General features: G+C 46.0%; 4 protein-coding genes and 2 pseudogenes across 6 annotated transcripts; 3 read left to right on the plus strand and 3 right to left on the minus strand.

Moving 5' to 3' along the window:
* The first annotated feature begins 9,979 nt into the window (after positions 1-9,979).
* LOC136540233 (small ribosomal subunit protein eS1-like) lies at positions 9,980-12,622 on the plus strand. 3 transcript variants are annotated; one of them, XM_066532234.1, is made up of 6 exons: positions 9,980-10,226; positions 10,337-10,442; positions 11,414-11,551; positions 11,633-11,818; positions 11,948-12,148; positions 12,230-12,622. In XM_066532234.1, the coding sequence occupies exons 1-6, from the start codon at positions 10,168-10,170 to the stop codon at positions 12,323-12,325; spliced, it is 786 nt and encodes a 261-aa protein (XP_066388331.1). In that variant the 5' UTR covers positions 9,980-10,167; the 3' UTR covers positions 12,326-12,622. The 3 variants fall into 3 exon arrangements, with proteins under 3 accessions (XP_066388331.1, XP_066388333.1, XP_066388332.1); XM_066532236.1 differs by having other exon boundaries at positions 10,183-10,226; positions 10,337-11,323; XM_066532235.1 differs by having other exon boundaries at positions 10,183-10,226; positions 10,337-10,486.
* Positions 12,623-13,039: 417 nt separating this feature from the next.
* Positions 13,040-18,575, plus strand: LOC136537306 (uncharacterized; annotated as a pseudogene).
* Positions 18,576-22,055: 3,480 nt separating this feature from the next.
* On the minus strand, positions 22,056-26,857 carry LOC136537307 (uncharacterized). The gene is made up of 6 exons (XM_066529326.1): positions 25,283-26,857; positions 24,020-24,277; positions 23,467-23,557; positions 22,675-22,968; positions 22,113-22,575; positions 22,056-22,059 (listed from the first exon to the last, which is right to left on the minus strand). The coding sequence occupies exons 1-6, from the start codon at positions 26,855-26,857 to the stop codon at positions 22,056-22,058; spliced, it is 2,685 nt and encodes an 894-aa protein (XP_066385423.1).
* A 6,332-nt stretch (positions 26,858-33,189) lies between these two features.
* Positions 33,190-34,758, minus strand: LOC136540234 (probable carboxylesterase 6). Its single transcript, XM_066532238.1, has one exon. It carries the CDS (start codon positions 34,634-34,636, stop codon positions 33,509-33,511), a length of 1,128 nt encoding a protein of 375 aa, XP_066388335.1. The 5' UTR covers positions 34,637-34,758; the 3' UTR covers positions 33,190-33,508.
* A 1,330-nt stretch (positions 34,759-36,088) lies between these two features.
* LOC136537308 (L-type lectin-domain containing receptor kinase SIT2-like) lies at positions 36,089-55,430 on the plus strand (annotated as a pseudogene).
* Positions 55,431-55,568: 138 nt separating this feature from the next.
* Positions 55,569-59,176, minus strand: LOC136534256 (uncharacterized). Its single transcript, XM_066526712.1, has 4 exons — positions 58,930-59,176; positions 58,598-58,823; positions 57,142-57,289; positions 55,569-55,826 (listed from the first exon to the last, which is right to left on the minus strand). Exons 2-4 carry the CDS (start codon positions 58,650-58,652, stop codon positions 55,751-55,753), a joined length of 279 nt encoding a protein of 92 aa, XP_066382809.1. The 5' UTR covers positions 58,653-58,823; positions 58,930-59,176; the 3' UTR covers positions 55,569-55,750.
* Between the last annotated feature and the right edge of the window lie 10,192 nt (positions 59,177-69,368).

The raw sequence follows: 69,368 nt of genomic DNA on the forward strand, positions 1-69,368 counted from the left end.
ATGTCTTTCTCCGGCTTTGTAATTGACCTATAAAAGAAGATCAATTCTTCTTAGGTACCCAAACTTGCTTGGGTCCTTGAAGGTTAGTCACTAGGCTCTTTGGCACCCAAATGACTTTCTTCTTCGAGCCCATCCATGGTTTGCTAATGAACTTAGCCTTTACACCATTTGTATCCTTAATAAGCATATAGAAAGAATTAAGCTTAATGGAGGATACATTAGCATTTTTGCTCTTGTTTTTGCATTCTTGCTCTTTGTGACCCACTTGCTTGCAACTAGTGCAAAACCGACTATTGTTCTTCACAAAACTAGTCTTGTGAGGAGCAAAGGTTGCTTTGCCTTTCTTGGGGGTATAGCCCAATCCCTCTTTATAGAGAGAAGCTCTTTGGCTACCCAAGCACATAAGCAAGCGGTCCTCACCACCATAAGCCTTAGCTAAGGTGTGAGTGAGCTTAGTGACCTCTTTCTTAAGGTTCTCATTCTCAACCACTAGTGAGGTATCACAAGTGAGACCATCACTACTAGATGAGGTAGAAGTGGAAGTGCTACAAGAAGGGTTAGTAGGAGCAATAATGATAGGCATAGATAGTGATTCATCAATTATATCACAAGTTAAACTTACATTGCAAGTTTCAATATGCTTCTTTTTATTTTGCTCATCAAGCAAAGAGGAATGAGCCTTTTCAAGCTTTTTGTGAGCTTTGCCAAGCTTCTCATTGACTTCCTCTAGCCTCTCATGAGATGCATTGAGCTCATCAAAGGCTTGCTTAAGGGCTTTTAGTTCCTTACGCAAGCTTTTGCATTCCCTTCTCTTGATATCAAAGTGTTCTCTAGCATCTTCTAGCATGTCAATTAATTCATCCTTAGTAGGTTAATCATCATCATTATCACTATCATTTTCATTTTCATGTTCATTATCATCAACATGTTCTTCATCACTTTCATCATCACAAGATTGTACCTTAGTGGCCTTAGCCATGAAGCATGATGAAGATTTGAAGAGAGAAGGCTTCTCATTGATAGCAATGCTTGCAAGAACCTTCTTCTTGGTGGTCTTGTGATCATCACTATCATCATCATCATCACTTGAGGAAGCATCACTATCCCAAGTGACTACATATGAACCACCCTTCTTCTTCTTGAAGGCCATCTTGTCCTTCTTCTCTTTCTTTTCCTTCTTGTTCTTCTTCTTGTTCTCATCATCATTGTCACTATTGTATGGACATTGAGCAACAAGATGATCTTTGCTTCCACACTTGAAGCATCTTCTTGACTCTTCTTTATTCTTGAATGAAGACTTCTTTCTTCTTGCATGGTAGCCCTTCTTCACCATGAACTTGCCAAATCTCTTGACAAAGAGAGCCATCTTCTCATCATCATCATCATCATCCCATGAACCATCATCTTCACTTGATGTTTCTTGCTTAGCTTTTCCCTTGGATGATGTGGCTTTGAATGCCACGCTCTTCTTCTTCTCATCCTTCTTCTCATCTTTCTTCTCCCTCTTTTCTTCCTTCTCATCATCATCCCTATAAGCATAATCAGTCATGATATCTCCCAAGATTTGATTTGGTGTCATTGTATCCAAACCGGACCTCACTAGAATTGATGTAGACTAGGCCTGATCTTTCGAAAGGTATGATAGCATCGATTGGTGGAGACTCGACGTTCACAATCTAGGCTTCGAACCAAGATTGATTCAGACCCCCGCAACCATTACACCACTGCTCCGTTGGTTATCAACCACGCGAACGCGATTGATCTTACCGAGAAGGCTTTCCTGCAAGCGAATCGAGAACATAAGTAAGAACAGGATGAACGCAATCTAAAATTGCAAATAAATATGAGGCTTATGAAATCAAGAAGGAGTTCAAGTCTTTATTCGAAAGGACTAATCGCCATAGGCGAACAAGATAAAGAACTAGGGCCCTGGTTCACAGCAAGCGGCCTTAGCGGCGATAGTTGCAGCAAAACGACGTCTGTTTCATGAGGAAATCAAGAATTAAACAAAACCCAAACCATAAGGAGAGCGATGGCTGCTATTTATAGAGTCTTAGGCGTCACCCCCCTAGATGCGCCCCCTAATGGGCCCAAACACGATACATGGCCCAACGGACCAAAAGACGGTGTCACAGCACCCTGATAGATTCTGGACGCTGACTTATTTTGATGATTCCCATTGATTCCAAAGGTATTTTGATGTGAAACCACTTAGATTAGCTTCCTTATCAAATTAGCTTTTGAACCATATATGGATCGTCGAAAACGGAGTCTGAATGCGTCCTGGGTGACCAGTTTAAGGTAGGCTAGTCTTGGAGGCCGAGGCAGACTCGAACTTGAGTTGCTTTGGGCCTCCACCTCGGGGACTCGAACCGAATTAGCCTCGGACCTCCTTCTTGACTTGTACACCCTTTCTAGCCTCCTACCCCTCCATACCATGTGCCAAACATGGTCATATGCATGTGTGTCATGTCCTCATCATCCTTCCCTTCTTGATGAAAAGTCGTCCTCAGCGTCGATTGTGCTTGAAACTGATCCTGCACAACACAAAGGAGAACGGGGTTGCGAAAACAAAGGGAACTGAAATAATTGTGAGAAGGAACGTGACCATGTTTCCAAGTTTGTAGCATGTCATCTCGCATAAAAATTTCAGCAAGCATGTAGACTCCATGATTCGAACGCACACGATGTATGTCAACACTATCCTGCAAAAGATTAGAACTACCCAAAGATAATATAGGAATAGATGATCTAGCAGACATAGGTAGCAACCAATAATGCTCCCCTTCTTGGAAGTGAACTTGTTTCTTTGATGAACATGAGAAAATGTTTGTATTATTATGGCTGACCTCTAAACGATCATAATCTTGTACAATAAAAGGAGAATTTATATTACTGTGAATGTATACGCGATGTATCATATATTGTCCCTTGTTGCTATATTTGCTAATAACATGATATGTATGTTTAAAAAATGAAGGCAAATCAACATATTTAAATAGGCTCTCATCCAAACAATCTAGGTTACATAAAACATCAAATTCAATATAACCCAAAGTATATAAAGAAGACAACAGTTTGAACTCATCAGTTTTAGTAGCAATATAAATAACATGTTTATTTTCAGCGCAAGTGGTTGGTTCCAAAACATGTAAAACTGAAGCATCATCAACTAATTCATCTTTATCACAAGGAACATCAAGCAAATTATCATGGGACAAAGATAAATCAAGAGAGGGTTCCACTAACAATTGCTCTATGATAGCATGGTGTGTGGAAGAATTTAGTACATTAAAACAATTCTCACCTTCTGTGAGTATAGCACCATGGGCATTACTTGTGTTTTCAGCAGGAGTAATAGGTGCATTGTGGAGTGATGGTTCTGAATTTGCATATGAGGTTGTGAGGTCCTCATTTTCTATCACGTCATCCTCGCTCTTTTGTACATTATCCTACAAAAGGTTAGGCATAGCAGGAGGAATAACAAGAGATTGATCTAGTTGATGCACCTCGTCATTTGAATTAATTACAAGAGATGGATTAACAAAATTTTCTCTCATAAGATCTTTCATATTATTTCAAGTTTGAGATTTATCAGAAGGATCTAAAGACTCCCACCAAGATAAAGCAGAATGTCGTAAAACACTAGATGCATTTTTTTACCTTCCTCCTTAGACACATAAAGCGAGTAGCAAATATGTTATCTATGGCAATTTCCCACTCCATGTACTCATCAGCACGTATACCATTATAAGTTGGTGGATACAAACAACCTGTCATTGTTAGAAGACAGCAAAAGACAACATAAAAGTATTATCCCTATCAACTACTTAGGTTGTGGACAAGAAAAAAACAAGGCACTCAACTCTCAAGTGTCTTACCATGGTCTTACAAGTGTTCTTACCAAAGCAACAGACGGTGCAATCGGTCGGTGACTGTGATACCGTTGTAGCTTAAGTGTAACAGTTGCAAGGCGAACCTATACTTGTTTAGAAGAAAGTGGAGCTTGGACAGGCATAATATAGTAGCAAGGAATAGCAATAATTTAATTCAGAAATTGCAAGATTGAAAAATAATCCCAAGCTAGTCTATGTCGCTAGCCTAAACTCGTCCTAAACCTAGTTCAAGCAAGCAATACAATACAACTCAGCACAATTACTCAAAAGGATGCAAGCACTTCTGAACTTTTTTTTCACTTTCTTTTTCTTTCCTTCTTTATTTTTTCCTCTCTTCTTTTAGGTGTGGCTTTTTTTCCTTAGGAGCACAAAAGAAGTAACCACAGAAAATATGAGCTTAAACAAGTGAAAGACGTGGCCTGTGGAATTTCTAGAAAATGTGCTCGAACTCAACAAAGACCTTGTGACCATGAAAAGAGAATCTTGTGACCACTTTTTGACCAAAATAAAAATCTCTAACTCTGGTAAAGCAGGGGATGGATGGATTCAAAATTTTTTTCTGATCGATTTTGATATATGGAACATCGAAATCCGAGTTCATATGCAAAAACTAGACTAATTTTAAAAATGGACTCTGAATTAGAGGACAAAATGGGAACAATGTGCGTAAAATTGGTCACGACAGCAAGAATTTGATGAAAACAATGAAGACAAGTGTAACAAATAAGATGGCGTGGACTAGGGTTTGATGAATACAAAGGAATCACAACAATACTTGAAGGTGTAGACTAGGCCCGATCTTCTAAAAGGTATGATAGCGTCGATTGGCGGAGACTCGACGTTCATGATCTAGACTTCAAACCAAGATTGATTCGGACCCCCGCAACCATTACACCACTGCTCCATTGGTTATCAACCATACGAACGCGATTGACCTCGCCGAGAAGGCTTTCCTGCAAGTGAATCAAGAACACAAGCAAGAACAGGATAAACGTAATCTGAAATTGCAAATAAATATGAGGCTTATGAAATCAAGGAGTTCAAGTCTTTATTCGAAAGGACTAATCACCATAGGCGAACAAGATCAAGAACTGGGGCCCTAGTTCATAGCAAGCGGCCTTGGCGGCGACAATTGCAACAAAACGATGTCTGTTTCACGAGGAAATCAAGAACTAAACAAAACCCAAACCCTAAGGAGAGCGACGGCTGCTATTTATAGAGTCTTGGGCGTCACCCCCCTAGATGCGCCCCCTAATGGGCCCAAACACGATACACAGCCCAACGGACCAAAAGACGGTGTCACAGCACCCTGGTAGATTCTGGACGCTGACTTGTTTCAACAATTCCTGTTGATTCCGAAGGTCTTTTGATGTGAAACCACTTGGATTAGCTTCCTTATCAAATTAGTTTTCCAACCATATATGGATCATCAAAAACGGTGTCCGGATACGTCCTGGGTGACCAGTTTAAGGCAGACTGGTCTTGGAGGCCGAGGTAGACTCGAACTTGAGTTGCTTTGGGCCTCCACCTCGAGGACTCGAATTGAATTAGCCTCGGACCTCCTTCTTGACTTGGACACCCTTTTTGGCCTCCTACCCCTCCATACCATGTGCCAAACATGGTCATATGCATGTGTGTCATATCCTCATCAAGAATAGTGACCAATATACCAAATCTTGAGGGTAAGCATCTCAAGAACTTATTAGAGAATTCCTTGTCCTCTATCTTCTCACCAAGTGCCTTGAGATCATTTACAATCACTTCCATCCGACGGAACATGTCCGACACACTCTCATATTCCTTCATCTTGAAACTAGCAAATTTATCCTTGAGAATGTATGCCTTAGCACCTTTGATTGCCTTGGTGCCCTCAAATGATTCTTCCAATTTCTTTCATGCCTCATGAGCTCTCTCAATGTTCTTGATTTGCTCAAATGTTCTCTCATCCAAAGCATCATGTATGGCACCAAGGGCCTATTTGTTTCCGCGTCTATGGTGCGTTTGAGCGACAAACGCGAAAACAGCCCACCAAACGCTCCATGCCCGACGCGCGTTGGCCGGCTGCCCGCGACATGAAACATGAAAAGTTGAACTGGATGGTGGGAAATCATGAACGCAGCCCCGGAGCTGCGTTCGCTCAACGCGGCCGCGCGTTACCCACTCCCAGAAACAAACAGGCCCTAAGAGCAATGTCATTGTTTTGGAGTAGCAATTCTTCGGCGGCGGTGGAAGCCTCTTCATCTTCTATCTCAATTTTTATTTCTACCACCTTCTAAATCTCGTGCCATCAAATTGGGGTGGCTTCTTGGTGTTGTTGATTTGAGCTATTTTTACACCGAAGGTTGTTAAGCCTCAAATAACGGTGACCTCTGCTCTGATACCACTTAAAAGGTTTTAATGGCTAGAGGGGGGTGAATAGCCTAATAAAATTTCTACAACAACACTTAACAAAATAGTTAGACAATTTTGAGGCGAAGCAAGTGTTGCGCTAGCCTACTCAAAAGTTGCAAATCACCTACCACAATTCTAGTTTAGATAGTGTTGATTCACACGAGCTATGACACTACCCTATATTAGTGTGCTCTCAAAGGCTAACTAAAGAGCCACACCAACCAACCAAGCAAGCTCTCACAACTAGCTATACTAAAGAGCTTATCAACTAGTTCGCGGTAATGTAAAGAGAGTGATTAAGAAGGTTATACCGCCATGTAGATGAGGGAACCAATCAATCACAAGGATGAATAACAATGAAGACCAATCACCTCGGAATCAATGATGAACACAATGATTTTTTATCGAGGTTCACTTGCTTGCCGGCAAGCTAGTCCTCATTGTGGCGATTCACTCACTTGGAGGTTCACGCGCTAATTGGCTTCACATGCCAAACCCTTAATAGGGTGCCGCACAACCAACACAAGATGAGGATCACACAAACCACGAGCAATCCACTAGAGTACCTTTTGATGCTCTATTGGGGAAAGGTCAAGAACCCCTCACAATTACCATGATCGTAGCCGAAGACAATCACCAACCTCCGCTTAATGATCCTCGCTGCTCCAAGCCATCTAGGTGGTGGCAACCACCAAGAGTAACAAGCAAGATCCGCAGCAAAACATGAACATCAAGTGCCTCTAGATGCAAACACTTAAGCAATGCACTTAGATTCACTCCCAATCTCACTATGATGATGAATCAATGATAGAGATGAGTGGGAGGGCTTTGGCTAAGCTCACAAGGTTGCTATGTCAATGAAAATGGCCAAAGGTTATGAGATACAGTCGGCCATGGGGCTTAAATAGAAGCCCCCACGAAATAGAGCCGTTATACCCCTTCACTAGGCATAACACGGGCTAACCGGATGCTCCGATCCAACTGACCAGATGCTGCTCCTCAGCGTTCGGTCGCCCGATGGCGGCCACGTGTCTCCTACATTCAACTGTGAACATTTGATCTCAACAGTCAAAATGTTGACCGGACGCTCTGATAGAGCTGACCGGACGCTGGACCCTCAGCGTCCGATCGTTTATAGTAAGGGTCCAAAACATGTTTTTGCCGACCGGACACGTCCGGTCATGCTTGACCGGACATAGCCCAGCGTCCGGTGCTTAACCCTAATCACTGTGCTGATCAACAATACGACCAGACGCAGCCCTTCAGCGTCTAGTCGCAGAGTGACCCAGCGTCCGGTCAGTGGACCGACACCAGCATCATTGCGACCAACTTCATTTCACTTCTAACTTCTCCACCCTTGTTCAAATATGTCAACCACCAAGTGTATCACCTTGTGCACATGCGTTAGCATATTTTCACAAACATTTTCAAGGGTGTTAGCATTCCACTAGATCCTAAATGCATATGCAATGAGTTAGAGCATCTAGTGGCACTTTGATAACCGCATTCCAATATAAGTTTTAACCCTCTTAATAGTACGGCTATCAATCCTAAATGTGATCACACTCTCTAAGTATCTTGATCACTAAAACAAAATAGCTCCTATGGTTTATACCTTTGCCTTAAGCTTTTTGTTTTTCTCTTTCTTCTTTCTAAGTCGAAGCACTTGATCAACATCATGGTATCATCATCACCATGCTATGATCTTCATTTGCTTCATCACTTGGAGTGTGCTACCTATCTCATGGTCACTTGATAAACTAGGTTAGCTCTTAAAGTTTCATCAATTCACCAAAACCAAACTAGAGCTTTCACTATGGTTACTATTGTATGCTCTTAAAATGATATACCACATGTTTGGCACATGATAGTTGCTAATCTAGAGATGAATAGCTATAAGTAACTTGATGACCAAAGTATAATTATATAATTGAGTTAATCGCTTTTTATGCAAAATGTTATCAAGCTACCTCCACTTATAAAGCCTTGCATAATCATTGGAGTCAATTTATTTCTGGTTTATGACGGGTAAGTCTAGCTGAGTACCTTCTCGTACTTAGGGTTTTATTCTCATTGTTGCAGATGGTACCGTCTACCATGACTATTGCAAGAATTGCTTCTATCCCGTCGTGGATGAGGAGTGAGCCTTAGGCAGGCATCTTTAATAATCCTTCTATATGCTTTTATGGATGGTGATCATGTGTTGGCACTGTATTTGAACTATGTTAGAAATGCTACTTTTGAACTTTAATTTGCTTCCGCTACTATCTATCAAACTTGGTTTGTAATAACTCTATTTCGTACTCTGATGAATGAACTGTATCGGTAAACTTTATGTAATATGTGACATGTATGTTGAATCATGTACGATCTTGGTTGTATATGGATCGTTTATCGAGACCCGTCGTGGTACTCGACGGACTACCGGGTTTATATGGGCTAAAGTATGACTGTGCGACCGCTTGCGGGCTGCTATTATACTTGTGTTCTTATAAATTGGTCGATTCTACGACACTTTTATGCCATAAGAATTTCTACCTGTAGTCTTATGATTGTGTGTTGTGCAGCAACAATGTGGAGGAAACTCTGGAGCATTTATTCTTCGATTGCACTTTTAGTGCGTGGTGCTGGCGTCTAGTTGACTCACTTGGGGACCCTCGCTATGCATCATGGAGAGGCTGCAATCTACCCGAGTTGGTTTGGTGCACCCATCTTTATGGAGATTGTAATTTTAGTGGCTTGGTGTATTTGGACTTTGCACAATCATGTCATCTTTGATGGTGTTGTACCTTCTTTAGGGCAGTTGAAGCCTAGTCATAGGGAGGAGCTTTTTCTTTCTCTTCTTAAGTGTAAGTCCACGAAGAAATATGTTCTTTAGGACTGGCTTGTTAAATCTGATGATTCCTCGTCGGCCCATGCATAGAATCCACAGTCTTCCACAGTTTGCAGCTTCAACAAATTGTTACCACATCGAACATATCAACCAAATTAGGGATTTGATGAAAAACTTACCCTAAACTTCCTGCATTTGTAGTACCTACGGCCTGGCTGACCGTTACTCCACGAGATCCACCTGCAAGCCTTCATCTTGTAGTAGCATTCCACCTGGGGCTCATACGCAAGAGGCCCATTGCATTACAGCATCGGTGAGCCCTGACTGTCGTAGCCGCTGCCACCTTGGTCGCTTGAAGCGGACCACCAAGATGAACGCGCACTTGACTCAGCCAACGACGGCGAAGAACTGACGCTTGACTCCACCACCGGCGCCGCCACGATGCTCACTTCCACCCTAATCTAGCCGGCGCGGAACCTATCAGTCGGAGAGGGACATAGACGGGGGAGGGGAAGGCGTATTTGGGGGAGGCACGACTCCGACAAGTCAGGCCCACCAAATCCGCCCATTCAACATTTCTGACAAAGCGGGTCCAAGCGCCACCATGTCAAACCACGCCACGTTGGATGTCCATGCAAGCAAAATAGCCTACCAAAACCACCTAGGGGGTTCCTTGGGGGGTTAAGTAGTCACATGCCCAAATCTCATGGGGTTAAGTAGACCCTCTCCTTTCCCCGTTCGCCGCTGGGCCGGTGCACATGAGTACAGGGTTACAGGCCCGTTTCAGTTTGGAACGACAAGGCCCAACTAAACCAGCCGGATATATATATACTGCGTGGTAACCCTAACCGCCACCAGCCTCGGCCTCTCCTCCCGGCTCCACCACACGGAGCCGCTGCCGCGACAACGCCAGTACGCCACCGCCACCAAGCCTGGTCCGAATAACCCTGCTGGGCTACCGCCGCCGCCGCCCTTCGACGATATATTCGCCGGCCCGAGACCTCAAGCACCAGCGCGGCGGCAGCGTCAGCGGCGGAGGCGGCGACCATGGCTGTTGGCAAGAACAAGAGGATCTCGAAGGGAAAGAAGGGCGGGAAGAAAAAGACGTGAGTTTGCTTGCCTGTTCGTCCAGTTATTCAGATCTTGCTCGGGCCGATTGCTTTGTTCCTTTATCCGGTGCTGATGCGTAGGTGTGGTTCTTCCTTGTGTTATGCAGCGTCGACCCCTTCTCTAAGAAGGATTGGTATGACATCAAGGCCCCGTCGGTGTTCAGTGTGCGCAACATTGGGAAGACTCTAGTGTCCAGGACACAGGGTACCAGGGTCTGTTTTTCCTTTCATTCTTGATGTTTTCTCCAGGACACAGGGTGGGTACCAGGGTCTGTTTTTCCTTTCATTCTTGATGTTTTCTCGTACTGCTTCTACGTTGTGGCGTGATGTTGCACATATATGTTCTGTCTATGTAGACCGCGGTAGGATTAGTTATCATAGATTACTAGATTAGTCATCTACGGAGTAGTATCTTTGTGTTCGTTCCCGCGCTTGTGTCAAAGCTGTGGTGAATGATTTACTTATATCATCCGAAGAATTCTTAGGATCAAATGGACGATCTCGTTAGGGCGATCTTGATAGATCGTTAGTCAGTATCAAAGATCGCTCTCTCGCCTGCTTATTCTAATTTGTGTGCGAAGGGGTATTATTATGTGCCATGCAACTAGAATGTCATAGTTAATCTGCTGCTCCACTGATAATTAAGTATTAAGTCCCTGACTCCCTGTTTGAATTTTTTTATAGATGGCAGTTGCTCAAACTATCAGAAAGTCAATCTAATTTTGCAATTGCCCACCTCAGTTTCTGATGTCCCGTCTGTTACTATTTGTCATGCTCATGCATTGATGCTACTTGACTTATTATGCATTTTCACTGTTGGAATTATTATGATGATCATGTGCTTCCTCTGTTGGAATTATTATGATGATTACGTGCTTCCTCTGTTGAATTATTATGACGATTACGTGCTTTTGATTTTATACCATAGCCAATAGCATTATGAATTGCCATTTATTTGGGGATCTTAACTCTAACTTGTTTATCACAAGGTTATAGATCTCATTTGTTCACTATATCTTGATGAATAATCAGTTACCTATCACTGAAGGTTACATGATCTCTTTAGTTATGCTGTTCCCTTTATGTTTTATCAGGTGCTACTCTATTTGCAACTTTATTCAGAACGTAGATACACTATTTGATGGCCTAATATGCTGATCCATGCATCTTTCCTGTTGTTTTAGATTGCTTCTGAGGGTCTGAAGCACAGAGTCTTTGAGGTTTGCCTAGCTGATCTTCAAGGTGATGAGGATCAGGCTTACAGGAAAATCAGGCTCCGTGCAGAAGATGTGCAAGGCAGGAATGTGCTCACAAACTTTTGGGTAAGTATCAGACTTCTATTGCTCACAGCTGTTGCCCTTTTATTGTGTTTTCAGTCACTAAATTGTTCTCTCTATTATTAGGGCATGAATTTTACTACCGATAAACTTAGATCCCTAGTGAGGAAGTGGCAGACATTAATTGAAGCCCATGTTGATGTCAAGACAACCGACAACTACATGCTGCGCTTATTCTGCATTGGCTTCACCAAGAGGCGCCCAAACCAGGTCAAGAGAACCTGCTATGCTCAGGCGTCCCAGATCCGGCAGGTAACGTTTCTGTCCTTATGACATACGTAGCCGAGTTATATAACTGTGCTAGCAACGACGACATCTCATACATCAAAGAGGCCTCTAAACTATGTTTGCTGCTGTCTCTTTGCCTTGTTCTGCATGCAGATCCGCCGCAAGATGGTGGACATTATGGTGAACCAGGCCTCTTCCTGTGATCTTAAGGAGCTGAATTCAAAGTTTATACCAGAAGTGATTGGCAAAGAGATTGAGAAAGCTACCTCCAGCATCTTCCCGCTTCAGAATGTTTTCATCCGCAAGGTGAAGATCCTGAAGGCCCCAAAGTTTGACCTTGGGAAGCTTATGGAGGTAATTGCTGCATCCACAAAGTAATAATGTTTTTGGACAGCCTACCAGTTATTTATAATACAAACACTTGTTGCTTCTCAGGTTCATGGTGACTATAAAGAGGATGTTGGCGTGAAGCTTGAGAGGCCTGTCGAGGGAGATGAGGCTGGACAGGAGGTTGCGGCTACTGCGGAGTAGTATAGTCGTTCATCGCTGTTTTGCTGCTTTTCATATTAGAAGATATATCTGCAGCCACAATGGCCACCTTTATATTTGCTTTTGACATGAGAACTTCGTAGAATTGCCTGACAAGGCGAGAATAGAACAAGGTTGTTTGGATCGTTCAATTTGTGGAGTACTAGTGCTGTGTAAGCTACTTTTGAATGGTGATCCAGTATCTCGTTCGTATGAGATGCACCATGCCCTTTTTAATAGCAACGGATAGTGGCCTAGAGCATCTCCAAGAGATGAGCTCATGGGCTTTTATGAATGTCAGTTAAGTTATACTCCTACTTTGGACATCACTGATAGTGGCTTAGAGCATCTCCAAGTTATGAGCTGCTATCTTTCTCTAGGTGGATTTTAGAAATTTTGGAAGAAATAGAGCTCTAACAGCTTTTTTTTTTGGTATCTAATGAGCCAAAATAAGATGTATCCCTTCTCCCTAGCTATAGATGCACGCCGCCGCTGTTCGCGGTGGCTGGGTAGGTGATCCCTTCTCCCTAGCTATAGATGCACGCCGCCGCTGTTCGCGGTGGCTGGGAGTCGGTGTCGTTGTCTTGGTTGGAAAATGCACCTGGCTGCGGTTCCTCCCAATGCCGCTGCCACTGCATCGGCCCCCTTCCCTGGTATGAGCTCCGGTGAGTTGGGCAGACTTATGCAATTTTTAAATTTCTCAATTGCTTCCGTGCTATGAGCTCAGGTGAGTTGGACAGGCCTAGATGCGATTTTTAAATTTCTCTATTGCGTGATGTGGTTTGTGAGATGCATGAGCAGTGTTCCAAGTGCTTGGTGTTGCAACTGAAAGTATTGTGTTTAATTTTAAATCAATGACATGTTAGACAAAATCACTGAATTGGGCAGCACGATTACTGTAGCCTCAGTAGCACTGTCCATGATATATTTTGGGCTATGCAGAAAGTGACAAGTGAAAACAACCCCTCGCTGGGATGAATCTGGAGGAACTTGTGAGAGGAAAATACTGTTCCGGATAAAAAAAGATGCGGATCAAGCCAGGTTTAAGGGCACGTGAACCGGACCAATACATTTGCATGCTACTCCCTCCATTCCAAATTATAAAAGCATGCTACTCCCTCCATTCCAAATTATAAAATGTTTTGGCATTCCTAGATACATAGATTTTGCTACGTATCTAGATATACACTTATGTCTAAATACATAGTAAAATCAATGTATCTAAGAAAGCCAAAACATCTATTAATTTAGAATGGAGAAAGTATATGTTGAGATAGTACGGCAGGGCAATGTCTAAATTTGGAATGGAGGAAGCCAAATCAATGCATCTAAAAAAGCCAAAATATCTTATAATTTGGAATGGAAGAAGTATATGTTGGACCCTGCTGGGCACGTTCGGCTGGTCAGGTTCTAACTGATTTCGGATGATTTGGATGATTCAATAGTATTCTGAGAGAGAATAAGCTAAAATAAGTTAAAACAAGCTGAAAGGCTGGGACCTGACCAGCCGAACGTGCCCAGCAGGGTCCTCTTGTTACTGTCATCGTTGAAAAGTATAGGACTATCTATTAGCAATTTTTAACTACTCAGGAATAGAGTACATTACCCGTATCTGGTACTCCTAAGATAAATGTTAACACATACTCGATGTGCTTCCAATCTCTATATACTAATCTTGCTTCCAAAAGCGGGCTAACCATTGTGCCACGTCGCCCGTTAAGCCGCAAGCCGTCGGATCGAGCAATCAGGCGATTTGGACCGTCTGATTGCGGGTCGGTTCGGGCGCGGACCCATCCGTCGCCCGTTAAGCTGTAGAACCGGGCGCTCGCGAATCGTGGCCTCCGCGAGGCCAGTACCGAGTACCGACGTCTCCGCCGCCTCCTCCGGCTTCCGCTCCCGCGCGCCCACCGTACGCGTGGTGCCGCGCCGGCACGAGAGGGGCCCGCCGGTGGCCGCCCCCGGCCCTAGCACGGCCGTGCCCCCTCCCCTCCTCCCCCAGCGGGTGACGCGCGCCACCGCGCCGCATCCGCCGCTATCGAGTGTCGACGCCTCCCCCGACGCGGCCCCCGCGGTGGCCGGCCCCTGCCGCGGGCGCGGACGCATCTCCCCGGCACGGCCGGCTCCCGACAGTGGCCCTGGGCGACTGTTCCATCTCCACGTCGTCGTCACCAACTTCCTCCACAAGCCCCTCAAGTCATTCGTGAAAGCTCTAGTTTGGTTTTGGTTAATTGATGAAACCCTAAGTGCTAACCTAGTTTATCAAAGTGATTATGAGATAGGTAGCACTACTCCAAGTGATGAAGCAATGACGAAGATCATGACAATGGTGATAGCATGGTGATGATCAAATGCTTGAACTTGGAAAAGAAGAAAGAGAAAAACAAAAGGCTCAGGGCAAAGGTATAAAATGTAGGAGCCATTTTGTTTTAGTGATCAAGACACTTAGTGAGTGTGATCACATTTAGGATAGATAGCCGTACTATTAAGAGGAGTGAAACTCGTATCGTAATGCGGTTATCAAAGTGCCACTAGATGCTCTAACTTATTGCATATGCATTTAGGATCTAGTGGAGTGCTAACACCCTTGATAATATTTGTGAAAATATGCTACCACATGTGCACAAGGTGTTTGTAGGGTTGAGATGGGTTTGGGTCCCTTCATTTTCCCGAAAGCTCGGCGGGATTTGGCGCTTTCGGGAAAATGAAATGTCTATTTTCTATTGCGCTGGATACAAAATTCTTGGTGGTTGGCACATTTGAGCAAGGGTGAAGAAGTTAGAGTTGAAATGGAGTTGGTCGAAATGATGCTGGCGTCGGTCTACTGACCGGACGCTGGGTCACTCAGCGACCGGACGCTGAAAGGCTGCGTCCGGTCGAGCTGGCAGAGAGGTCGCCAGTTTCGGTGTTACACCGGACGCTGGACCTGAGATGCACCGGATGCTGGTTTCTGCGTCCGGTCAAACTGACGGGTCTGCACAGTCGCTGGGGTTGAGCACCGGACGCTGGTCTGCGTCCGATCAAGATGGACCGGACGCGTTTGGTCGAAAAAACATGCCTCGGGGAGCTTACTGGAAACGACCGGACGCTGGGGCTTCAGCGTCCGGTCAGTTTTGACCGGAGCGTCCGGTCAGCTTCGTAGCCGTTGAAATCTGACGAACAACGTTTGAAGCTGGTGACGCGTTGCGTCCATCGGGCGACCGGACGCTGAGGGCCAGCGTTCGGTCAGTATGACCGGAGCGTCCGGTCAGAGCGCGTTTTGCCCAGTGAAGGGGTATAACGGCTCTATTTGATGGGGACTCTATTTATAGCCCCATGGCCGGCTCAAGGGACATCTCTTGCACATTTTCATTGACATAACAACCTTGTGAGCTTAGCCAAAGCCCTCTCACTCATCTCCATCATTGATCCATCATCATTGTGAGATTGGGAGAGAATCCAAGTGCATTGCTTGAGTGATTGCATCTAGAGGCACTTGGTATTCGTGTTGCGCTGCGGATTTTGCTTGTTTTCTCTTGGTGGTTGCCACCACCTAGACGGTTGGAGCAGTGGTGAAGGATCGGCACGAGTTGGTGATTGTTTGTGGCCGCCTTCGGTGATTGTGAGGGGAGTTGTACCTTCCCCGGCGGAGTGCCGAAAGGTAACTCTAGTAAATTGCTCGTGTCATTGAGTTACCTCACTTGTGGGTCGGTTCTTGCGGTGTCCTATCATGTGGACGAGGTTTGTGAAACACCTCTTAGCCGCCGAACCACCAAGTGTTGGTCGACACAACGGGGACTAGCGTGTTGGCAAGCACGTGAACCTCGGGAGAAAAATCGGTTGTCTCTTGTCATTTGCATTCTCCCGGTGATTGGCTTGATCTTCATCTTGTGATTGGTTCATCCCCTATACGGCGGTATAATCACCCTACTTACTTGTCTACATTCTTGCAAACTAGTTGATACAAGTTCTTTAGTGTAATTAGAATTGAGAGCTTGCTTTATTATTTACATTCATCTAGTTGAGCTCTTTGGAGTAGCAAGTTTGTGTGCCTAAGTAATCATTGCAACTAGAATTGTTGGATAGGTGGCTTGCAACCCTTGTAGAGCTAGAGCAAGTTTGCATTACGCTATTTGTCATACTAATCAAATTGCTCTAGTTAATTTGTAGATTTTTAAATAGGCTATTCACCCCCCCCCTCTAGCCATATTAGGACCTTTCAATTCGCTAGGTGCTTCAAGCCCAAGCGGCGGGGAGGCAAACAATCCCCGCCGCTCCACTGGGATCACAGCAATGGCGCCACCCCGCAGCAGCAACTGGAGTTCCTGCTCTACATTGCGTTCGACGCCTTCGCCCACAACCTGCACTTGCTGGAGGCTGGCTGTAGGCAGAAAGGTGAAGAATTTGGTTTGGCTACCCGACAGCTCGAGCAATTTGTGGTTCTCAGGAAGATAATCGATTGGAAGAGGGCCGATTTCGATGGGTTCCTTTCCAACCTGGGCTTTGCAAAGGTTGGGGCACCGCCGCCACGAGCAAGGATCATGGGTGGGCGTCCCCTGTCCCTGCACCAGCACCAGCACCAGTAAGCGACTAGGAGGATGGTGGTGGAATTGGGGAGAGCGAGGCAGTGGACAATGCTAGTGGTACACAGCAGCCAGCACAGATATTGCCTGCCCGGCTGCTTAACATTCCTTTGTCGAATGTGGAGCGTCTGCGGTCTACGCTGTCGACAGTTTCACTAACAGAACTCATTGAATTAGTCCCGCAGCTGGTGAGCAGATCATCAACATCGGCAGATGCACATCCTGACAAGAAGCTTTTCTCAGTGCAAGACTTCTTCAGATATGCAGAAATTGAAGGTAACATCATTTTTCATTTTCGAACAGAGAGGTGTCCTCATTTCAGTATGTAGGCTCATGGTCTGCAATTGCCAATCATGCATCGATTTTACCGTATGGCACCAGTCGAGGGAATCACCAAATTAGATCAGTGACCGTCAGTCCTCTGTACAAGGCTGAAATGCCAGTTTTTATGTCGAAATTCTTATATTGTGCACAATTTAATCACTAGACTTATTCAAATATGTAGATTCTAAAATCTGTACTGATGTTATCCATTATTGTACCACTGTATCTAGAAAATTTAGGTGACTACTATCAAAGATATTCCTATCAGACATTTTAATTGATCCATCTGTTATTTTTCCTGTTAGTACACTTTTGGTCAAGCTACGGTCTATATCCATCATAGGATTTTCAAACTATGGCTCTAATCGGTGCCTCAGCAATTCAACATTCTGCATAACATAGTGATACTTATGAAAAGGTTGTTCTTTTATGTATTAGCTGGATCATAAGGTGATATTTGTAGCTGATGTTTTGCTGCTGCAGGAAAGCGATTCTTTGAAGGGTTAGACAGAGATGGTGATGGCCAAGTCACTCTAGAAGATCTCGAAATTGCAATGAGGAAGAGGCGGTTACCAAGGAGGTATGCTAGAGAATTGTTCCGCCATACAAGAAGGAACTTCTTTTCGAAATCAATTGGGTGGAAGCAATTTTTATCCTTGATGGAACAGAAGGAGGCAACCATTCTCCGAGCATATACCACGTTGTGTTTGAGCAAGTCCGGAACACCTCACAAGAATCAAATTTTGACTTCCTTGAAAGGTGCTGGACTTCCGGCCAATGAAGATAATGCCATTGCCATGCTACGGTATCTAAATTCTGATTCAGAAGCATCAACCTCATGGCCATTTCTGGAACTTCATGCTTCTACTTCCTTCAGAACGCCTTGAGGATGATCCTCGGTATGTCTGATGTATCCTATTACAAGAAACTTGTGCTTGAATTGGCTTTAGTGAATTGTGACTCTGCAACTATCACCAATTCTGACTTTCTTTCAACATTATATGGTGCTCTCTTTTCCATCTTACCTTTTCTTCACTTACAAATGCATTCAGGAACATCTGGTTTGAAGCTGCTACTGTTGTTGCTGTTCCCCCACCTATAGAAATATCCACAGGAAGTGTTTTGAAGTCTGCTTTAGCTGGAGGTCTTGCAAGTGCGCTCTCTACCTCTCTGCTGCATCCTATTGATTCAATGAAGGTACAATACCATGCTTGTTTATACTGTTTTAGTTCAAACAAGTGATTCAATAAAGCACATTTTAATTAGGAGCTCTCTGTGTATAGATATTCCTTTATTATGACTATGATTGCCAATCACAAATCAATAAGCATCTGGTTTGCCAATGCATTATCTGTAACCTCATGGATTAGTTGCAACAAATGGAAGCTTTGGCCTAATCCAAAGCCACTTATGCCTAGACTATAAAAACCTTTTGACACTTGAGGAAGGCTTCAGCAAGACGATGGCCAGAGAGACACCAAGGACGACGAAGATGCGCTCGAGCTCGAGGTCAAATTGAAGGATCGAAACGGGCGACCAGAGGGGGGGTGAATGGTCGCGGAAGCCAAAAATAATTTCTAACCCTTCCCCTAAACACAAAACCTGATTAAATCATGTTTTTCAAATCTGGCCAGAACTCTATGTACCTAGTAAACCTGATGTGGACGAAAATCCGTAACTCCGATCGACCTAAACATTTGTCAGATTAAACTAGATGAAATTACGAAACTAACCCAACTGGAATCACGTCAATCGGACTTACGGATCTTGAGATAAAAATAAAACAAGCAGACTATGTCAGATGCTGACGAGAATTGTAAAGAACCAATCGAGATGCACAAGATCAATCATTATAGATGAAAGATTAAATTGAGTAATTGAACTTACAAAAGTGCATCTAGCCTCCGCCCGAACATCCTCCCTCTCTTAATCGGAGAGATCAACAAAAACCACTCACTAGAATTCAAACCCTAGGCTAGACCGGAGAGAGGAAAACTGAACCGTGGAACCCTGGGGCACGAGTACTGTTCACGGGTACTGTTCACGCGCGTGAATAGTAACTCGCCGAGAGTCCAAAAGGGTTCAACCTCCTCAACCCTAGGTGCCACATATTTATATCTCCAAAGGGTGGCACGACCTATTTTCACATAACTCCCTACGCTAAATAAATCCAACGTAGGGGCGTAAATTCCAATTACGTCCTCCATGGCAAATTCCGCGATGTCCGCGATCCCTCCATCTCCGCGATGTGATCCTCGCGATGTCGCCGCACGACCATCCGAAATCGTATCGCGATCGCCAGAATTTTCCATCTTCGGCCAACGCCTGCCGCACGGGCGTCCCGGTACGATGCATGGCTTTGTGGCTCAACCAGCGAACCCCGGATTTTGTGGCATAATCCGAAAACCTCCCTCAACGTCCTCCCGCCATGTAGCCAGGTACAGTAGACGTACACCGCACGATCGCCTGTCCCTCGAACGCAAGCCTCGATCCGCCCTTCTCCGCCCCCGCGGTTTTTCGACGCGGCATCCTATCTTCGTTCTTCACTCGTCGCCGCATGTACCTTGTCTCCACCTGTCACCTGCAACCACAACCTGCCAAGAGACACGTCACACGCACACCGTGTTGTCAATCGCTCATCACCAAGGTGCTAGCCCACTGGCATCTCAATCTCCCCCTTGATGAATGCATTGACAACACCACACCGCACAAATTTATTCATACTGAAAAAGAAAAATAAAAAGAAAGAAAAAGAAACGATCTTAATCCCCAAAGACATGGGCTAGCGAAAAAGCTAGGCTCGACACAATCAAGACAGAAATTCACTCTCCCCAAGGTGAATCAAAAGCCATATCAATCTCCCAAAAGCAATCTCAGCAGCAAAACTCACAAATTTCAGCAAAACTCCCCCTCAACCCCTCAAAACAAGCATGCCAAGTCTCAGCAAAACGAATTCAAACTCCCCCTGCAAGAATGAACGAACTCCCCCTGCAAAAATGAATTTGTGCGCTACTCACTCTCCCCCTTGTTGACAAAGCACTCCATCAAGATAAAATGCAAGGAACCAATTTAGAGAAAAGCATGTGAGAAAGCACAAGTTGAAGCTTCTGAGACATATGCCAAATACTTATAAAAGCTAACCAACAACACTAGCTATCCAGAGAAGGAACAATACAATGCCATGACCAATAAAAATTTAAAACTGAAATCTGTTTGAAAACTAATGTGCCAGGCAAAAACATGCACATTCCAAACTCAGTGCAAAGCTGAAGACAAAACATATAGCGAGCTCACACGACAGATACACAGCTTCAGACAAAGTTCACTGCAACGCCCACAAATGCATTCACTTGTCATATTTAATTCTGACTTTTGTGAGCATGATAAGCAGGGATATGGGAAGCAAGAGTTGTGCCCAGCCAGTTTGTTTAATTTTGTTTATGAGCGAGAACCAGCAGGGACATGGAAAAAACAGAGTTGCGCCCATATTTAAATTTTCAGTAAGGCAAGCAGATCATGAGCTAAATAGCAGAGATATGGGAATTCAGAGTTTTTGCTCACAACCATACTATGCACTCCCGAGTTAAAACTTGTATTGTGAGTTACATTTGCAGTGAAAACCCATTAAAAGAAGCTGACTACCGAACCATGAGCAAGATATATGTCAAGTATTCAACAAGTCACTAGATCCAGAAAAGCAAGCATAGCCCAACATAATTTTTAAGTATATATCTGTGCTGTTTTCAAAATAAAAATTGGTCAAGCAAAGCATTCAAACCTCTCCAAAAGCATCGATCGCAAACTAGCCAAAACAAGTATAAGGCATATGTAACTGAAGCAACTTACAATGATACTAGAATGGGTAACACACCCCGAACTCACCACGCAAACGTGCAAACGTGGTTTGATCGAGTGGTTTAGTCAGAATATCAGCAAGTTGCTGACTAGTATCAATGTATTTAAGCTTAATATCACCCTTCTCAGCATGATCCCTTAGAAAATGATGACGAACCTCAATGTGTTTCGTCTTAGAGTGAAGCACAGGATTCTTTGCAACACTTATAGCGCTAGTGCTATCACACAAGAGAGGAACGCGAGAAAACGACAAACCAAAATCGCGAAGGGTAGCTATCATCCATAAAAGCTAAGAACAACAACTAGCAGCAGCAACATACTCAGCCTCTGTAGTAGATTGAGCAACATTAGATTGTTTTCTAGAGGACCAAGAAACAAGCGAAGAACCCAAAAATTGGCAAGTACCCGATGTAGACTTTCTATCCAAACGGCACCCAGCAAAATCAGCATCCGAATAACCACACAAACTGAGAGTTGAAGCAGCAGAGTACCAAAGGCCAAATGCAGGAGTAAATCGAAGATACCTCATTATGCGCTTCACCGCCTGACGGTGAGAAGTCCTGGGGGACGCCTGAAAACGAGCACACATACACACAGCAAAGTGTATATCTGGCCTCGTAGCAGTCAAGTACAGCAGCGACCCAATCATGCTTCGATATTCCTTCTGATCCACGGGCTCTCCGTCCTCATCAGCATCCAAAGCAGCGCTAGTCGGCATGGGCGTAGAAATTGGCTTCGCATCATCCATCGCAAACTTCTTCAGGACATCCTTCGTGTACTTTCCCTGATGCACAAATGTACCTTCCGAAGTTTGTTTTATTTGTAAGCCAAGAAAGAAATTCAGCTCGCCCATCATAGACATCTCAAATTCTTTACTCATCACATCTGCAAACTTTTTCACAAGAGCATGAGAGGAACCACCGAAAATGATATCATCCACATAAATCTGAACTATTAAAGTGTCATTTCCTTGCCTGAGGAGAAAAAGAGTTTTATCAACTGAACCCATTTTGAACCCGTTTTTAAGCAGAAAAGTTTTCAATCTAGCATACCAAGCATGAGGTGCTTGCTTCAAACCATATAAAGCCTTTTGCAACTTAAAAACACGATCAGGAAAATTGAGATGTTCAAAACCAGGCGGTTGTTTAACATAAACTTCTTCTTCTATAAAACCATTCAGAAAAGCACTTTTCACATCCATTTGATAAAGCTTATATCCACGTGAAGCAGCAAATGCAAGCAAAATACGAATGGCTTCTAAACGAGCAACAGGAGCAAAAGTTTCACCATAATCAATACCCTCTTTTTGAGAAAAGCCCTGAGCAACCAGCCTAGCTTTATTTCTAACAACATGACCATCTTCCCCTTGTTTGTTCTTAAAGACCCATTTAGTTCCAATTGGTTTACAAGAAGGAGGAGGATCAACCAAAACCCAAACCTGATTCCGTGCAAAATTTTCTAACTCCTCATGCATGGCATTGACCCAGTTAGAATCAGATAAAGCATGTCCAACATCTCGGGGTTCAAAAGAGGCAACAAAGGCAGTATGCGCAAAGACACAATAATTTTTATTTTTCATACCTCTGTTCCTTGTCGTGCGTTCATCCAAATTACCTATTATGTTCTTGGCAGGATGATGATTCTGAATGTGTCGTGGTGCTGTACGTTCTGAAATCGCCTCCCCCTCAACTGCAGCCGGTACATGATCAACAGTCGATGAAGCTGCAGGCTTTGCTGTAGATGTACGTGTCGGCGATGGTCCATCCTCCAAAGTGGTGGAGGGCGCCTGCTCAGGCTGGGCGCCAGGCTCCCCCTGCATCGCAGGCTGGGCATCATCGTCATCATCGTCGTCACATCCATCTTCCTCTTTCTCATCCTCAAAAATATCCTGCCCGATCTCATCATCACCTGCACACTCAAAAGCAGAAGAAAAACAAGGCATTGTCTCGTCGAAGGTGACCTCACATGTCTCATCGATGCGGTTAGTATCAAGATTAAGCACACGGTACGCTCGCCCTTGCAAGGCATACCCCAAAAATAACCCATCGGAAGAACGCGATTCAAATTTATCCAAATTTCCCTTTTTCAATATAAAACACTTGCAGCCAAAAACTCGAAAGTGGAAAACTTTGGGAGGTCGACCAAATCTCAACTCATAAGATGTTTTTCCCAGAAAAGCTCTCAGAAAAATGCGATTAGCAACATAGCAAGCGGTGTTGATAGCCTCATCCCAAAAACGTCTAGGAGTTTTATGTTCATCAAGCATTGTCCTAGCCATCTCAACAAGCGTACGATTTTTACGCTCAACAACACCGTTCTGGGGAGGAACGTAAGGTGAGGAAAACTGATGATCTAAACCTTGTTCTGAACAAAAAGCTTTCATGCGAGAATTCTTAAATTCCGTACCGTTGTCACTGCGAATTGCTCTAACGGCATTATTTGACAACTCATTTTTCAGCTTCAGAACAAGATCATGAACATATGAGAAAGCCTCATCCTTAGATTCCAAAAAGAACACCCATGAATATCGAGAAAAATCGTCCACAACGACGAGCACATACCACTTCCCACCAGCAGACCGAACACGGGCTGGACCAACAGTGTCCATATGTAATAGTTCACCCGGTCGTCTCGTCATCACTTGAGTCACAGGTGCATGAGAAGCAGCAACCATTTTTCCATGTTTGCAGGGAGCACAAATCAAATCCTTTTCAAACTTGAGTTTCGGTAAACCATCAATTAAATCCAATGAACTCAAACGACAAAGCAAATCAAAGCTCAAGTGGCCCAACCGACGATGCCACTTCCAAATCAGGGGGGAACCATGAGCAACTAAACAGCGAGTTTCACCAAAAGATTTAGAAAAATCAGCTTTAAAAATCCGTCTAAAAGGAGAAATCTTGCAAACAAGGTTACCAGTAGAATCAAGAACACGCGAATTTCCTTTCTTAAAACGAACCTCAAAATCATCCTCAAGAAGTTGCGAAACAGACAGCAAATTATAATGCAAATTCTTTACCAATGCGACGTCCTTTAACATGTATTTATCTGTGACCTTGATGCAGCCATGCGCCATTACCTTACCTTGACTTTTATCCCCAAAAGTGATGTTTTCCTTTACGCTCGTGGGGGTGAGGCTGGAGAACCATTTATCATCTCCGGTCATGTGGCGCGAACAGCCGGAGTCCATTATCCATATGTCCTCCTCGCCTCCAACCTGCAATCAACAACGAGAGCGAGGGTGAGCTAATGACTCAACACTGGGGTTAGGATAATGTAATGAAAACCAGTGCTGAGCCACTTGCTCAAAAGAAGCGTTAGCAAAATCAAAGTTCTCAAAAAAACGATGAGAACCACGAGGGGGAAAACGTGGTCTGTCATTCCGATGTTGTGCAAGAGCATGAGTACGTGAGCGAAAACCAGAAGAGCGAACAAATGGCTCACGTCTCAAAACAGGATGATTATGAATACCACGTACAGGGTACTGCTCACATCTAAAAACACGACGATCATGAGTACCACGTGTGGGGTACTGCTCACGTCGTTCAGCACGCATCCTCCGATAACAGAACTCATAAAGATGACCATCATGACTGCAAAAATCACAATGATAAAGCTTGCGTGCAGAAGCGAAAGAAGCCTCAGCATTAGAACTAGAAGCAACAAAAACAGGCTTAGCAAAATGATCACAAGAAGAACCATTTGGCTTAGTATTTTGTACACCCTTGAAGTGTTTTGGCTTAGGCACCCAAACCTGCTTTTTAGGAGCAGATCTAGATGTCTCAACTAGCAACCCATCAGAGGTGACACCTGAACCCTTCCTAGGAGGTGGTCCAGTATATTTAGCCAAAGGTGGATTCTTCTCATCAACAAGCGGTCCACTTTTTTCACCAAAAACATGTTTCAAGTCATAACCGGGACCAAAACGCTCACCCCGTTTAATTTGAGCAATAGCCATACCAATTTGAGGCTCACGAATAGAACACCAACCAAGAATAGTTCTCAAATGCTTATTTTCTTCTTCCAAATCAGCAAGTTTGGCCCTTAAATCATTATTTTCAACAACAAAATTAGGACAAGTTAGGCATGAAGGAAGAACCGGACAAGTGTGTTTTTCCAACTCAACAATATGTGATTTAGCAACATTTAATTCAGATCGTAAAGTTGGACAAATTAAACAAACCGGCAAATCAGGACAAGTGTGTTCTTCAAAAAATTTTACCCGACATAAAGCATTATCCAAGTCAACTTTCAGAAGCGGGCAAGAAACACAAGTACCAAGCAAATTCGACCGAGAACGAAGTTCATTTAGTTCAGCATAAAGTTTATCTCGATCATCAACAATGGAAGAATACTTGGTTTGCAATTTAGAAAGCGAAATCATATGAATTGAGCATTCTTCACATTCATCAGGTTCAGCAGGATTAGATGCAGCATTTTTTAGAGTAGCTAGTTCAGCACAAGTTTTATCATAATCAGTTTTAAGTTTAGCCAACACTTTATTTTGCTTATGAACAATTTTAGTTAAATTAGCTATTCTTTGTTCTGCAGAAGTATCTACCTCATCATCAGAAGTTTCATCGTTGCTGTCGGTTGATGCATCACCCTCCAAGGCCATAGTACATATCCCACCATTGATGCCGGCGTCAGTGATGAAGCAAAGTCCGTCTGTCTTCTTCTTGGGTGTCTCATCCTCGGAATCTGAATCGCTGGAGTCTGACGAGCCACCTGAAACATACTGTCCAAGAGAAGATAACAAAACATTTGCAGCCTTAGCGACTTGCTTGTCAGAGTATTTTTGTACGCCTTTCTTCCATTGCTTATCCTTCTTCTTCTTCCTCTCCCTGAACTTCTCCTGGCGCCTGGAGGAGTTATTGCCCTGCTCAAAAGATCTCTGCTTGTTTGGGCAATCAGCAGCAAAGTGTCCTCGCTCACCACAGTTGAAGCAGCCATCTGAACGTCTTCTATTACGCCTGTTGTCATACACACGCTTAAACTTGTTGGAGAGCAGTACAAGCTGATCATCATCTAGCACCTCCAACTCCTCATCTGCAACATGACACAAAGAAGACAAAGCAAAACTGGAAACATTTGGATTAGCATTAGTGTTAGTCTTATTTCCAGAAACCAAAGCCATTGGAACGTCAGAAGAAGAAGCAGCTGTGGGATTTTTCAATTTACGCTTAGAAACAATTTCGATCTCTTTTGATTTGAGCTTACTGTAAAGCTCATCAGTGGTGAGAGTCTCATAACCTACAGATTCAACGATCGCCTCAACTTTCATATCCCATTCATCATTAAGTGAATGTAATAATCTGAGAGCCCTAGCATGATCATCATAAGGCATATTGCTATTCATGGCCTTCATCTTATTAACAATCACTTGAAAACGTGCAAACATGTCATCAATAGACTCACTAGGCAATTGGCAAAAAGCATCAAACTCTTTTCGGTGAATCTCAAATTTTCGGTTTTTCACAGTGTTTGAGCCTTCATGATATTTTCTAAGTTTCTCCCAGATCTGATAAGCGAGATCTTCACTAGAAACCCGATCATATTCAGTTTTACAAATAGAAGCCTGTAAAATAGCAACAGCGCGATGATTTGTTTCAAGAAGCCCAATCTCAGCGGCGTCAGTCGGTTCCTCAGCTGGAATCACATATGTGGCATTTTGTGTGATTTTCCATAGCTTCAGCGACTTGCCTTTGAGATAGTTGGTCATACGTGCCTTCCAGTAATCATAATCAGTCCCATCAAAAAATGGAGCGCGAACATCAAACTTTTCATTGGTCGCCATAGCTTTCAGCACCGATTAAGGTATAGAAAACCTAAACCGGCTTTGATACCAAATGAAGGATCGAAACGGGCGACCAGAGGGGGGGTGAATGGTCGCGGAAGCCAAAAATAATTTCTAACCCTTCCCCTAAACACAAAACCTGATTAAATCATGTTTTTCAAATCTGGCCAGAACTCTATGTACCTAGTAAACCTGATGTGGACGAAAATCCGTAACTCCGATCGACCTAAAAATTTGTCAGATTAAACTAGATGAAATTACGAAACTAACCCAACTGGAATCACGTCAATCGGACTTACGGATCTTGAGATAAAAATAAAACAAGCAGACTATGTCAGATGCTGACGAGAATTGTAAAGAACCAATCGAGATGCACAAGATCAATCATTATAGATGAAAGATTAAATTGAGTAATTGAACTTACAAAAGTGCATCTAGCCTCCGCCCGAACATCCTCCCTCTCTTAATCGGAGAGATCAACAAAAACCACTCACTAGAATTCAAACCCTAGGCTAGACCGGAGAGAGGAAAACTGAACCGTGGAACCCTGGGGCACGAGTACTGTTCACGGGTACTGTTCACGCGCGTGAATAGTAACTCGCCGAGAGTCCAAAAGGGTTCAACCTCCTCAACCCTAGGTGCCACATATTTATATCTCCAAAGGGTGGCACGACCTATTTTCACATAACCCCCTACGCTAAATAAATCCAACGTAGGGGCGTAAATTCCAATTACGTCCTCCATGGCAAATTCCGCGATGTCCGCGATCCCTCCATCTCCGCGATGTGATCCTCGCGATGTCGCCGCACGACCATCCGAAATCGTATCGCGATCGCCAGAATTTTCCATCTTCGGCCAACGCCTGCCGCACGGGCGTCCCGGTACGATGCATGGCTTTGTGGCTCAACCAGCGAACCCCGGATTTTGTGGCATAATCCGAAAACCTCCCTCAACGTCCTCCCGCCATGTAGCCAGGTACAGTAGACGTACACCGCACGATCGCCTGTCCCTCGAACGCAAGCCTCGATCCGCCCTTCTCCGCCCCCGCGGTTTTTCGACGCGGCATCCTATCTTCGTTCTTCACTCGTCGCCGCATGTACCTTGTCTCCACCTGTCACCTGCAACCACAACCTGCCAAGAGACACGTCACACGCACACCGTGTTGTCAATCGCTCATCACCAAGGTGCTAGCCCACTGGCATCTCACAAATACTGGGCCTGTGCGGCAAGGCCGCGCAGCACTTTCTAGTGGAGGATTAAATGAACATCCTGGGGGCTCAACTTCAACAGTAGGAATAACTGATGTAGTTGCCTATATAAAAATTGCTACCATATGAAAATTGCAAGTGACACCAAATTCAGCATTCTTTGGCCCTGAACTGAAAGGGAATTTCTGTGATCGTTGTTGCTGGTTAATGTCTGGAGTTTGCTTACCAGAGACAATTCTAGGTTGCTGTTGCTGGTTGGGGACATGTCATCTGCGGTTGTTGTCTCTATGCAGGTGCTTGCATTTTCTTGATTTATTCTAGTATTTACCAGTGTTATTCTTGCAGCGTGCTAGGAGACATGTCCGTCAATAACGAAAGACGTGGTAATTTCATCAATCTCGAGATGTGTGTGCAGTGTTCATAGGAGTAAGTGTGCATGCATATATGTAAGCGTTGCTATATGTACCATGCTATATGTACGATGACTCATAAAAGAAAAATCTAGGTTCATTTTTTTTGAAACGAAAAAATCTAGATTTATGATATCATAAGACATGAGTACATGACATGTTACGTTCATGGGGTGAGTATGCGCGCTTTGTCAGTGTCAGAGTTGTATTGTGTAATAAAAAAAAGAACCACCATGACTTAAGGTTCCAGTAAATACATGTTGAATATACACTAATGTACAATGCGGAGAAAAAGACACTATCGCCCATTTCGCTTGAACTTATCAGCCATGGTACAGTGTTTTTCTCTCACAACAAATCAGCTTCAGGCGGCTTATCAGTCGCAGAAACCATCAGTCGAACAGCTCGATTAATATATTTATCGGAAAAATTACATACTCCCTCCGTCCCACGAAGAGTGTTGTTCTCATTTCTTGAGAAGTTAATTTATTTAAACTTTGATCAAATATATACAAGAAAATATTAATATTTATGGTGCATAATTAGTATCATTAGATAAATTACTGAATATATTTTTTTTATAATAAATTTATTTAAAACTTACAAATATTGCTAATATTTTTTATAAATCTAGTCAAACTTAAGAGTGTTGTCAACACACATCCCAATATTCCATAACACCATTTTTTTTTTGGGATGGAGTGAGTAACATTTATAATTTTATATGCATATTGTGTAAAGAAACGAACAAAGAGAAAAACGTATAATTAAACATAAATATTTTTATTAGTTATAGGTATTAGATATAAATCTGTTGTGTCTCATTTACGTCGAATAGGACTTAACCTCACACGAGTCGCAGCTAATCGTTGAAAGTCAAAGGTGCTGTGCTGCGAATGAAATCGTTTTCATTCTCAGTTTTTCTTTTCAGTGCCAAAATATATTTTGAGGACTTCCTCAGTTGTTACCTCAACTTATCTTTCTGTCGAAAAGCAGTAGCCTTTTTCATTCTGACCATTCAAAGCTCCTTTTACTACTTGGACGGATCTTCAGTGCTCCAGTTGAAATGGACACTTCTTTTTGCAGATTCCCCGCCCGAAGACTCATGAAAAGCTATGAATCCAAGTATACAGTACGACTGTGTTCGTTGAGGAGTGGTGAATCAAAAATTACTTTTCAGGCACCAGGGTCATGGAGAACAGACAAAATTACGGTAGGTTTAGCAGTCTTCGGACCGCTGCAAGCTCAGTACACAGTTTTTGAAAGATAAGGTCAGTACACAGTATGTACTGCATCATTTGCAAGCGATCTAGTTCATCATAGCTTAAGTCTCCATCTGAGTGTATTGCAGTACTTAAACCCATAATGATCCTTTGAGTTGAAGCACAGCTGTCGAGATTGAAGATTATTAGTTTGACATCTGCAGCTTGTTTGTCTCAATAATCACTAAAATAAGCCATGTTCAGACCAGGCAAATTGTTTCTCTTCTAGACATGGTACGTTATCAGAAGAAAATAGTGCCGTACTAGTTCAGAGAACATGTTCCTCATGTAGTCATGATCAAGTTTGACTTTAACATCGAACTGAAGAAAATTGGTTACTTCCATTCACCTAAATGTGTGATCAGAGTGTCCACATAGATCTCAGCGCCGCACAACATAGGCCTCGTTGTGCTTTTGGAGTGTGATCAGAGTGTCCACATATTCTTCACCTAAAAGCGGTTACTTTCATTCGCCTAAACCAGGCTCCTCACGAAGGGACTAGAGACCTTGCAAGTCCACTTAGAACAGCATGCACTCCTCTCCTCTGTGATAGGATACTGAAACTTGGTAGTCAAATACTTGCTTGCTTTCACCTCCCACTCCCACTTGAAGCGCTCGATCGACCTTTCAGTGCATGTCTGCATGAACGACAGTCCTGGAAGTAGAAGAAGGTTATATGCGCATCAGCATTCAGCACAACGCAACGCGAATATCCAAGCATCCAATGGGAGCAAACTCCTTTAGAATAATGGGTTCTACCATCAATCAGTGGCTCCAAATTCCAAAAGCGAAGCTCCTACTTGTGCCCATAATGGAGCCAGTCAGTGCATCTACGCACAGACGATGGAAGAAGAGGACATGGCATTCTCATATGCCGGTGTGGTCAAAGCCTCAAAGGCCTTCGTTCCGTGGCCGATGCTGCTTCCCTGTCAAGCTAGCATCCGGCGAGCGAACGCGAGATTCTTAACCGGCCTTAATGCCATCTAGATCAGCGGCTTTTGCCCGTGCGTGCCCTCGCTTTACCACTCATCATCATGGCCGCATCTGTGTCATTGAGGACGACTTCCTTTCCGATGCGTGCCGTCTTTTTGTCATCCATCCGGCTTTCTATGTCTAAGCAGCTTTAGTTTGTTCCTTGCCAACACCTTGTTCTTCTTGATCCAATGATCTTCAGTTTACACCTGACCCGTGCTAGCTATTTATAGTCTTTATTGTTATTAGACTATACACTTTTCTCCATCCTGCATGGCGACGTTGTGTCTTCATTTCTCTGTGTAGATTTTCTGATATATTCGAGTTGCATGCTTTCCAGTTCGTTTCTCCTGCTGCCAGATCCTGATACAGTGCTGCTGCCTGCCTGATACGTGAGATCGAGTTAATGTGCCCACACATAGAGTGATCATTCTCGGCTAAAATCAGCTCTCTTTTTTTGAACGAGATATATATATAGAGAAGATATGTCTCAACTCGGTCGGCATTTCCAAATTCCAATCCGGCATCACTTGCTTCGGTGACATGCATGTGCCTGAATACTCCATTCCCTCTCTCTCTCTCCTCCCCTCCCCCCCTCCCTTTTCTTCCATTCCTCCTCTTGATCTATTCTGATTCCTTCAGATGATCTGCTCAAAGATATCGTAGTACTGTTGATCGATACATGCATCTCCAATTTCCAAACACATGTGCGCATGCAACTTGAAGCCCCAAATAAAGCGTGCATCTGCAAGGAGGATAAGATCAGCCGGCCAATCAGTAAGCATGGCCATCATGGAGCTCTGCAGCATCCGGGTTTGACATCGCCGCCATGTCGGTTTGACAGATGGGTGAAAGGCTGGCTGAAAGCGCATAAAACGCCCGCTCAAACCGCACGCGCGGTCAGCAGACTGCACTGGACGGGCGTGTAGTTCCATCAGCCAAAGATATGGGAATATTATAGAGTATATTTCAGAGGAGCAAAGTTTTTTCGTTCTTTCTTTCGTTCTCGTCCGATGGGCATGTTTTGGCGAGAAACAGGAGGCGATGAAGCAGCTCTCTGCTCTGACCGGCAGTACTCTGAATGTGCTGAAGGGAGGGGTGAGGTCAGGATTCTCGAGAGAGATCTGGCGGGCAGATTGAGATTCTCGGCGAGGATACAAGACGATCTGCAATGCCCGGTGGAATATCGGATCACAATCGCGTCGGTGCCATAACGATTTTGATCTGCTGCAAAACCGCGGAATGCTGTCTTGCTGTTATGGCCGTGCTGACTGTAAAGGCGTCCCGCGGCGGATTCCTGACGGAGGAATTGTGAGAGCTTTACCGGAGCTTTCGAAAGTAAGGGAAGGCTAAACAGAGACGTGCTCCGACTCGCTGATTGAAACATTTCTCGTGGGAAATGGGAATCTCGTTTCTTTGTTTCTTCACATTTTCTCGTCTTGTGTAGTGACTAGTGAGTGCTCTTGGCAGCTTCAGGTGACCATGTCTGAACTTTCATCAGCCTGGCTAGTCCACTTTCGAAACGGGTTACAGACTCATTGTGACATCCATCCATTGGGTACGTAGGCCCCTGCATGTGTTACTGTCAAATAAACTATATATCCTTTGATAGATCATTTTGACCTGAAACAACGTACAGTACAAGAATTATGGCATCCTCCACAATTATACAAATATCCGAAGAGGCAACCTGTTGTAGATATGCGTTTTCTGAACATTTATGCAGACATGATCACACATGATGTTTGGCCTGCTTGCACGCGAAATCAGCTGCTGCGGCCATGCCATGATGTGGTTGGTGGCGAGACTGATGAGCCCGGGCAAGCCAATGACAGGCACGCTGCGTGCGCTTCAATTCGCAAGCTGCTGCTAGCTGCCGAAACCATGTACTCGAGGGCTCGAGGCACCCTCCGGCACGAGCGCGGCAAGCGGGGACGAGGACGACGTACTCCTCCCTCTGTCTGGTGGTAGTAGCCAGTAGCCGTCGCCCGTCTGCTTGTGCTCTCTGCCGGCCTGCGACTCGCTCGCTGCTGCCTTGGGCATCTTGTGATGGCCTGAGGACGCAAGGCACCTGTCCATCATGGCACGGCAGCGTCGGGAAGCGGCCACAGATTCTATGCTGTCGCCTATTGGATCTGAGGAGGAACCAACCGGTTGGTTTGTGCCTTGTGCCTTGTGCCTTGTGCGTGTGCCTAGCCTAGAGAATTGTAGAGCTAGTATAATAAGTAACATAACAAAGGCGGCCACCATTTAGCCTGGTACTACTCTAGTAATCGGAGAAGATCGCCTTTCCGAACACGGAGACAGGGAAAGAAACACTTGTTTGTTCACTTCATGATGCCTGCGAAAAGCAGAAAGCGCCGGACCGGCGGAAGGATTTGCCCTGGACATTCCTGTGGTTTCCGTGCTGGGACACCATGAATCGATGACGACGGCACCGCGAGTTAAAAATACCATCAGGCATTCAGGCTTTCTTAACAAGAGAAGAAATGAACAGCAGATCATACATAACATATATGGAGCGACCAGGTAAGGTAGTGATAAGCTTCTGCTTTCCGACACCGCTACAACAACCCGGGCTGGGCATTGGACGCTAGCTTTTTGCTGGAATACACGTAGCTGACTCAAAGTCACATACTACTGATACAGTACTGCACATGGCTGGTTGCTTACACGGCATCTACTCTTCGATTGGATTAGGATTAGGTGGTGGATGCATGGTGGATTGATTAACACGGCGACGGCGAGTGTTAGCTAGGGTCCAACGAAGACGAACGGAGGCGGCGGCTGCTGCTGCTGCTACCTGGCGCTGACGAAGGCCTTGATGTGCGCCAGCATCTCCTGCGTCCGCGGCTGGGACAGGTGGCAGTTGTGGAGCACCTGGAACGCGTGCCCGACGCCGCCGTACATGGCCTGCTCCACGCACTTGCCCGCCTTGCGCATGGCCCTGCACAGCTCCAGGTTGCGGTCCCCCAGGATGTCCATCTCCGAGATGCACACCAGGAGCGGCGGCAGCGGGACGGTCTCCAGGCGCGGCGCGGCGCGGGACAGCGGGTTGCACCAGGGGTGGTCGCGACTGGCTCCGCCCGGCAGCGCCAGCCGCCAGTAGCCGTCCGAGGTCGGGAGCGTCAGCGCCGACCGTGGCGGCTGCGCCATGTTCTTCTCGGACGCGGTGCGGGCCTCGCCGCCGAAGAAAGGCTGGATCAGGACGGCGCCCCTGACGGTCAAGGGGGACAGCGCGCCGAGGTGGCCCTGCCCGAGCCTCGCGGCGACGTGGAAGGCGATGCTGGCGCCCGCGCTGTCGCCCATGAGGAACACGCGGTCAAAGCCGCAGCGGGCCCGCCACCACGAGAGGTCGTCGCACGCCGCGGCGCCGAGGCTGGCCGCGGCCTGGGCCTGGTGCCGCAGCCACCGCACGGCCGCCAGACCGTCGTCGAACGCGGCGGGCAGGCGGTGCTCGGGCGCGAGGCGGTAGTCCACGGACATCACGGCGCAGCCAGCGCGCGCGGCGACCTGCGCCAGGAACTCGTGGTAGCAGCTCCAGGCCGCGGACCCGACGCAGAACCCGCCGCCGTGGAAGTACACCACGACGGGAGGCCTGCCTGTGCCTCCGCCCCCCGCGGACGTCGTCGTCGTCGTCATCGGGGCGTACAGCCGCGCCCACACCCCCGTGGCCGGGTCGACCACCACGTCCCTCGCGACGACGCCGCCCGGCGCGTCCGGAGCGGTACCGCCCCACGTGCAGGGCACGGTCGGGATCGCCGGGAGGCGCTCGACGTGTCCGTCCTTGTAGACGCGGATCAGGCCGTGGATCTCCTCGACCACGGCGCCGTGGCCGTTCTTGGCGACGACTGCAGCAGGCTGCTGCTGGAAGCTGACCCTGGGCTCACCGACGACGTGCAGTGCCCCCATCCTCCTCCTCCTCATGCGAAGCTGCCGGCCTCACGGGCGGCACGGCAGGGGGCGGCAAAAGCAGCAAGCGGCTTCGGCCGTGCGATGTGTCACGTCCCTGGGGCCGGCGAGCGAGCACAATTATACAGTCGTGCGACCGTGTTGGGGGTGCCCTCGGCCGGCGTCGCGGGTTTTATAGCGGGGGCTGGGGAGAGGTGTTGGAAGGGCGTTGGGCGCAAGGGCCAAGGGGGCTCCGCCGACAAGTGGAGACGGGTCATTCGCGACGTCGTGCGGGTGGGGTCGCCCGCCCGCGGGAAGCAATGGACTTTGGAAGAGGGCGTGAAAATGAAATCAAAACCCATCTCGTTCACGCGCGGCGCACGGGAAAGACCACGGGGACGGATCCGGTGGCCCTTACCCTGTGCTCCCCTCTATGTCTATCCGTTCCTGCTGTTGTTGAGAGTTGAGACTTTCAGCACTGTGGCTAGTGGCTACGCTACTGCGTCAGTCTCTAAAAGAAAGTTTTGTCCTTGTTTTCTCAACTTTGTGATTTTGCCCTTTCTATTTTGAATTAAATCATCTGTTTGCCCCTGGTTTGGATGCCGTCAGATGGTCATGGAATAAATGAATTAAAAAAATCAAAATTTGAAAAAACAAAGGCGAAAAGACCAAATTGCCCCTTATCCTTATATTCAGCCTCCATAAGGAAATTGTGCCTTTCTCACGGGCCGGCTGCATCGACCGGGACGTCGGGGGCATCCGGTGGCGGCGGCGTTGGCAGCGCACGGCTCCCGGTGGCGGGGGCTCGTCGCGCGCGAGGCAGCTCCTCCTCCCTCCTTCCCGCTCCACCCCGGCGTGGCTCATCCTCCCTCCTTCCCGCTCCCCCTGGGCGTCTCCTCCTCCCTCCGCCACACTCCAGCGCCCGCTTGTCCCGGTGTTGCCGGCTAGGGTTGCGTGAGCTTCCTCCGGCGAGCTCCCCTCCACGTGAGCGCGAGCCTCCTCCGGTGAGCTCCTCTCCAGGCGGCTTCCTCCCGCAAGCGCGAGGCGCTCTCCACCCCAGGCGCTGCCACCCTCCTCCAGGCGCGCCCTCCACCCCAGGCGCCGCCGCCCTCCACCCAGGCGCTGCTCCCTGGGGCCACGAGGTCGGCTGCTCGTTGCCGTCCCCCAGGCCGCCACAGCCCTCCACCGCCCTGCCTTGGATCTGTCCTGCCTGGAATCCATGAGGGCCACCCGTCCTGCTCGCGCTCTCGCCTGGGATCTGAGCGAGAAAGGAGTCCGCGGTGGACGAGCAACTCGACGACGACGCTTCCTCGCCGACGTCCCTGGCTCCGGTGTGTGCTCGATGGACGAGTAGCTTGGCGGTGGCGTCTTCGAGCATCTCGACGGACGAGCAGATCCCCGTGGCTCCCATTCTCCGCCAGCGTGTCCCCGCCGTCGGCTGCAGGGGCCGGCCGCGCCTCTCCTCCGCCCCTCCTCTCATCCCCGACCATGGCCCTCCTCTTATCCCCGGGCACCCACGGAGCTGGTGCTGCCTACGACCCGCAGCTGTTGTCCTCCCGCGCCCGCGCACGCGTCGACAGCGAGGAGCCACCACGGGGCCGACCTGTCGGCTCATGCACGCGGCTGCAAGCCTGCTCCGGCGAGCTGCGCCCCCTTGCCTTCCCCGCGGCTGTGCTAGTGCCCTAGACCGCCGCCGTTTTTCTTGATGCCGTGGACCACCGCCGTTGCCAACTTCCCGCCGCCAAGAACCGGCCAACCGAGTTCGCGACGTCGCCCTGGTGCTGTAGAGCCGCCCTGCTCGCACTTCGTGGACCGGAGCACGAGATCGAGAGCTGCCCGTGCGCTATCCACGCGCCTCCCCCGGCGACGTTCGCGTCCTCGGCACGGCGCATAGGCTGCCCGACCCCGCTCCCCGTCCCCGTACCCCCAGCGGCCACAGCCTGACCCTGCGCCCCAACGGCTAGGCCCCAGCACCGCATCTCCGGTGGCCGCACCATGGCCGGACGGTCGACCCCGCGCCGTGCGCAACCGAGCCTCGGCCAGACAGGGGCAAAATCACAATTAGGCATAAAAACAAGGGGCAAAATCGCATGGGCATTCATGTCTTTTGTACAAAGTTTAACACTGTTAGGGGTGGATGACGGAGCAGGGGCAAACTGGTGCTTCGTGAATGGCACAGTATGGGGTAAATTCACAAAGTAAAAAAAAATAGGGGCAAAATCATAATTTTGATACAAAACAAGGGTACAAACGCAAGAGCCCAAAAGAAAGACACCATAGAAATTTTCAAACAGTTTAGTGGAGACATAAAATGGCTTTTTTCTCTCCAGCATGCACATGTAATCATGTATACAGGTTGGTTTGTTGGCTTGGGCCAGGCAACGATTTATTAAACTCTAGGCGAACAAAATCGACTGTCTGGATCACAGTTGTCTGGACCGGGCGGTTTGGCCAAGGTCCCAAGCAAACACACCCATAGTTAAGGGGATTAAAATGACAAGTTTTTAGGTACAAAATTTGAATGGTACAATCTTCTTAGAGACATATAGAGTATTTCTAAAAGCGAAAAACCAATGTGATATTGCGCCTTGAACTTTTTTATTACTTTATACACATTATTTTTATGTTTTTGTAAACTTGGTATAAATGATGTAGATAGTGACATACACACATGCATTCTTAAAATAACACACAATTAAAAATGATTTCAGATATTGCAACGATTGTGTTTTATGTTGTTGCTGTCTGTGTCTTTCTCCTCTCTTTCTCCGTCTCGGTAATGTCTATAGTAGGTGCGACGTGAGGGTAGATGTTCAGTTTGTTTGAATGAGTGTGTGTTAGTCGCACGGGGAAAGACGTCGAAGATAGTGCGTGACACGGATCGATCGATTGTCAACTATGAAACCATGTACATCTTCCGATATGGATATGGTAGATACTATGATGAGTTACTACGATCAAACAGTTGGAACATTGACCCCCCCCCCCCCCCCCCCCCCCCCCCCCCCCCCTTTTTTTTTTTGCTCAGTTTACTTTTCCTAGTATTTTTAACGCGTCTCTGGTTGGTGTTGCGGTCTTTGGATTATCGCTATACAACCTTAGGTAAAAATCAAGAAATTAATCCGTAACTTTGTTTATTCTATTCCCTGTGAGATAAGTAACGTAACCGTAAATTTGTTGGCATAGATGAGGATTCGCATGCAAAGTGGAATTACTACCTTGTTTTTTTTTTAAGTTTTGTAAAATTCTTTGATTTTAGAGTGTAATGAAGCGTGCAGATGTAACAAATTTTATATAGTGTTGAAAATTCGTAATATAGCTAAAATTGTCTTGGGAGTTTTAAAAACTTCACTCTACACCTCATTTTTATAAACCATAGTTTTACACGTCTATGATGAGTTTTAAACCTTCTATTTGTTAATATAGGTGTTTCTGAATACTTTAGCATTTAAATAGGGCCTAATTTCGTTTTTTTCGTAAAAAGAGAAAAACGATCCTTCAGCTTTTATACATATATAACTACTACCATGTAGCCGGCTACAAAATAACTTATTATGTAGCCACTTTGAGTTATGATAATTACTATGTTAATTTATGAGATTATAGTAACTCCTTCCTAAGTGGTTTACTATAACGTTATAGTAAATATCCCCATGTGTTATAGTAACTTAACTATCGTAAATTAGTATATAAAATTATCGTAAATGGGAGGTGGCTACAGAATAACTTATTTTGTAGCTGGCTACTGAATATATTCTCCCTATGTATATATATATATATATATATATATATATATATATATATATATATATATATATATATATATATATATATATATATATATATAAACTTTCTAAAGATAAGTGCTTAGTAAATATCATCCACTATTTCCAAATACGTTCGTGTGGGGCTGGCCCTAGCTTCGGCCGATCGAGAGTTGCCAACGATTGAATGGGGGGGGGGGGGGGGGGGGGGGGGGGGGTTGTGGTAGGTCTAGGGGTAGCGCATAAGAAAATCCATGAAAATCCATGTCATGAGCCCAGTTTATCAAGCAAAACATTATAAATTATTGGAGAAAGCCGAAATTTGAACTTCTACCTATTTTGTTCACGGAGTTACATTGTGGCCGTGAAATAATCTTTGTGTCCTAAAATATAAGGTATCCAAACGATTTCAAATAAAATAAGTACCCTGACAAAAGATCATCTTACCCCTTACTAATTAGAGACCATCTTACCCCTTACTAAATAGTATGGACGGAGTAGTTGTTACTTAACTTAGTTATCGGCCGGCTGTTTTGGATGACATCAAATTTAAAAGAAATCTCACAATTTTCTGTTAAAAAGGAAGAGGAGAGAGGAGATTGACGACCCAGAATACCTTATATTTTCGTATAAATTTGAACTCTAGATCTCTATATTTTAAGACAGGGAGAATTAAACAAAATACCAAAAAATTTTGAAAGTCCATGCCTGGAGCTTAGCTGCTCCATAATGTAGTGGTTGTTCGAATACGACGTCCTTTTTGTGTTGACGTGATGACTTGACTTGCACCAGCCGCCTCGAAATAAAGCGTTTATAAGATTATACTAAGTTGTCAAGTTAAAAAAACAATAATATTTACGGTATCTACTTAGCATCATTAAGCTTATTATGAAGATAGTTAATAATACTTTTTATGTTGATATGCTTAACGTCAATAAGCTTATTATGAAGATAGTTAATAATACTTTTTATGTTGATATGCTTCTTTATATATATATATATATTTTTAAATTAGGATTGTTTTACTTAGGATAAAACTACAAATGTTCATATTTCACAAAGAAGAGAATATTATACCTTGCACCCTCCTTTATTAAATGTATTCATATTGAAATATGTTAGGCTTTGAAATTCGAGTTATATATCATTTTTTGTGTAAAAAGGGAAAACCTTTTAGTACAATGTGTAAAAAAGGTACTCCCTTGGCTAATGGAAATATGTTGTTTATGGCAAGTTGACCGAAGGTAGTATAGCAACACACTCCGTCCTATTCCACGGTACTAGGGATATGATGCTGATCTTGACAAAAATGTCGTAGCAAAAACTTAAAATCATGATGTACTTTTGAAGATCGTCTCCATAACAAATTTAAATACGCCGTACAATAATCCTGCCATGTTAGTTAGCACCGTGTCATTTGCTCGTCCACAATCTTCTCGCTCAGAACATAATGGTCGCTTTGATGCCACAGAACCTAAACCTTAACCAAAGGTTTTATATGACATGCTTTTCTAACAAATAATCAACAGTAATGGTAAGATGATAGAGTACACTTTTAAATATGAAAACGACTTTCTAAAAACATTATAACAGTCATCTACCATTGGACACTTGTACAATTGTTGGACAAGTTGACGATCAAAACATATAAAATTGAGGTGGTGTTTGGATCACTAGTCCAAAGACTAAAGTTTAGCCCCTAAAATTTAGTCCTGTTGGGTTGTTTGGATCCATGGGTTAAACTTTAGTCCTCTAATCTACAATAACTGATTTGCCCTCATTTAATTATCCATGCACAGCCATGCATGCGAGCGGCAAGGGGTATGAGGCGTCCAGCACCCGCCCCAAGGGAGTTTAGCCCAGTTTAGGGCCTCTTTGGGAGCAAAAGATTTTAACCCTGTTTTTAGCCATTTGCTCACTTTTAGCCCACTGTTTGGATCCACATGGCAAAAAAATAGGCTAAAAGTGCATAGCTAAAGTTTTGTCATGTGATCCAAACAGGGCCGGAATTTATAAACATGCTTATATCTAAAGTAGTACTCACTCCATACTAAAAAATGAAGTCGTTTTGGACAGCGACACGGTCTTCAAAGTATAACTTTGACTACTTATTTTTATAAAGATATTTATCAAAAAGTGATATATGTAATTTTTTGTGAAAATATTTTTCAAGACAAATCTATACATATGGTTTTTATATTTTCAAACTCAACAAATTAAAAGTTATTCATGATTTATATTCCCAATGTTTAACCCAAGCCTTGTCCAAAACGACTTCATTTTTTAGTATGGAGGAAGTACTCCGTAGATAGAACAAATTAAGGTAAGAAAATTTTGGACCTGGATTGGCGGTTGATGAGCATCTATATATATTCTTCAGAGGTAGGGCTGGATTAACGAGCCAGCTCGGCTCGGCTCGTTCTGGCTCGTTATGATAACGAGGCTCGTTATCTTAACGAGCCAGAAGGCTTGTTCAGCTCGGCTCGTTTACGAGCTCGAGCTGGCTCGTTTAGCTCGCGGGCTAGATCAAAAAAACACAGAAAGATTATATATATATATATATATATATATATATATATATATATATATATATATATATATATATATAGAACTACTATCCTGTAGCTGGCTACAGAATAACTTATTCTGTAGCCACTTTGAGTTATGATAATTACTATGTTAATTTACGAGATTATAGTAACTCCTTACTAAGTGGTTTAATATAACGTTATGGTAAATATCCCCATGTGTTATAGTAACCCAACTATCGTAAATATGTATTGATATTATGGTAAATTAGTATATAGAATTATAGTAAATGGAGGTGGCTACAGAATAACTTATTTTGTAGCCGGCTACTGAATAGCCTCTCCCTATATATATATATATATATATATATATATATATATATATATATATATATATATTGCATTTATCAAAAGCTTGAGAATAGTTTATACAAAAATAATAAATCTATAAGACTTAAATTAAACAGAAAATTAATATGTGCTAACATATACACAAGTTTAACAATATACTGTATTATTCATGTTCCATACTCCATAGTCTTTTACTAATTGTCGAGTATCGTTATTAGGGATACCCAAAGCAAGGAGGTTAGTGCCCACGCTGACTCCCCGGATGGCTTGAGACGTATTAAAAGGTCTCGAGCGACTCCAAGGCCGCGGGCTCCGTCTCGCCCAAGGTCGCGGGTTTCGTCTCGCCCGACCCTCGTGTGCGGGTTCCGTCTCGCCCGACCCCTCGTGTGCGGGCTCCGTCTCACCTGACCCCGAGGACGTGGGCTCTGCCTCGCCCGATCGCTCGGATGCGGGCTCCGTCTTGCCCGACCCCAAGGCCGTGGGCTCCGACTCGCTCAACCCCTTGGGTTCGTGCTCTATCTCGCCCGACCCCAAGAACGCGGGTTTTTCTTGTCCGACGGGGACCCATACTGCCGCCAACCACTCCAGGTCCAAGCTTATGGTCCTAGGTCAAAACTCTGACACCAGAAAAGAGGCTGGCACGCCTCGATGTAACCCGTGGCCATGACGGACCATACCTGGCGATTCACATCAAGAACAGCGTCGGGCGTGCCGATACTGTTCTGCCTAACCCTCGTACAGACGCTGACAGGCGCATCAGTTCACCACGACGTCCGCCGGGACGGAAAGGAACGCTATGACAGGCAGATGACGCCTGCGTATGGCGCCAGTAACGAACAGGGCCGAGACGTGGAGCCATCCCTGTTGACATCTACAGGATCGACGGGACCCGACGAATCTGGAAGCCTTCTTCTCTCTCTTCGCTCTCTCTCTCTCTCTCTCTCTCTCTCTTCTCTCTCTCGTTCTTCTCCTTTTCCGCCACTGTAACCTGCGTTTTTTCTTCGCCTATAAAAGGGAAAGCAGGACGCCCCTACCGGGGGACCGAACAACGAATGAATCGGAACACAAGAGCACGACACGAGCACACAACTGAGCGGCAATCGAGCTCTCAGCATCCGTTCACTCATTCCACCAGAGACTTAGGATCATTTCCCTCTCTCGCCTATTTGTAACCCCTACTGCAAACTAAGTGCCGGTAACACGAGCAACAGCGAACTGGACGTAGGGACGTTCCGCCCGAACCAGTATAAACCCTTGTGTCCTCCGAGCACATCATCCGAGTCAGACGCACAAATACAAATTTACTCGTCGGTGGTCCGAAAACACCGACACTAATTATTCATACATCTATAAAAAATAAAATAATAGAGTCATAATAATCCTAAGTTTATCTAGTCATCAACCAAATGTGAACTGTTCAAGGCCAGCAAAATTGACTCGTTAGGCTCATAAGCTTGCTCGTTAACGACACGAGCTAAAATGCCAGCTCAGCTCGTTGAAAAATATAAATGAGTCGAATCAAGCCGAGCCACTAATGAGCAAGGTAAGCGAGCTACCAAGCTGCGAGCTTTTCATCTGGCCTTAGGGTCTGTTTGGTTCGTCTAGTAGCTACTAAATTTAATAGCTTTTAGTCACTTTAGTAACTTTTTAACCAAACGTTATGACTAAAAGCTACTAAAATGACTTTAGTCCTCTCTAGTAACTCTGAAGTTACTAAAAGTAACTAAACCGTTTAGTAGCTACTAAAGTTTAATAGCTCGAACCAAATACCCCGTTAATACCCCGTTACTCCGAGCCCGTAAGTTTTGCTGCATCTTGCTACAATGCTCCGACCATAACACCTACCTGTCACATCGCTATCTATGAGCTTAATGACAGTCCTCCTACCCTCTCATAAATTAAGTTAAGATAGCCATAGTCAGTCAGTCAGTCAGTCATCCTACTACCTCCTAGGTACTGTAACTATGCTGAGGAGTAGGAACCGGCCTAACTTTGAGTTGACGCCCCTCCGGAGTCCAAATGAAGCTTCCTCCTCCGGCTCCCATCTCATCACATCACCAGCACCAGAGAAACAAACACGGTCGCTCACGCGGCACGGGACGGCCGGCGGCCGCCGATCATTGCCGTTGGCCTGTGAGCCGATGGCGACGCCGCGAGTCGTAACTCGTTCGGCCGCTCCCACACGCGCGCCACACCATCCACGCGCTCGCTTCTTCCTTTTCGCCCCAGCCGCCCCCGCTTCAGACTCAGCTCCGGCCTTCTTTTAGTTCGCGTCGCATCAGAAAGGCGAGCGGCACACACGGCGCATCACAAAGGTTGCCAGCTGCGGACCGGGTTCACCGCAACGTCACGCTTTGGACGCCGACCTTTTCATGTTGTCCAGGCAGAGCCAGCCAGCCAGCCAGGCCCTCCTTCAGAGCCCAGGCTACCCCAGGCGAGTGGAGACACGGCTGGCCAATAACAGCGAATGCCGGTTCGTTTGGCTGATAAGCTATGACTGAAACTACTATTAGGACTGATTTATGGTGAGACAAAAATACTATTCACTAACCGAAAAGTACTACTTATAAACTAAGTAAACAGGACGAAAGCTTTTGCAGTTGCTCAAACCCAAGCCGTGGCTACTGACTAGGCCCCCCACCGGCGTCGGCGTGGTTATCCGCTTTCTGTGGCCACGTCACAACTTTCTGATAATTTGCAGGGGACCAGCAAGGAATATCTTCAAAAGAAGTAACTAGTGACCGTAGTACCACTGTAAGCGCCAAACTGACCAGTTGTTGGCTTCCTCAGTTCGTCCTCTACAAAAAAAAACAGAGCTAGTAAACGTGCCTCCAGATAGAAAACTACCTCGTCAAACCCTCCGCAGCATAAGAATTTCTGAATTCGATAGAAGACTACTAGTATCGAACTCCTACTGAATTTGTGTAGAATTCTGTCTTTTCAATAAAAAACAATGTGTGAAATGCCCACGTTGCAAACGACGCGCAAAATATTTGACACCCAAGTGCTTGCAGCAAGTCAACAAAGTAAAGGCAAAAGATGGCCCTAGCAAAAGGACCTGTCCATGCCAACCGCAAGACGCACACACACAAGTAGCCAATTTAGCTAGGGTACGGCCAGGCCCACAACGGACTTGCTAGGAGCATCTACCTATATTAAGCTAACCTAGGCCGACGCCCACTTGCAGATTGACAGGGGGAAGAAATCATTGGCGGAATTCATGCTGTCCACGGGTTGCCTTGTGCAGCTGTGCGTACGCAGGGAGGCACCGGCAGTCCGGCACCAGAGCTGTCGCCCGGCGCGGCTGTTCCCGACCGAATCACTCCCCTTCCCCGAGTCCCCCCCGGCCCGGATCCGCGTCTATCCTCTCCAAAGGCCATGGAGCAGCCAGCAGCGCGTGTGTTCCTTCCCAGCAGCAAGTCAGCGACACGCCGACACGGCGGTGACCGGTGAGCTAACGTTTCGGTGATTGCCATCGAGGAATTCGTTGCCGGCCATCGAAGCTTGTGATCTCATCTGAGTGGTACGGGGTCGGGGGCCCTGGTCAATGGGTATGCACCGCGGCGTTGCCCTGCTCAGTCCAAAAGGCGGTGGGCCGGCCGGCTGGCTGGCAGCCCAGTGGAGAAGTGCACACGACAGCGGTGAGTGAGGTCTCGATGCAGCTCCCTTTTTCGCTTGGGACCGAAAGGATTGAGCCGGGACGACCTGGCTTTTGTGACCAGAGCAAGTATAATATTCTCTACATCCTAAATTACAAGACGTTTGAACTTTTTTATCCTAAATTTAATCACTCGTTTTATTCAAAAAAATTATCCAAATATAGTCAAATTTAAGTCATTCGAAGAACTTTTATTAATAAAGTAAGCCACGACAAAAGAAATGATATTTTGTACAAATTTTTGAATAAGACGAGTGATCAAACTTGGTGTCAAAAAAGTCAAACATCTTATAATTTGGGATGGAGGAAGTAACGGACGGTGAGCTGGCTAAATGCTAAGGTAGAGGAGAGAGAAGAGAAGAAAAAGGAGAAGCGAGCTATAAGCTTACGGTTGGCTTAGACACAAGAACAAAAAAAAAACTATATGACAGAGACACTTAGACCGTGTATTAATAGTGAAGATCTTACTACTATATAAGTGAACTGAAAGAAGACTAAAAAAACTTTACAGCCAGGCAGCAGTCGGCTGTAACTATTAGCCTTAGGCTGGGAGGGGGTCACGTCCACGCGAAAGGCGCCCTAGCAAGGGCCATCGCCGGCGAAACCCAGCTCGTGTCCGGCAGTAAATGGCAGCGTTAAGCTGGCACTGCCCAGCAGCAGCATGTATAATTGTATATGCAGGCCAGGCAGGTCAAAAAGGCCCACGAGGGTTGCTGCTTTCGCAAGTGAGCTCAGTGGTAGGAGCATTAGCCCGTTTAGGATGGACCTGTATAGCCTAAGGAGACCAGCTATATCTCCACTCACCTCATCTCGAAGGATCAACCGGCACACACAAAAATGGATATTTATATGGTGTAGTGAATCTTGGAAAGGGCAAAACGAAGGAGCTAGTAGTGCCTCCAAATTCATTGCGTGGTCATGCGTGGAGAGGGAGGAAAAAAGTGGAAACAAGAATTTGAGGCTAAAGATGGTATTCCAAAGCAAAATACCCCTAGTTGTAAACTTGTAATATTGTGACGCTTGGGCAGGCCTTATTATTATTGGGCTTCACATAAAGCATATATGGTCCATAACTAACTACTCGAATAGTTTCGGGCCCAAAGAACTCACTAGCTCATCAATGTCGTCTGAAAACCCAGAGTTATGCAGACCAGTAGTACCACTATACCAGCAATTACTTCAGAGTATGTACCAACTGCTTCTGGTGCACAATGGAATGGTCAATGGTTGAAAGTGGTAATGCCTGGCAGTTGCAAATTGCATTAACATATTCATTTTCTTTTCCTATTTTCTACAGAAGAAAAAGAGCAAGGTTTACGGTCATATTTGGAGCATGGGATTTTTAGGGGTTTTTTTCCTGTTGCATTTTTTATGCGAGATTGAACCGATTTCTGTAAAATTTCTGCATGATTTCTACAAAACTCGTGTTCCAAACAGGCCCTTCAATGCAGTCAATCAGTCATCTCTAATATATGTCTGAATCAACGAGTCCAACCGATCACGACAAGAGGAATGTTATCAGTGACTTATTTTATGTCCTCACTTCTAATTTCCAAACAGAGCAGACGAATTTAACTGCATGCTGCATCTGCAGTGCCTAGTCATACCGTCGAATCTCTCCCGTCAAGGAACATCAGTGACCCGACCATTGTTCAAAGTTCAAACCATCACCAACCATGAGAAAGAAACCGTTGACGTCGTTGCCAGCAGTGGCAGAGCCGAGATTTCACGGCTGGGTATTCCACGTATGAAAATTTCCAATGCATATAAGCAATAGTAATAAGGGACAAAACAAATATAAAGTTGATCCTGGTGCACAGCTCAAGTAGTATATAAAATTTTTTAGAATACATGTTAGGTAAAATATATTTTTATCCTGGTAACAAGGCACCAGGCAAAGTGAACCTGGTATCGCCCCTGGTAATAATCAACGTTACAAGAACACAATGCAACATTTCTTTCAAAAAACACAATGCAATAAAAAAATAGAAAATGAAACCTTCAATTCTTACCGTGAAGAATCAAGAATGGATCTGAGATCGTTTGTGTTCGCCTTGCTATTGCTTCAAGCCAGAGATGAGAAAGGAGCCGGGGAGGAGGGCCAGACGCCGGAGCCGAGGGGGATCCTGCAAAGACCCCTGACCGCCGCCGCCGCCAGAGGAGTGTCGGGCTCAAGGCGCTGCCGTGTTGGTTGTCGAGGCCCGACTGCCGGAGGGCCGAGGGGCGAGATGGCGACCGGGCGAGGGCTGAAGGTGGCGCGGCGGGTGGCTGATGTGGCAACGACCACAAATGTTGACCGGTGACATGGAAGGGCCTGACGCGCCACCGATCTTGGCGCGGCAGTGACTCGCCACGGCGCATGACGCGGCAGGACCAGATAAATATCGCAAGCGAGCCCGCCCGTCGCACAGCGCCCCGCCGCCAGTGCCCGTACACGCCCGGACGGCCACGCCCGCCCACTCCCACCGCGTAGCGCCCGCGCCGACCGTGCCACGAACACCGGCGCGTCACGCCCGCCCGCTCATATCAAGGTACCTCCCTCTCGATTTCATGTTGTTATGATTGTTATTGATTTATGATAGTTAGTGATTTAGGATAGTTATGTTAGTGATTTAGGATAGTTAGGGTTTTATGATTGATATTGATTTAGGATAGTTAGTGATTTAGGATAGTTAGGGTTTATGTTACTGTTAGTTAGGATTTTGGGTTTAGGGATTGATTAGGTATTTATTATTTAGTTTATAGTTAGTTAGTTAGTTATTTAGGGATTTTGGGTATAGATACTAGTTTTCAAGTGTCGGTACTTAGTAGTGTGTGATACGTCGATTTGGATGACTTGATGAAGTTTCGTCAAATGCTTATTTTTCTAGTGAAGTTGTTTAATATGTTTGTTAATGTTACTTTGAATATATATATGTGCTTTCATATTGTATTTGTATTGCATAACAAATAGTTCAATTTTTGCAATGCTACATAATGTTAATTTTAATATTGTTAATTTGAATATTCTAACCCTTTGTTTATCAATTTGTAATAGTATGACCCCTCCGACGCAGCACCCATTGTATCCCATTCTTGAGGTGGAGTACGACAACCAGCACCGAGCACACATCTTGAGTGACACCAACGCAGAGGTGGCCTTGCTTGCTTTGAGGCCCCACACGCACACCAGGGCGCACCAGTGGGACGAGCGTTACGTGCCGTATATACGGTGTGCCGGCTTCCTCGAGTTTGTCCATGTTGTCAACTACAGTCTTCCGCCCCTTGACCCAGCACTACTTACCGCAACTATAGACAAGTGCGGGTGCCTTCTTTGTACGTAAACATTTTTATAACAAATTTGAGTCAACTAACAGTCGTTCTGTTTTTATAATAGGTGGAGGCCTGAGACCCACACGTTCCACCTACCTTGCAGTGAGATGACCTTGACCATGCAGGACATGAAGGCTATCTTTGTCCTTCGGTTGGGAGGACTTCCAGTGACAGGTATAGTTGACAACGATCACAGGAGGGAGCTAGTGGCTCAGTTCACTGACTTTCTTCCACCGGACGACAAGGTTTCAAAGAAAAATAAGTGAGCAATTCAAGCCTATTTAATACTTGCATTGATTTTCTGTAGCCACTGGGTCTCATTTTCTTTGTTGAATTTTAGGAAAAGTTCTGGAGTTTCGTCGTCCTGGATCATAGAGCGCTTTAATTACTTAGACCCATAGGTTGAGGAGGCTCAGATCGACAGGTTCGCTAGAGTGTGGCTCTGACACTTCCTTGGTGCTTTCCTCTTTCTAGACGCCTCCGACAACATTATCAGCTGGATCTTCCTTGACATACTACGTCAGCCATGTGAGAACATAGCGGCATACAACTAGGGCAGCGCAGTCCTGACATGGACGTATCGACAGCAGTGTGTTGCCCGCCATCATACCTCAGGGTATGCGAACCTTGGGGGTTGCTCCAACCTACTCCAGGTTTGGTGTTGGGAACGATGGCCTGTTGGAAGGGCCCTTAATACTGGTTTACCAGTAAGTACTCCGGTTCACTATATTTTTCGAGGCAGTTACATATGATTAAATTATTAATGGCTAATTTATTATCGTGTTCAATGCAGCAATGGAACAGGCAGGATACACTCCCTATAGCTTTGTATATCTGGACAGAAGCAGACTTAGTGAGAGGAAATGTGAGGCGCAAGTACAGGGAGTACACGGACGGTCTCGACGTCCTGACACAGCACCAGGTTACGCTCTCTTTACTATCGTACATGTGTCTTGTTCGATATACACTATATCACAACCTAACTCAATTACGAAATGTTCAGGTGCATTGGTGTCCTTGGGATGCTTCGGAGCTCAAGTACTATCTAAGTCCTGTCACTAGGGATGAGTCAGACGAATATCGCTGCAACGTCCCTCTTATTTTCTTCCATGTGGTCGAGATTCACTTGTCCATCAGGGTTTACAGATAGTTTGGAAGAATGACATGTTGTCCACCGCCGCTTTACTCCACCAACCAAGAATTGCACGGGTGCGTTATCGATTAATAACAAAGCTACAATTCAGATGTGTGTATGGTACAACTAACATCGTTTTGTTGCAGGTATGACCGCAGGAAGAGGTACAAGACCAAGGATTAACGCGTGACACACAACGCGTACATCCACTTGTGGCAGACCAGGGAACGACAGTCGGTCCATGCGGGTCCCCCACACGACCAGCACACCTTTGATGAGCACCTGCGGTGGTTTTACAGGTCTACGAGGATACATATCAAGCCCTCGTACACTGAGAAGGCGATTGACGAGGACTCGGAGGAAGATGTGATCGAAGATGTGTACGACGTTGCAACTAGGGAGGACACATAGCTACAGAGAGCCCTGCTTCAAAGATACGTGGTAAGATACTTAAATGGTACAATTTGTTATCCATTTGATATTAAGTATGTGTACTAAAACTGTCAAACCGCGTTTCTGTACCTAGGCGACACAATTGTCAAGGATGTCCAACGAAGCAGCATTCCGGATTCACGAGTCTAGAAGGCAGGGGTCAGACGTTCTCGAGGCTTTTGTGGAGGTAAACATAAACTTGTCCGTTCCAAAAATATTTTTTTGTATATGCGTTTGGGAAATGCACTAACTTTAACGTCTATTTATGCAAAAGTTGAAGAAGAGCTGCAGGAAGCTAGCTGCATGGACACTCTTTGGATAGAACCACCACTCCCGTCGCGGTCGGGTGGCACGTCTTCAGCCTCTTTGAGGACACCAGCCGGCTCTTCTTAGCCGGTGACAGGTGCCACTTTCGCAGTGCGTACACCACCACATCATAGCGCTGAGAAAGACCCTGCAACCGAGGACAACGATGACGACCCCCGGGGCTTCGGCAGACAGCACGACTAGTGGGACGATTGACCGCAAGACGAGATCGACATGTGTCAGCTAGGTGGTGCCCCGCTTGGTACCCAAGGAGCCTCACAGGTACTAACAAAGGTAATTTCTTTAAATACGTAATCTCCATGAACTAACGATCATAAAGATTATAAGTAATCGTGCATATCATATACTTGCAGAGTACAAGCCGTACCTACCGGCAACGCGACCACACCGACATTGGCTACACTCTCAATGTGTTGCCAACAAATCTGAAGAGACAGAGACGTCTGCGGGATCCTTACACTCATGGGTCTTAGTTTGTTAGGTCGAACGAATATTGTTGTCCGAAACTTGCAGGCTTAGTTGATTATATTATGTTGAACCAATGAAAATATTATGTGGCAGCTTGTCAACTTGCACACGGACTTCATTTATTTCCTTCATATTCGTTTCAATGCGTCGCGGCAGCACTGCCGGCGAGATTAAGTAGCAACTAGTTCGGGAACCGGCAGTCCCGGCGTATCTCGACGCCGGTGGCCGGCGTCTTGACCCCGATCCTCCCGAGCTTGATCATCGCCGCCACGAAATCGCCGAAGAAGGCACCCTCTTTAGACGCGCAGTAGTCGACCATACTGCGCGACCTCACGTCGGACTAGAACACCTGGTCGGAGCCCACCGGCTAGGGGTCGACGAAGTCGGCGTCTATGGTCGCGTCGCTGTCGATCCTCACCCGACGGTAGCCAATCTTCTGTCTGTCTGCGTCCAGGTACTGCCGCGCCATGCGCCGTGGCACGTCACTGCCGCACCAAGATCGGTGGCGTGACAGGCGCTGCCACGTCACCGGTCAGCATTTGCGGTTGTCGCCACGTCAGCCACCCGCCGCGCCACCATGCATGGTGCGGCACAGGCTTTTTGCCGCGCCATAGCAATAGACGCGACCAAAAGAGTTAGTTTTGAAGAAGTAAAAACAGTGTTAAATTTAAAATTAGTTTAAAAAAGTGTTAAAAAAAACACCGGCAACACACGACCAAAGGTCCTAGAGGTCGTTCTGGCAATCGCGTCTGTGGTGTTCGTTCTCGCAATGGCCACGGCGATTGTCGTCGTCGCCAAACAGCGAGCGAAGTTCGCCGAGCTGCGCGAGGATTGGGAGGCTGGCTTCGGGTCGCGTACAAGGATCTGTTCTACGCGACGGGCGGTTTCAAGGACAAGAACTTGCTTGGGAGAGGAGGATTTGGGAGGGTGTACAATGGCGTGCTCCCGAAATCCAAGGCGCTGGTCGCGGTCAAGCGGGTTTCGCACGAATCCAGACAGGGGATAAAGGAGTTCGTCGCGGAGATCGTGAGCCTTGGACGCCTCCGCCATCGGAGCATCGTGCAATTGCTCGGCTATTGCCGGCGGAGAGGAGAGAGGTGAGCTCCTCTTGGTCTACGACTACATGCCGAACGGCAGCCTCGACAGGTATTTGCACGACCAAGATAAACCCACCTTGGATTGGGGCCAAAGGTTCAAGATAATCAAAGATGTAGCGTCGGGTCTGCTGTATCTTGACGAAGATTGGGAGAAGATCGTCATCCACCGTGACATCAAAGCCAGCAATGTGCTCCTCGACGCGGAGATGAACGGCCGGCTGGGTGATTTCGGGCTTTCAAGGATGTACGACCATGGCACGGATCCTAACACCACCCACGTGGTTGGCACGATGGGGTACCTAGCCCCGGAGCTCGGGCACAGCCCACTGATGTGTTCGCGTTCGGCGTGTTCCTTCTCGAGGTCACATGCTGGAGGCCGCCCGTCAAGGAGGACGCTCAAGGGAGCCAGGCCGTGCTTGTCGACTGGGTGCTTCACCATTGGCGCAACGGCTCCATCATGGAAGCAGCTGATCCGAGGCTCGGAGATGACTATGCCGCCAGGGAGGTCTAGCTGGTGCTCAAGCTTGGCCTGCACTGCTCACATCCACTGGCCAACGCGAGGCCTACCATGCGGCGAGTTGTCCAGTGCCTTGACGGCGACATGGTCTTCCCGGAGAATGAGGTGATGCCCATGAATTTCAGTTTCAGTATGGCGACTCTGATGAAGGACCAACAGCTTGAACTGGATGCCGTGGCGTGTGAGTTGTCCTCAGCGTCAAGCGCTGGCACTATGTCTAGCACTCTGTCGGGAGGAAGATGACGGGCTGACAGCATAATGGCATATGTAAGGCTCTGTGCTTCTGTGGCTAAGTAAAATGGCCACATGTTTTCTTGTTTGGTTATCTCAGACCGCAAGGAGGTGTATGCCGCCGACCCATGTCTTGCTCTTGTAAGATATATATGCAGTAAATGGAACAATACAGATCAAGTTATCTGAGAGCTTGAATTCCCATAACTAATCTGGTAAACAAAAATATGAGTGACAAAAATCTGAAATTGTCCCCTAACATGCATGATAAACTAAGCATATTATACGAAATATTTACGTCAAAATCTTGTGTTTTGAGTGACTAGCTGACAAATGTTTCGCTCGCTGCTTACTTTTTTTTTAAAGCTCCTTACATTACACGTCTGAGAATGAGTCAAGGAAGATGCCCGGCCGGCAAAGTAACGAGACAAGCAGCCTGTTTCGTCGTAAACGATCGTGGATTATTTACTGCTGGCTGGTTTAGTGTGAAAGAAAAATACTGTTCTAGCTTATAATCCACGATCGTATACAAACAAGCGAACAGGCTGAAGAGTAGCTAGTAATAAATACTGTGTCTTTCCCTGAGGTGACATGAGACGTTAAAGTTTGGCGGTGTAAATATTCAAAGAACATCCTTTCCAGGAAGGCACATGCGAGAGAACAGTATTGGTGATGCATTACTTTGTTGAATTGACTTGGAAGAAGACCTCCACCGAGCACTGCTAGGCGTCCAGTTCAACAAAATAGACGAGTGCTTCCCCAGTAACAAATGTTCGAGAAGTTTGCCCAGCTCATGCATCACGGCAACCATGGTTAGCATCAGGTCCATCTCCATCCTTCTACTCTTTGTCCTCCACAAAATCGAGCTGGTTTCATCTGCCAGCGACGAGCAGTTCGCCTAATGAAGGTTTCGCTGGTGCAAACCTCACCCTTGATGGCGCTGCCGCTGTCACGCCAAGCGGCCTACTTGCTCTAACCAACGAAGGCCATGCGTTCTTCTCAGCTCCTCTCCGCTTCCACAGGCCAGTGAGCGGCGCCGCCCTCCAGTCATTCTCAGCCACTTTCGTGTTTGCCATCATCTCTGAGCCCGCCCAGCTGAGCAGTGACCACGGGGATGCCACTGGAGCGCAGTACTTGGGGCTCCTCAACATCAGCAACAATGGCAAAGCCAGCAACCACATCCTCGCTGTCGAGCTTGATACTGTCCTCAGCCCCGAGTTCCATGACACAGACAGCAATCATGTCGGCATTGACGTGAACAATCTCCAGTCCATGGAGTCTCACACTGCCGTCTACTACGAAGACGGCACTGGCAAGTTTCTGAACCTGACGCTGATGAGCCGTAAGGCCATGCAGCTGTGGGTGGACTACAGCGGCCAGGCCATGGAGCTCAATGTCACCTTAGCTCCTCTGGATGTTGAGAAGCCCAAGGACCCTCTGCTGTCAACCGCCATCAACCTTTCAGAGATAGTGAACACTACAGCATAATGTCACCTTAGCTCCTCTGGATGTTGAGAAGCCCAAGGGCCCTCTGCTGTCAACCGCCATCAACCTTTCAGAGATAGTGAACACTACAGCATACATCGGGTTCTCATCGGCGACAGTTCTCTCCATAGCATACCATTACATACTTGGCTGGAGCTTCAGTTTGAACAGAGCTGCACCTGTCCTCAACGCATCTAACCTACCTGTGCTGCCAAGATTACTTCACCAGAAGCTCTCCCTATCTGAAACTTTGGTGATAGTGCTGCCATTTGCCACGGCTGGTTTCATCATCACATTGCTCATTGTTGTGTTCATGTTTATGCGAAGATGGTTGAGGTATGCTGAGCTCCATGAAGATTGGGAGGTCGAGTTTGGGCCGCACAGGTTCTCTTACAAGGACCTCTTCCATGCTACAAAAGGGTTTGTGAGCAAACAATTACTTGGGACAGGAGGGTTTGGGAGAGTGTACAAAGGGGTCTTTTTGGAATCTAACTTGGAGATTGCAGTAAAGAGGGTGTCGCATGATTCTAGGCAAGGAATGAAGGAGTTTATCGCAGAAATTGTTAGCATGGGGAAGCTTCGACACAAGAATCTAGTGCAGCTACTTGGATATTGCTGTCGCAAAGGCGAACTTCTATTGGTCTATGACTACATGTCAAATGGTAGCCTCGACAAGCATTTATATGACCAGAGCAGACCTGTTTTAAGTTGGAACATGAGGTTCCACATCATCAAATGCATTGCATCTGGTTTGTTGTACCTCCATGAGGATTGGGAACAGGTGGTTGTTCACCGAGACATCAAGGCAAGCAATGTTCTTCTTGACAGTGAGATGAATGGATGTTTAGGTGACTTTGGCCTTGCAAAGATGTACAGTCATGGCACCAACCCAAGGACCACAAATGTGGTTGGCACCATGGGGTATCTCTCCCCTGAGCTGCTCCGCACAGGGAAAGCATCACCAGGAACCGATGTTTTTGCATTTGGGATGTTTCTATTGGAGGTGACCTGTGGACGAAGACCACTAGAGCATGACCAGGTTGTGCTGCTAGACTGGGTGCTCGAGCACTAGAACAAAGGAGCAATTCTTGACACGGTGGATGCACGGTTGAGTGGTCAGTACAGTGCACAAGAGGTGAGCCTGGTTCTAAAGCTGGGGCTCCTATGCTTGCAGCCAATGCCTAATGCACGGCCTAGCATGCGGCAAATCTTGCAGTACCTCGACAGTACATTGACAGTCCCAGAAATGGCAATGATGAACCTGGACTATAGCACTCTGATGTTTCTGCAAAGTGAGGGGTTCGACTCATATGCCATGTTGGATGCGTCATCACGTGCGACAACAAGCATCGGTCCTGGATCTGACCTCTCAGGAGGCCGATGATGTTAACTTGATTTACTATCGGTTATCAGTCTTGGCCAGTAGTGTCTCCAGTTCTTTTTTTTTTAATCAGTACCTTAACTTGCACCGGAAAATGTAACCCCGTCCACTGCTTAGCTTTGTATTACTCCCATAAACTCAAATATGCCTATGCCCACATGATTTGTTATGAAGCAAAATATGTAATCTTGGTGGAACTAGAGCTAATGGTAGCAGGGAAACAAAAACACGACTGCTTTATCTGCATCCACACAAAATCTATTTGGGATGAAAATTGCAACAGAAGAAAACAACTTGTATTGCATATTCGACAGAAACAGAAACATTGCCGACCAGTACTAGTATCAGGTTATGCATGGGGCAGAATCAATGTTTGCAACACAGCCCATGAATAGTATCTATCAAAGGCAACAGTATACGTACAAGCAGGGAGAACGTGATGCACATTGTGCAATGCATTTTGCTTATTGGTTCATCTCCTTGCTCTCTTGCTCAATCATATAAGCCTTCTTCATTTCTTCCAGGACTGCATCATTTGTGCTGCCAAGGCATACAAAGCACATGGTGAATATCCACATGAATAGGATGTGTTGCTCATGCCAACATTAGTTTTAGTAAACAAATGCAATATGCAACTTCTTGAAAGAGAGTAAAAGTGAACATCTTCCAGGCTACAATGAGATGTCCCACACTGAGGAAAACAAAGCACTTCAACCAAAGGAATGAAAATCAATAGCATAGTCACTAACTTGTTGTCATCACGTGAAGACACTCACATTCTGATCATGATGGATAGCAGCACAGCTCATTTTTTATTTTCCCATACAAATTGATCAGTACTCCCTCCATTTCAAATTATAAGACGTTTTGGCTTTTCTAGATGCATACCTTTTGTTATGCACTTAGATATACACTATGTCTAGATACATAGTAAAAGCAATGCATCTAGAAAAGACAAAATGTTTTATAACTTGGAAGTTGGAACGGAGGGAGTAAATAATACTAGGGTCATCAAATAGCAAACACAACATTTGGATTAACAGGGAATCAAGTAAATTGTCAACCATTAATGTTGTCCAGTGTTTTAGCATCATTCCCCATGAGACCATGCTGTCACAAGCAATAAGATCTGGTTACTCCTGGAATTCTTGACAGGGAAGTACACTAAAATTGGTCACGTGTAAATATTAGAGAAAAGATTAACCATATCTAAGTCAAATTATGCCTGGTGCTTACTGATAAGATAAAATTGTAGTAACACGTACTAATCACCTAGCATGGTATTCCAATGTCAAATCAACCTCCAGAAATGCATCTTATGAATAGCTAAATGAAACATGTTGCTGTTCGTAACCAAAAACAATTCTAGAATTGAAAAGAGGGAAAACCTGCACATATATTTTAAACCATATTATTCTGCTACTGAACAACAGATAAGAGGCATCTATTTCTCTAATTATAGGCAATATGCAAAATTTTCCCTTTTTGGGCTGGGTCATGGTTTGATGTCAAAGGCGCGTTTGTTTCTGGTATGAGTTTGTAAGAGTGGGTGGGTGGGTGGGCTGGGGGTGAGGGGTGGGTGGGGGTGGGGGTGAGCATGGTGGGTGTGTTGTAATTTATTTATTTATTTATCTCCTTAATGCAATGATGCACAGCTCTCCTACGTATTCTGCAAATAAAATATATATTAAAAGGTGAATAGTGCTGCTACATGCAAGCAGGCTGTAGACATTAAATATGAGTGCAATTTTATCATACACAACAAAAATCAAACAAATAACAGAGATGCCACCTGGATGCTTATTCTAACATAACATAGTGGAACTTACAAGACTGGAATGTAATGAGCACTTACTATTGATGAAGGCACTCATTCAACTCTTTTGCTTGTTTGCGGCATTGCCATACCACGGAAAATGTTCTTCCTCGAGCGCATTCAGCATATTTTGAACAATAGAAATCACATTCCTTAAGGGCCTTTTGTTTCATTTTGCTCCGCAAAGCTGAAAAGAGAAACAAATAATGGGAAGAACTAACTCTTAGAAATAGATACAAATACAACAATCTTTAATGGGTTTCCTCTTTCCAGGGCATAATCTAAAACTCAATCTCAATGAATGCTAAAGAGCATCTCCAACAGGGACATGCCAGTAGACTACAAGCCTTGCCATGTCATCAGTTTGCTCACAGTAGAGAGAGGAAAATTGCTACTACATAGCAGAGAGATGGGTGTTAGCTATTAAATAGTAGATAGCCTAACAGCTTCAGCGCAAATTCCAGGTCACGAAATGATAATGTGAGTCAAGGATAAATACAATAAGAATTACTGAAGGTTTGATAGATATAGTGCACATAGTCCCCCCTCCGTCCCAAAAGGAGTGCAATTCTCGCCTTTTGAGTCAAAGTGTCAAACAGTTTTAAATTTGACCAGATCTATAGAAAAAAATACTAACAATTATGATACCAAATAAGTATCATTGGATTAATCATGGAATATATTTTCATAGTAAACCTACTTGGAGACATAAATGCTGTTACTATTTTCTATAAATTTAGTCAAAGTTAAGAAAAAATGACTTGTCTCAAATCTAGAATTGCATTTATTTTGAGACGGAGGGAGTAAATTAGAAACGTTTTCTATACACCATAGGTGACATGGACACATACTATGGTACCATTTCTAATGGAGACGTCGTAAACGACAATAATCCATTGAACAAAAAACTGTTTGTGTGAGAAACATTCTGGCCACGATGAACAGTACTCTATTAGTCCAACCATTTACATCTTTTTATGAGATTCAACATTAATTAATGGCTTGCTAGGAGAAAATCAGTAGAGAAATTTCCTCAATAATTAAGAATAGTTAGTTCACTCCACCGGGCATGGGATATATTGTGTCCACTTCTGTGAGAAAACATTCTGATATTCATTCCGTTACAGTAAAAAAGAATGCACTAATATTCAGGTGTAACAAGCTGGTAGATAAATGTTCTTAATTTCTAATGGCCTGTGCAGCTGGGTACTCTACTACAAAGCTCGAATCTGTTATACAAACTGTAATAGACTAAAAATTGATAACTAATGAGTTAACAACACCATATCGATGGAAGTTCATGCAAACAACATATCGTCGTGCAAATACCAACTACCACATAATCAGGTGAAGCAAGGCCGAACCAACGGATTTAACCTTGTAGTCAACTATCCATCTAACATAGAGAATCAATAGGAGCTCCGCACACTCCAGGACGCCGAAATCAACAAATGAAAAATGCTATGAGGCACGGATGGGATGGTGCGGGAGTCACCTTCCTCGACCTTCTTCTTGACGTGATTCTCCCGGGCCTCCTGGAGGTACCCCATGTCGCCGGCTCGCGGATTAGATGCAGCCGAACTGGATTGGGGGAGAGATCGAACAGTTGGGGGTTAAACCCTAGCGCCCTTGGAAGACATTGACGGCGAGGTTTTCCCTCTCCTCCTGCTCCGAGTGGGTGAACTGGTGAAGTGCTCGCACGTGGAGGAGTTTGCTAAAGTCTAACAAATAAAGATGAACAAAATTTCAGATCGAAGCACATCACATGATGAACAAAACTACAAGGATGGTTGTTGGTTGGAGTAGAGGCGCAAGGATGCAGCTTACCAACTGTAGGGACACCGCCGGCCGCTTGCTGCCCCGCCGCCGGTCGATTCGATGATGGCGCAGGGCTGCAGGGGGGCTGAGATTTGGGATTTCGGAGAGGGCGTCTCCGGCTCGCCGCCGGCTGCTTGCAGCCCGGCCGCCGGTCGCCGTCGCCGCCAAGTTTCCAGTCGAAGTGGAAGTGCGGGAGTCGGGATGCGGCGCCGTTCTACTGCGAGCGTGCGGGGGAAGGGATTAGGTCAAGCGTGGGAGAGTGGGAGCTGGGAGGTAGGCTGGGCCATTTTCATTTCATGGGCCGTATCCAAATCGGCCCATACGTATCTGATACTCGTATGCAGGCTACTACGTATCCAGATTTCCTAGTAGGCCTTGGATACGTATCCTCACCGTATCCGAGCCGTGTTGGATACACGATCCGGACCCTCCCTGGAGTATCCGTGCATCGTGTTGGTGCTCGCACGTTGAGGAGTTTGCCGAAAGTTGGGTTGTTGAGCCATCTGTCAGCGGCCCACGCGTTACATGGGCCACTTCGGTTGGATCAGACATGTCTAAAACTTTCAGACCAGGCCTATACATCGGACGTCCAATCTAGGCTTTAGAATCGAGTTTTTCTAAATTTGCTTATACAAAAAGAACTGTGTTGGATAATGGGATCAATGAGGTCTGAAATCTGAACGCATCATTGTCATGGGACCAACGGTGGTCTCAAATTTTAGGATTGCTCGTAACTCCACTTGATCGCACGAGATTCTTGGATGGATTCCTATAGTTGGGTGATGAGGACAACTCCACCAACACCAGCAACGATCGAATTATCGCGAACAGTCCTGGCAAGTACGGCAAACTGATGAGCGAATACAGCTGGTCAGCTGCCGAGCTCGGTGCTTTTGGCAAACTCCCTGCATATCCGACGGCTGGAATGCCTGTTGAAGTCTGCCAAAACTTGGGTACCGACAGCTATGAAGCGGTGGGTTTCCACTTGGACACAAGCACCTTTTGTGTGCTTGAAGGGTGACGTTAGGGGCCCGAGAGGCGCACTTTGTCGTAAGACGCGTGCTACGTTGGATGGTGGCCAAAGTTGGAGAGCGACAGGATCGATGTTGGGGTGGCGCCTTGAGGATGGGAGTCTTCGGTGGGGCAGAGACGCGCCTAGCAAACTCCCTGGTGAGGGCCAAAGGAGAACGTCGTTGTCGTCGGTTGTCGATCCCACGTCGGCGTAGAGGTAGGTTGTCGAACCTCACCATCCACCTCCGACGCCTCAGCATCCGCGAAGTTGGCTGAACCAGCCGTGGTGGTGAACGAGTGTCCGCCAACGATGCTTGAACCTCCAAAGAGGCAGCTATCGGAGTAGACGGGCGGCCAAACGCTGGCGCACCTGCTAGCGGACTCACAACAAGCGAGGCAGCAAGCTCATCGAGCATCGGGTCGACCCAAGCGGAAGGCCCAATGTCCTCGCTCAGCGCCACCGCGAGGGTCTGACTCGTGGTAGCAGTGTGCAGCAGTAGAAGTAGCGGCGTTGTTGGCATAGAAAGTAGTCGCAGCGATGTTGATCTCCCTTGCTGGCTTGCCTTAGCGCCGCCGATGGTCACCACCCTTTTTCGCCATCACCGCAGTCGGCCTAGACCGCTTGCAATCCTTGGCGAGGTGGCAGAATCCACGGCAGCGTAGGCAACGTCGTGGCAACTGACAAGTCGCTACTCGGTGTGAGTAGGAAAGGCAGTAGAAACATCTGCCGCGAACACACTGCGGGGATGTTCTTAGACGGCGGTAGCTGCTCTAGGGCCTGGGGCGGCCACAGGCCACGTCTCCCTGCCGAGGGAGGATTTTCTTCCACCCATCGACGTCGGGGGCGGAGATGTAACACCTCTAATGTTACATGAGCCCTTTTAGCACTAAACATGTAATTATTAACTTGTTAATAATAAATTAGAGCAAGATTTGAGTAGAAGAGAATTAAAAAATAGAATGAAATAAAATACATTATTAAATAAAACGATATATATATATATATAGCTTTTGAATCAAAATTAAATTCGAGCTTTGTTGAAAATTTTCGTGTGCCTAGACGTTGCTAATTGTCTAAATTAGTAAACTGATAGATATATATATAGGTATATATACACTCACGTATTTAGTTTTGGTAAGCATGTTGCTATATTAATTAAAGTAGTGTACAAACTTATTTCATTCTAAACGTATCTCTATAGATAAGTATACGTTTAAACATACAATAAATATATGCATGTGTGTACGGATATTAGTGATAAAGAAATAATGACATATTTGTAATTACATAATTATTTATATATTTGGTAAAAGAAGAAGAAAGAAAATGGCATAGCACACTCATCGACACCTATGTGCACGCTTAGCCTCGTCGCTGTCTTGTTGTGCACTGGCCTCGTTACCAGCCTCGTCTTTTAAAAGCTCTAGTTTGGTTTTGCTGAATTGATAGAACCCTAAGTGCTAACCTAGTTTATCAAGTGATCATGAGATAGGTAGCACATTCCAAGTGATGAAGCAAATGAAGATCATAACATGATGATGGTGATGCCATGGTGATGATCAAGTGCTTAGACTTGAAAAGAAAAAGAGAAAAACAAAAGGTTCAAGGCAAAGATATAAATGGTAGGAGCCATTTTGTTTTGGTGATCGAGACACTTAGTGAGTGTGATCACATTTAGAATCGATAGTCATACTATTAAAAGGGGTGAAACTCGTATCGAAATGCGGTTATCAAAGTGCCACTAGATGCTCTAACTCATTGCATATGCATTTAGAATCTAGTGGAGTGCTAACACCCTTGAAAATATATGTGAAAATATGCTAACACATATGCACATGGTGATACACTTGGTGGTTGGCATATTTGAGCAAGGGTTAGGAACTTCACCGGCGGAGTGTCCGCCCGTAGAGTGCGGATAGTCCAACGGTGTCACCGACGCTCTATACAGAAAAGACGGAGGTCACTCTATTTAAGCCCCATAGCCGGCTCAAGCTCACCCTCTTAGCCATTTGCACTGACATAGCAACCTTGTGAGCTTAGCCAAAGCCCTCCCACCTATCTCCATTATTGATTCATCATCTTTGTGAGATTGGGAGAGAATCTAAGTGCATTGCTTGAGTGTTTGCATCTAGAGGCATTTGGTGTTCGTGTTTCACTACGGGATTCGCTTGTTACTCTTGGTGGTTACCGCCACCTAGATGGCTTGGAGCAGCGAGGATCGTCGAGCGGAGGTTGGTGATTGTCTCTGGCTCCAATCGTGGTGATTGTGAGGGATTCTTGATCTTTCTCTAGCGAAGAGCCAAAAGGTACTCTAGTGAATTGCTCGTGGCTTGTGTGATTCTTATATTATGTTGGTTGTGCGGCACCCTATTAAGGGTTTGACATGCGATGCCAATTAGTGCCTGAACCTCCAAGTGAGTGAATCGCCACAATGAGGACTAGCTTACCGGTAAGTAAGTGAACCTCGGTAAAAATCATTGTGTTCATCATTTGATTCCGAGGTGATTGATCTTCATTGGTATTCATTCTTGTGATTGATTAGCTCCTTCCTCGACACGGCGGTATAAACAAATTGCTCACTCTTTTTATATTATCGCAAACTAGTTGTCAAGCTCTTTAGTATAGCTAGTTGTGAGAGCTTGTTAGTTTGGTTAGAGTGGCTCTTTAGTTAGCCTTTGAGAGCACATTAACTTAGTGTAGTGATATAGCCATTGTGTGGATAGAAACTATATAAACTAGAATTGTGATAGGTGGCTCGTAATTTTAGTAGGCTAGCGCAACTCTTACTTCGCATCATAATTGTTTAACCGATTTATTAAGTATTGTTGTAGAAATTTTTAATAAGCTATTCACCCCCCCTCTAACCATTAGGACCTTTCACCTTTGCGGTCGCGCTGCCGACACCGCTTCTTGGTAGGCCGCCTAGCTGTTGCCACCGCGTTCGTCTCCATGTCATGCTAGTGTTGGTCACGACCGTCTTCACGAGGCCGGGCTGTGCTGCAAGGATGCCACAGTGAAATGTCCTAATGGCTAATGGGGGGTGAATGGCCTAATAAAAATTTCTACAACAACACTTAACAAAATGGTTAGATAATTATAAGGCGAAGCAGGTGTTGCGCTAGCCTACTCAAAATGCAAGCCACCTACCACAATTCTAGTTTAGATAGTATCTATTCACACAATAACTATGACACTACCCTATGTTAGTGTGCTCTCAAAGGCTAACTAAAGAGTCACACCAACCAAGCAAGCAAGCTCTCACAACTAGCTATACTAAAGAGCTTGACAACTAGTTTGCAGTAATATAAAAAGAGCGATCGAGAAGGTTATACTATCATGTAGATGAAGGAACCAATCAATCACAAGGATAAATAACAAATGAAGACCAATCACATCGGAATCAATGATGAACACAATGATTTTTTACCGAGGTTCACTTGCTTGTCGGCAAGCTAGTCCTCATTGTGGCGATTCACTCACTTGGAGGTTCATGCACTAATCGGCTTCACACGTCAAATCCTCAATAGGGTGCCGCACAACCAACACAAGATGATAATCACATAAGCCACGAGCAATCCACTAGAGTACCTTTTGGCTCTCCATCGGGAAAAGGTCAAGAACCCCTCACAATCACCACGATCGAAGTCGGAGACAATCACCAACCTCTGCTTGACGATCCTCGCTGCTCTAAGCCGTCTAGGTGGTGGCAACCACCAAGAGTAACAAGCAAATCCCACAGTGAAACACGAACATCAAGTGTCTCTAGATGCAATCACTCAAGCAATGTATTTGGATTCTCTCCTAATCTCACAAAGATGATGAATCAATGATGGAGATGAGTGGGAGGGCTTTGGCTAAGCTCATAAGGTTGCTATGTCAATGTAAATGGCCAAAGTTGTGAGCTTCAATTGGCCACTGGGCTTAAATAGAAGCCCCCATGAATAGAGCCATTGTACCCCTTCACTGGGCACAACGCGGGCTGACCAGACGCTCCAGTCATATTGACCAGACGCTGGACCACAGCGTCCAGTCGCCCGATGACAGCCACATATCCCGATCACAACGGTCATAAGAGTTGACTGGACACTGCGCTATTACTGACCGGACACTCAGCTTCTAGCGTCCGGTCATTTCTAGTAAGGTTCCAGAAACATATTTTGCCCACCGAACACGTCCGGTCATGCACGACCAGACCCTGCCAGCGTTCGGTCAGAAACCCTAGCCTCTGTGTGCTACCCAACAACAGGACCGGACACACCTTGCCAGTGTCCGGTCGTTTGACCGACGCCAGCATCTCTGCTGGTACAACTAATCGGACACGCCGTTTCCACTGGAACCAGTGTCTGGTCGCCTTGTGACAAGTGAGACTAACTCCTCTTCACCTCTAACTTCTTCACCCTTGCTTAAATGTGCCAACCACCAAGTGTATCACCTTGTGCACATGTGTTAGCATATTTTCACAAACATTTTCAAGGATGTTAGCATTCCACTAGATCCTAGATGCATATGCAATGAGTTAGAGCATCTAGTGACACTTTGATAACCGCATTCCAATATGAGTTTCACTCCTCTTAATAGTACGGCTATCAAACCTAAATGTGATCACACTCTCTAAGTGTCTTGATCACCAAAACAAAATAGCTCCTATGATTTATATCTTTGCCTTGAGCTTTTTGTTTTTCTCTTTCTTCTTTCCAAGTCTAAGCACTTGATCATCACCATGGTATCAACATTGTCATGCTATGATCTTCATTTGCTTCGCACTTGGAATGTGCTATCTATCTCATGATCACTTGATAAACTAGGTTAGCACTTAGGGTTTTATCAATTCACCAAAACCAAACTAGAGCTTTCACGCGGCGTGGCCGTCCTATGCGCATTGTCGGCCTGAAGGTGCGTGGGCCGAGCTTGTACCGCTAGCCGATGCAGGATGGCTGACGTGGCACCTGTTTCGCCGCCTATCGCACCTACCTCGCTCTTGCTCGTGTCCTCTACTACTGCGTTTGATCGGTGGTCTAGTCACAGCGAGGATGGGATGTCCCCTACCCTGCTCTACCGCTAGCCAACGCACGGCGACCCCACTCGGACCCCGCTGCTATGATTCATTGCATCGCGCCAAGTCCTTCCCTGTTAGCCGACCGGGCCACGTGCTCATGGCCGCTGTCATTCAAACTGCTCCAACTTCACCTGGTGAGCTCGCTCAAGTCTCGTCGCTCTTCCTCTTGCACCGTTCTTCCCTACCCTGGTCCACCTCCGCTTGCCTCTATCTCTACTTGCTCTGCCGAGCTGAGCAACTGCCATGGTTGCGCCCATCATTGTCGGCCCTCCCTCATGAGCGCATGCAAACCCCCCATGGCCCGCAGCACTGCCCTTCCTGCTCCTCTGCTATTGCGTACTGGCGCACCAACGTCGTTGTGCCATGCCTTTTGCCCACCGTTGCCAACTTTCCCCCCGTCTTGCGAGGGCGCACGTGTGCGCCGAGTCCATGCACCTCCCCGTGCCGCTCCACCTCCGTGCCATAGCTCCACTGCGTTGCCCCATGTCGTGTCCCCGCCATGGCCGCGTCACCGCAGCATCCCCACCGTCGTTCGTGCCATGTCCGTTCAGTGCCACAACCGCCCGCCTGGCTAGCGTCGCCGTAGAGGGCGTGCCCGCCACCACGGCTTGCGCGGGCAAGCTGCTTGGGGCCGGCTCAGGTCTTGCCGCGACCAGCCCATTATTGCGCGGTCTCCCGTGCCCCTCACTAGTGGGTTTCCGCCTCCGCCATGCCTTACCCGGCCGAGATTGACCGTCGAGCGATGCTCCTCTGCTCCGTGCTCTGCTTTTGGTGAAGGAGGGAAGGTGAGAAAGTGTGAATAGAAACTAATATAGGGTTCTAGGTGTAAATTACGTGACTCTAATGAATAGTGTGCATGTGGATCTCGAGTTTAATAGAGGTAAACATAGGGTCCTTTTTGCATAACCGTCAGGGCGGTTTGGGCTCGTCCGCGCTGGTCCGGCCTGCTGCCATCGCGCCTGCGCCGCGCGTGGGCCGGCTTGTTGGGCCGCTCGCGCCCCATCCCCACATTGGGCCACGCCCACTGCACCTGGGCCGCTCACGCCAGCGCACGCGCCCGCCCTACCTAGGCTACCTTGGTTGCATGGGCCGCTGTCGCGTGCACACCTAGGGGACCGCCAGCCTCCGCTGGGCCACCGGCCGGGCACACCGCCTGGGCCGGCCTTGTGCCGCCCGTGGCCTGTGCCTCACCATTGGGCTGGCCTGCCTTGACCGGCTAGGCCTAATGCGGCCCGTGGTTTGTTTTTTCTTTTTCTGCTAATTTTATTTTTTTTGTTTAAAATGTTTAAAGTTTGTAAATCCGTAATAAATCAAATAAAAATCATAAAATGGTAAATCTAGTTTTGTTGAACTCTGAATAAAAGTATATATACATTGAACACATAAAATCATATGCTTAGTACAAGATAATTGTCTTAAAAAATTAATCTAGTGTTTGTTATAATTAATTAAATTAGTTCCTTTAGTCCAAATGCCATGAAAATTTTATGGTAGATTCATCATATGGTTAGGTGTCCACTATAAATTTTGTAGCTCTAGAATAATTAGTTGTTGGATAAATCATGATGCTTTATTTTGAATAAAGATTAAATCGAGAGAATGGAATAAAGAAACAACTTGAGTTGTATAACAAAAACACTTGTTGGGAAATGACACCTTTCTCGACGATGTTGATACGTAGAGTAGTACGTTAGCTATTAGAGCCAGCTTGTTAGTTCGTAGTATGTATCCTGCTTTAAGAGTTGTGGTTGTCGTGTTAATTATCTGCTGCATCGTTTGCATCAAGGCATATCATATAGGTACGATGATGGATCAACGGATCAATTGAAGAATGATTAGAAATCTAAAGATGGTATAATGGTATTCTCTCCGGGAGATGATACAATGGGATTTCTATTCAGATGATGGTGGATGATCTAAAGATGCAGATATTAACTTTATAGTATATATCTTATCTAGGCAAGCCCCAATACATAACCTCTACTTTTCTGTAATTTAAATTATAACAGTGCATTAAGTTTTAAAGAGTTGAATGAAACCCACTTGTATCTATATATCTTTATCCCACAAGTCTTACTAGTATGACAGGATCGTATAGATTGCTATGCTACAGGACTCCAATAGAAATCGAGTGATTGTCTGTCACTCATGAGAGATAGGAAATATATTATTGTTGTTTCTATATTATTATCACTCATGATAAAATGGTGGAAAGAAAAAGTAGAGACCGGGCAGGGATATGGTATGGGTATTGGTGGGTGTAAGAGGTTGTGTCCCGTGGCCAATAGGGCATAGCTTGGTTACACTTTTTCTCTGTCTTGTCGGTTAAGGACCGGCAGTTGTATTGGGTTTTAGGCAGGTCACAAACTTATTATCCCGAGCACATACTTAGGTATGGGCATAGGGAAGACTTGTTACTCTCTTATCATGGGTTTTGGCTCTTTCCGGACCAACTTTCAGGGTGCTTTTTGAGTGGAGGTCCTTGCACCGCACTGAGTCCGAGACTTAGGAGCGGGGGCTTGGAGTTCAAGTTTGGATGGAGACCTAGACCCCGTGACAAGAGGATAGTGGGTTGGTCCTGCTTGTGCCTGGGGTACAAGCGGGGCGTGTGTTTCGGGGTACACAGATGGGCACATTGATTCGTGAATCGTCGAGCGATCCGGTACGACTTGTCTACAGTCTAGCAACGTAGTAAGAACTGGAAGATGAAATATGGTAAAATAATTCTGATTGCTTACCACCTGCTTGAAAAGTAGCACATGTGCTCATATATAATGGTTAGTTAATGAACTAATGCTACTGCTAATAAAAATTGTATATAAAGACGCACGCTTAGTTATGCTTCCTGCAGACGAAACAAAACCACAAGCCAGATAACCTTGCATATCTATGGAGTCTTTTTCTTTTCTCCTGTTGGGTAAGTCTTGCTGAGTACAATTGAGTACTCAGGGTTTTATTTCCCTCTATTGCAGGGGACAAGCGGATGCTAGAGCTGACTCTTGTGTGTGGATTCCTCCTGATAGATTCAGAGGGGATTCTTTTACGCTGTGATCATAGTCTTTATTTATAACTCTCACTAAATGTTTTTATAAAAGGAAGTTTTATAATCTGTTGTCATAGTTTATATATCAATGCTTCATCATGTCATAAATAGATATTTATTTCTGCTGAAACTCTGATCACATATTTATATTCCGCTGTTAAATTAAAATTGTTCATAACTCTAATAACATATTCATATTCCGCTATTATAAATAATAAATATTATCCTTTGATGTTGCATGAAAAGTGATGTAAGAAATGGTTAATAATGATGTAAGCTTTATTCTCTCATTTGTGATCCTGATGGAAACATGTGGATTTTTGGGTTCTTCCTTGGGGTGTGCTTGACGGAACTGTGTAATTTGATGCCCTTGGGTACTTAGTGTCTAATGGAAGGCAAGTACTTCTGGGAGGCATTAGATTAGGCGGTTCTGCCACAGGAGTCCCGTCTACGACGGCAGAGGCGTTGACGAACAGGGACGCGACCTTCAACTGGCCGAGCCAGCAAGCTGTGCACCAACTGAGGCACGATCGGCTACGCTTCCTCAGCCTTCGCATCGGTCCTTGTCGCCCAGCATCTGCTCTGTCGTGGCCTAGAGCCGTCCCCACGGCGGCAACAGCAGGGCCCTAGACCACGACGGAGCGCAGTCGTGGTCGTACAAGCCGAGGCGATGCCGAACGGGGCTGCCGACGAACGACGTCGAGGTAGGTGGGAGCCTTAGGCATGTTGCCCGCGTCGAAGCAGTCCTCGTCGGGACAGTCGAAGGAGTCCTCATCATCGGTCTCATCGCCGTAATCGTCCGCCCACCGACAGTGCTTCGTGCGTGCTCCCGAGCATCTTGGGAAGAATGGTATTGTGGCCAGAGAGAGGAAGGACGAGCTAGGGGCTGTCGGCAATGCCGCAGCAGGCCACAAAAGGCCCAGACTTGGGCCAGCTCACCCTAGCTCCCGCTCCTACGTGCTTGGCGACCACGACGGTGGCGGCGACAACAACGGGCCTCGGCGGCGCTGGTGGCGTGTTGGAGCGAGGAGGTGGTGAAAGGGCGGTGGGACGTTGATGGTAGGTGCAAGCGATGGCGCCGATTGCGCCACGCGCACCCCAGCGTCGGTGGTGGCCGCGGGCGGTGGCGTCGGCTGGGGGGCGAGGATCCCACCGCCTGCTGCTAGAGGGCCACCAAATCCGGCACCTCTCGCCGACGGGCAGCAGGCCGACGGGGGACGCGGCGGCAGAGCCCGGCGGTTGCGGCAACGTGGTTGGGTTCGGCATCCGCGGCGACGCATGCGGCCCGGAACCAGCGCCTGTTCCAGTGGCGCTTTCGGTGGTGGGCAGGGGAGAGG

The sequence above is a fragment of the Miscanthus floridulus genome, chromosome 2, assembly GCF_019320115.1.
Source record: "Miscanthus floridulus cultivar M001 chromosome 2, ASM1932011v1, whole genome shotgun sequence".
Classification (NCBI taxonomy): domain Eukaryota; kingdom Viridiplantae; phylum Streptophyta; class Magnoliopsida; order Poales; family Poaceae; genus Miscanthus; species Miscanthus floridulus.

Coding starts and splice junctions, on each gene's coding strand:
- LOC136540234 (XM_066532238.1), bottom strand. CDS start 34,636: ATGAGGAGGAGGAGGATGGGGGCACTGCACGTCGTCGGTGAGCCCAGG.
- LOC136534256 (XM_066526712.1), bottom strand. CDS start 58,652: ATGGGGTACCTCCAGGAGGCCCGGGAGAATCACGTCAAGAAGAAGGTC. Junction 57,290..58,597: donor CAAGAAGAAGGTCGAGGAAG/GTGACTCCCGCA, acceptor TTCTCTTTTCAG/CTTTGCGGAGCAAAATGAAA. Junction 55,827..57,141: donor AATGAGTGCCTTCATCAATA/GTAAGTGCTCAT, acceptor ATGCCTTGGCAG/CACAAATGATGCAGTCCTGG.
- LOC136540233 (XM_066532234.1), top strand. CDS start 10,168: ATGGCTGTTGGCAAGAACAAGAGGATCTCGAAGGGAAAGAAGGGCGGG. Junction 11,819..11,947: donor AGGCGTCCCAGATCCGGCAG/GTAACGTTTCTG, acceptor TTCTGCATGCAG/ATCCGCCGCAAGATGGTGGA. Junction 12,149..12,229: donor ACCTTGGGAAGCTTATGGAG/GTAATTGCTGCA, acceptor GTTGCTTCTCAG/GTTCATGGTGACTATAAAGA.
- LOC136537307 (XM_066529326.1), bottom strand. CDS start 26,857: ATGGCGACCAATGAAAAGTTTGATGTTCGCGCTCCATTTTTTGATGGG. Junction 24,278..25,282: donor TGGATAATGCTTTATGTCGG/GTAAAATTTTTT, acceptor TGTTGATTGCAG/GTTGGAGGCGAGGAGGACAT. Junction 22,576..22,674: donor TCCTGCCAAGAACATAATAG/GTAATTTGGATG, acceptor TTGAACCCCGAG/ATGTTGGACATGCTTTATCT.